At 34.2% G+C, this 72,089-nt stretch overlaps 6 protein-coding genes across 6 annotated transcripts; 2 read left to right on the top strand and 4 right to left on the bottom strand.

The window, feature by feature from the left end:
* Positions 1 to 14,153: 14,153 nt before the first annotated feature.
* LOC108328462 (chymotrypsin inhibitor 3) lies at positions 14,154 to 14,942 on the bottom strand. The gene has a single exon (XM_017562332.2). The coding sequence runs from the start codon at positions 14,868 to 14,870 to the stop codon at positions 14,268 to 14,270; it is 603 nt and encodes a 200-aa protein (XP_017417821.1). The 5' UTR covers positions 14,871 to 14,942; the 3' UTR covers positions 14,154 to 14,267.
* A 14,468-nt stretch (positions 14,943 to 29,410) lies between these two features.
* On the top strand, positions 29,411 to 32,197 carry LOC128195330 (uncharacterized). Its single transcript, XM_052872589.1, has 11 exons — positions 29,411 to 29,443; positions 29,529 to 29,884; positions 29,972 to 30,155; positions 30,243 to 30,368; positions 30,468 to 30,952; positions 31,046 to 31,127; positions 31,213 to 31,302; positions 31,387 to 31,509; positions 31,598 to 31,726; positions 31,792 to 31,860; positions 32,168 to 32,197. Exons 1-11 carry the CDS (start codon positions 29,411 to 29,413, stop codon positions 32,195 to 32,197), a joined length of 1,707 nt encoding a protein of 568 aa, XP_052728549.1.
* A 7,098-nt stretch (positions 32,198 to 39,295) lies between these two features.
* On the top strand, positions 39,296 to 43,311 carry LOC128195328 (protein FAR1-RELATED SEQUENCE 5-like). The gene is made up of 5 exons (XM_052872588.1): positions 39,296 to 41,449; positions 41,542 to 41,616; positions 42,597 to 42,735; positions 42,853 to 42,950; positions 43,036 to 43,311. The coding sequence occupies exons 1-5, from the start codon at positions 39,296 to 39,298 to the stop codon at positions 43,309 to 43,311; spliced, it is 2,742 nt and encodes a 913-aa protein (XP_052728548.1).
* A 986-nt stretch (positions 43,312 to 44,297) lies between these two features.
* LOC128195327 (uncharacterized) lies at positions 44,298 to 46,474 on the bottom strand. Its single transcript, XM_052872587.1, has 6 exons — positions 46,374 to 46,474; positions 45,754 to 45,811; positions 45,544 to 45,676; positions 45,050 to 45,432; positions 44,820 to 44,954; positions 44,298 to 44,735 (listed from the first exon to the last, which is right to left on the bottom strand). Exons 1-6 carry the CDS (start codon positions 46,472 to 46,474, stop codon positions 44,298 to 44,300), a joined length of 1,248 nt encoding a protein of 415 aa, XP_052728547.1.
* Positions 46,475 to 51,286: 4,812 nt separating this feature from the next.
* On the bottom strand, positions 51,287 to 51,925 carry LOC108328696 (trypsin inhibitor DE-3). Its single transcript, XM_017562590.2, has one exon. The coding sequence runs from the start codon at positions 51,923 to 51,925 to the stop codon at positions 51,287 to 51,289; it is 639 nt and encodes a 212-aa protein (XP_017418079.1).
* A 9,565-nt stretch (positions 51,926 to 61,490) lies between these two features.
* LOC108328740 (chymotrypsin inhibitor 3) lies at positions 61,491 to 62,085 on the bottom strand. The gene is made up of 2 exons (XM_052872586.1): positions 61,885 to 62,085; positions 61,491 to 61,802 (listed from the first exon to the last, which is right to left on the bottom strand). The coding sequence occupies exons 1-2, from the start codon at positions 62,083 to 62,085 to the stop codon at positions 61,491 to 61,493; spliced, it is 513 nt and encodes a 170-aa protein (XP_052728546.1).
* Between the last annotated feature and the right edge of the window lie 10,004 nt (positions 62,086 to 72,089).

Below are 72,089 nucleotides of genomic sequence, written 5' to 3'. Positions count from 1 at the left end.
ATTCACAATAAATTCAACCAAAGTACATTCTCAATCAAATTCTATTGTGTTTAATCATGTCTATTCTTAAATCTCCTAACCAAGTTAAAAGTTAATCAATCAAAGTAAATTCTCAATTGATTATAGTTCAAATTATTACTACCAACCAAAGTACATTCTCAATTGATAGTAAAAACCATTTAATCATATGAAAGTTCCTAAATTAAATCAAAGTAGATTCTCAATTAAACCTAGAAACCCTAGAACTCATATAATCAATATGCATGTAGATTCAAACACATTATGATGCAAAAATCTTTACTTTTAATTTGATAGAGAGATGAAAGACATAGAGAGAGAACAACTTAAATCAATAATCAAAATAAACAATTGCATTAACTCAATCTAACCTCAGAATCCATAATGGAATTATAGTAGAATAGCCCTAGATGCTTAGTTCTCCATGAATGGAGTTGAATACAAGATGAAATAAGAGAGAGAGAAGTGGTGAATGAATGAATGAAGTGAAGTCCCCCTTTCTGCTTCCCTTGGGTCTCTTTATATAGGCTTGATTGGGCTTGAACTCTGAATAGTTTGTTGATAAGATATTTTCTGTTGATATATTATATCTTTCAAATATTCATTAGATTAAATCAGTTTTAAAGAATATTTGATAGATATTAACTCAATTATCTTATATCCTATATCTTCCAAATAACTAAAAGATTTAGATAATGATAACATTATTTGGAAGATATTTTCGGTTGATATTCCCAAATTAAATTCAACAACTGAATTTTATCTTTTAGATTTTTTGACTTTCCAAAATTACACAAATATCCTGAAATTTCCTCTATTTGCACTTCAGCCCCTTCAAAATTCTCCAAAATTGCACCAAAACTCTTGTTTGACCAACTTTTACCAGCTTTGACTGAGGAAGGGTGCGACCAACGAGAGCTTGCCACGTGACAACCCTCTTTCTCACCCAATTAGGATTTCAAATAAAATCTTATTTTGGCCTTAATTTGCAATTTGGACCAATAAAGTTTCAATTTCAGCTGCACAAATAAATATTAGAACATCCAAGAATAATTTATGCAACTAAAAATCACTTTTTAAGTCTCTTTTTATTTCCAATCCCAAAAATTCCAATCATCACAAATCCTCTTTAAATCAATCATTCAAGCACATGAATTTCATAAAAAATTTAATTTTAAAGCATAAATGTGGGCATAAATATGCACTCATCACAAAGAGAAGAGAGAATAATATAAGAGATTTTATACTAGTTCGCTCTAACTGAGCTACGTCCAGTCTCCTTTGTAGAGGGTTCCACTATAATCTTCACACGATTACAAATGAGTATTAGCACTACTTCTGGTACTCAGCTACCTCGTCGAGATTTCCTTTAAGTATTCGTACCACTCTTAGTACTCAGCATCCCGCCGAGATTTTCTTGAGTATTCACACTACTCCTAGTACTCAGCAACGCGCCGAGATTTTCTTGAGTATTCGAACCACTCCTGGTACTAGACTACCGCGCCTAGATTTCTCAACTCAAAAAGTGTTCAATTGTAAGTATTTTAATTCTCTTCAGAATTGTAATCAAAGATTGCTTACAAGTAGTTTAGACTAAATCTCTCCATGCAAGGGTATGAATACAATACAATACAGTCTAAACACTCGCAGTTGTTTCTCTCTAAGATCTTACAAAAGTAAGAGATTTGACGCTTAAGCTCAAGAGTATTTTTTTTCTCTTTTCTCTTCTTTTCTTTTCTTCAGCTCAGAATAATATTTTCTTTGAGCTCTTTTTCTCCCTTCTTCTCTGTTGGATGGATATGGCGTTGTAAGCTTTGTGCACTTTGTTACCAATAAGGAGTATTGGTAAATCTTGAAGAAATTTGTTTTGATGATGCTACAAGAAGTTTTAGTTGAAGAAGATATTAGAATTAGTTAAAAGCAATTTGTAGAAATTAAATGTAGTAGGAAATTCTTGTAAACCTTGTAAACTTGCATTTTTAACTGCAATAATCGATTATGGAATGGCAATAATCGATTATCACAAAGTCATACAGGAATAATCGATTATCTCTTCATATAATCGATTATCACATTTTGAAAACCCTGTAACGGACTTGAATAATCGATTATCACTTACAATAATCGATTATTCATGGCAGTTGGGAGCTAACCTTTGGCATTCAGTGTACTTGGCTATATATTTTGATTTGGAGAAATAAAAAAAAAAATGTTGTTGAACAGAAGCTCTAGCAGAATACTGTTTGTCAGAGGAAGTTCTCAGAAGCTATAGTTCAAGTTCCCTTGCTTGGTCTCGTGAACAGGAGAGGCTCGCGTTTCGTGTGTCGATTGTCGGAGCAAGCTCTCTTCGAGTTAGCAAGGTGCTCTGCCTGGTCTCGTGAATAGGAGAAGCTCGCGTTTCGTTTGTCGATAGTCGGAGCGGTTCTCTTCGAGTTGGCAGAGTGTTCTTCTTCCGGTTCGTTCGTCGAAGGAAGGTTTATTTATCTGCTTTATTAACTATTTGTTGTAATCTGTTAAACCATTTTTAGTGAAAAAGGTTAATCACTATTTATAGTGATTAACGACTGGACGTAGAATCTTTTGATTCGAACCAGGATAAAAATTTTGTGTTGTTCTTCTTATTCCCTGCACTCATTTTATTTTACGTATATCAACTGTTTGATAAATTTTCTCAAAGAAAATTATTTTTACTAAAAGGACCAAATTAATTTTAATTGTGATCGAACACGCTTTCCACTCTCTTTCAAGTTTTTAATTCCGCTGTGCGACTCTATAACGGTACCGATTGTTCCAACAATTGGTATCAGAGCTTGCTTTGATAGTTTTTCAAAATTTGCGAAAATGGCCGGTCACAATCAAAACCATGTATATGCTGAGGGTGCTTCCATTAACAGACCTCCATTGTTTACTGGTGATAACTATGCTTTTTGGAAAGTGAGAATGGAGATTTTTATGGGGTCTGTTGATAGAGGTATCTGGGAAGCTGTACAAAATGGCCCTTATATTCCTATGAATACTGTTGATGGTGTAGAGACTGAAAAACCTTATTTTAATTGGACTGCTGAAGAAAATAGACGAGCTCAGTTTGATATTAAGGCTCGGAATATAATTTTATCTGCACTAACCATTGATGATTTTTTCAAAGTATCTGTTTATAAAAGTGCTCAGGAAATGTGGAAATTTTTAAGAGTCACTCATGATGAAGTATTGAATGTGGCTAAGTTGACTTGTTCGAACTCATGGTCTACATTAAACTCCTCAAGCTCAAGCGATTCTAATGAGCAAGAAAATCTATGCTTGATGGCCAACGATAAATCATCTGAAAGCAAAATCTTGAAGGAAAAGAAGGACTATCAAGGTTCCTCTTCAAGCTTCAAATGTTATGGATGTGGTGAAAGAGGCCATCTGAAAGCTGACTGTTCAAGCAACAAAAGAAGTAAAGAAAGAAAAGAAAAGAAAATTCACAAGAAGAAGAAGGTTCACATTGCCTCGAAGGATAATGCATCAACCACCTCTAGTTCAAGTGATTCTGTTGAAGAAATAAACTTGTGTTTGACAGCTAATTTTGATGATGCTGGAAGCCAAGTAAGTAATTCTAGCTATGAATCTAATGAATTTGATTTACAAAAGGCGTTTCTTGAATTACTTGATGAATCTGAAACATTGAATGCTGCTTATAAAAATATGAAAAAGGAATTTAAAGAATTGAAATGGAAATATGAAAATGCATTAGATGAGGAAGTCATATTAAGAAACAAAGTTAGTAATCTTGAAACAAAATTGTCTGAATCTAATTCAAATGAAAAACCTGTTGAGTGTTTATCTTGTAAAAGTCATATGTTTAACATTGACATACTTGAAAATTTACTTTCTAAAGCAACCAAGTCTGTCTCACATGTTTTTAGAAGGAGCAATGTTAGAAATAAAGAAGTGCATCATAAAAAGTCTAAAGTTAAGAGAACTCGTAGAGTTTGGGTTGAAAAAGGAACAACTGTAAAAACCAAACTGCATGGTGTTTGTTGCTTCTATTGTATGAAAAAAGGACATACTTCAAATAAATGTAGTATCAAACATTTTGATGTTCCTGATGGAAAATGTGCTTGGATTCCCATTATAAAGTAATTTGTCTCTAACCCTGAGGACCCAAATGAGATTATGGGCACCAAACCTCTCTTGGATGGTTTTGCAGGTTAAGTTCTCAAAAAGAGAGGAGAGATCCATGGTATTATGCTTTCGGAAATAATGATCTAAGAGCAGGAAGTGAATCCATCAAATGGCATTCAAAGCCTTGGTTCGAACTCCATGTGATTGAGCTAAGTGTTGTTTGAACTGTGTTATTGCACTTTGTTCTGGTTATCTTTCTAATTTTCCATTATTTGATTATTGTTATATTCATTTAAATGAGTTGGTTGATAGATTTTCATTGGCATTTTTAGATAATTAAGTTATTTGATGATTGAATTGGCATTTCCGTTTCAAAGATGTTTTCTGTGGAGATCTATTTATATGCATGCCATATGAGCTATGATTTGCTCCACATAAAGCTTGATTACAAACTGTGAAAATCACTGTAGAATAGTCTTTAAAAGCAGTTGTCAAAACTACATTTCCTTGTTTGAGTCAATTTTCCAGTTTTAAATTCTGGTTTGCCAATATTTCATGGATAAAATCCATTGAACCAAGATAAACAATGTTATTGAATTAAATCTGATTACTGCATATTGATGTTTTAATTTTTATATATGTTGTTTTATATGCAGAGTTGAATTCATTGGGTTGAACAGATTGGGATATGAGAGTGCATGAATCATAGCTGTTGTTTTGAAAGTTGTAAATTGTGTTGTCAAAGTTAGTTTTTTGAACTGATTGTGCTAGCTGAAATGCTTTCATATCAAACCTGTAGCAGCTGTGATAATTTCCATTTAAGCTACTGTTGCATTCATTTTAGTTTATAAATTGGTTGCTTAATCATTGATATCTTAATTGTTTGAAAAATGGTTGTTGATTTCGTGGGTTAATTGAGTATGCTGAAAGTTAAATTTGAATTGCATATTTAAGGGGGTATCTTTACTTTATGAACTTAGAAGAGAGGTTGGAGTGTTAGACATATCTTAGAATCAAAATCTATGCAAATTTTTGCATTTTTCGTAAACTTAACGCTTCATAATCGATTATCATCAAGTCATAATCGATTATTCATGCATTAAAATCAATTCTGGAAAATCTTGAGCAGATAATTGATTATCATTATGCATAATCGATTATCATGCAATTCTGGGCAGTAATTATTGAACTGATAATCGATTATCACAAGCCATAATCGATTATCACGCTGACATGTTCAAAAATAGAGTCGTTGGAGCATCCCATAACGGCTATAAACGACCATAAACGGCTAGTTTGTCCATTCTTCTTATAATGTAATATTTATTTTCATAAATAAAATGATCTCTTGATTATATGCATCCTTTGATTAATTGAGGGGGAGATCATATTTAGGGGGAGCCTTCAACATCCGATCTTTTTGCTTCTGATCAAAAAGGGGGAGAAGAATAATACAAGGGGAGAAGTATAAATTATTACAGGTATTGCTAACCTTGTTGTTGTTTGTTAGCTTGTATGTTTTGCAGGTAAGCCAAACTTGCTTTTAAAATTGAATTTTTGATCATCATCAAAAAGGGGGAGATTGTTACCAATAAGGAGTATTGGTAAATCTTGAAGAAATTTGTTTTGATGATGCTACAAGAAGTTTTAGTTAAAGAAGATATTAGAATTAGTTAAAAGCAATTTGTAGAAATTAAATGTAGTAGGAAATTCTTGTAAACCTTGTAAACTTGCATTTTTAACTGCAATAATCGATTATGGAATGGCAATAATCGATTATCACAAAGTCATACAGGAATAATCGATTATCTCTTCATATAATCGATTATCACATTTTGAAAACCCTGTAACGGACTTGAATAATCGATTATCACTTACAATAATCGATTATTCATGGCAGTTGGGAGCTAACCTTTGGCATTCAGTGTACTTGGCTATATATTTTGATTTGGAGAAATAAAAAAAAAAATGTTGTTGAACAGAAGCTCTAGCAGAATACTGTTTGTCAGAGGAAGTTCTCAGAAGCTATAGTTCAAGTTCCCTTGCTTGGTCTCGTGAACAGGAGAGGCTCGCGTTTCGTGTGTCGATTGTCGGAGCAAGCTCTCTTCGAGTTAGCAAGGTGCTCTGCCTGGTCTCGTGAATAGGAGAAGCTCGCGTTTCGTTTGTCGATAGTCGGAGCGGTTCTCTTCGAGTTGGCAGAGTGTTCTTCTTCCGGTTCGTTCGTCGAAGGAAGGTTTATTTATCTGCTTTATTAACTATTTGTTGTAATCTGTTAAACCATTTTTAGTGAAAAAGGTTAATCACTATTTATAGTGATTAACGACTGGACGTAGAATCTTTTGATTCGAACCAGGATAAAAATTCTGTGTTGTTCTTCTTATTCCCTGCACTCATTTTATTTTACGTATATCAACTGTTTGATAAATTTTCTCAAAGAAAATTATTTTTACTAAAAGGACCAAATTAATTTTAATTGTGATCGAACACGCTTTCCACTCTCTTTCAAGTTTTTAATTCCGCTGTGCGACTCTATAACGGTACCGATTGTTCCAACACACTTGATATCCTTTATTTTATCCTCTTGATTTTCTTTGTGAGAGATCTTCTATTTATAGGCATGATGATTTTTTGTCTGTTAGACAACGTTTGTAGTTCGTAACCTTGATACTTCTATTTTCTCTTTCTTCTTTTCATAGTAGTCATTGTGTAAGTCAACTTTGTTAGAGTAGGCGTGCTTTGTCAGTCATTTTCTTGAAGTAGGTTGTACGATATTTTTAGACTTTGCTTCAAGAGAGGAACATTCCAGGATTATCTCTTTTGTCTCTAACATCCACATTTGATTTTTGATCTGTAGCACTGTCGATGCGTGTAAAATAACTTATCTACAAAATTAGAGTAAATTATGCATGCAACAGATATGACTTTTCTTATCACTTTTGTTGTTTTTCAACGTTGACATTTAATGTCATTTAATGCTTTCTCAGAACAATAAAGTGCTTTTTTATTTCCTACTGTTAGGTAACTTTTCAATTAAGCTCTTTCAATTTGAAGATACCAAACATATAGATACTTCGTCATAAGATGACGTGTCTGTTCGCTCGTGGTATCCTCTGAATATAGGTATGATACGACTGTCGCGGTCATACAAATTTTATACAAAAATTATGCAGTATAGCTAGGATGTGACTCCTAGGTCGTCTCTCTCAAGGACCAAATATGGTTCAGTTTCGAATCAAACACGAAGGGGAGTTTTGTGATTGTGTTTGTTGTGGTAAAATTAAAGTTGACTAGAAATTAAATAACATAAAATTAAAAACACTGAAGTAAATTTTAAAGACTGTAAAAACTACACGGTAAAAGATGGTAAAAATGGAAAACAATAAATATTCAAAAACGGTAGAATTGAACGGTGTAGAAAACAATAAACGCTAAAATAAAATAGACGGTAAAATTAAAAGCACTGAAAATGAAATTCATCAAAAGATTGAACACTTGAAATTAAATTTCTGAACAGTGAAAATAAAAATTACAGTAGCACACACGCTTCAGAAAATAAATCACTGTTTGCACTGTTTGGAAAATGAAAATACAGAGATTTGATTGAAGGAGGAAGAGGCAATGGCCTCCTCCCAGACGTGGGTAGTTCCTACACTACTACCTAAAATCCACACTAAAAATCCCCGTCTCTTCTCTCTGCTTGCTTGCATTTTATAGCACTCTCTGGACCAACTCCCGTGTTCTCCTCTTTACCAGCTTTGTGTTTTGTCTCCACTTGGCAGCCCTTTCTCGTGACCGTGTGAAATGAAAATATGGTTGGCCCTCTTCTTTTCAGCCTTCACGTGAATATTCTTCGAGCTCCTTTCACCATTCCATCCTTCTTCTTCATTGCTCTGGGCACATGCTTCACCTTACCTCGAGCGTCATTCACGTTCCTCCAAGGTGTCAATGTGGGTTTTTCTTCTTTTTCTACAACTCTTGCATCCAAGCTTGTTGGGTGGAAGCTGCTCAAGACCGAGACACCTCCTTCTTCAGCTCTTTGTGCACACCAAAACTGTTCCGGAATTAATTCTCCATGGACCGTGTGCAGCTGGTTGTCCGTGAGCTTCTCCCTCAAGGACGTGGCTTCCTCTTTGCTTGCTGGACCAGCTGTTGGACGTTGTCTTTCCTTCATCACCGTGAAGCTCTCTTCATGCAGTTGGTGTACATGGGTTGTTGCTGCCTTCCTGGAAGCTCCCAAGCTGAATTTAAAGTGGACCAACCCACTTTTCCATATCTCTATCCCATCCAGCTTCACACCAAATCATGTGCCCATTAATTCCTCTTAATTCCATGTGATGTCATAGACATGGAGAAACCGTGAGTGTGGGCAATTGGTGCTCCCCTTCACTTAATTCATTCTTTGTTAGTTTTAAAATCCAAAATGAAAACAAAATGTATTTCCATCATTAAGGGTGTGTTCTTTTGGGTGTATTTGGGGGAGATGATTTGAATGGATTTGAGTGGATTTGAGGGTAATTTTTTAGTTGTTTTTTTGAGTGGATTTGTGGGTAATTGAGAGTGGATTTGGAAGTAAAGTTTGTGAGAATTAGTGTATGATTTGATTGATGTGATACATTTTAAAAATTAGTTTAATTGGTAGAAAATGAAGATTACCAAAATGTCCCTAGTTATAAAAGTAATATAAAATGTTATTTTATGATGTTATATTTAATTGTAAAAATGTTTATAAAGAGAAAAAAATTATAAATAATTTATAAAGACAACTAAAATTAACAATCAAATTCATTTAACCAAAAATATAACATTTAACAACCATATAAAGACAACTAAAATTAACAATCAAATTCATTTCATGTATTCATATATTTATATTTTATTAACAAAATCAAGCATTCATAGCAATAAAAAAAAATACATTCATATATACAGAGGCGATTGCGAGGAGAAATTCAAAAAGATTACATCCATGAAGAACATACAGAGGCGGGGAGAAAATAAGAGCAGCTGTGAGGGCAGCAAGACGACGTGCATCGGCGGTGAGGACATAGAGCGCCGGCGACAGCAAGGGCTGCGATCGCAGCAGACCGTGGTGAAGCTCGTGCGTGCCTCGTGATTGTCTTCTCCTCTGGTTGTTAGGTGCCAAAATCCATCGTAACAGAAAAAGGGTACGAGTGTTGGGCATTTGGTCTAACAGAATCTGCAGAATCAACTCTAGGAAGGATTTGATTTACACTGCAGAATTAACATTACTATTCTTTTGTTTTTCAAAAAAGATTGTCACTTTGGTGGTTAAGAAAGTTTTATATTGATATTCGGGTACCCCAATTTATAAATATATGAAAGTTTTATATAGACTCACCGTGGCGCCATGGCTTAAAAGAAATTGATGGAAAAAGGTGGCACTCTTCTGGTGGAGAGTTGTGATCTGGAGCTGCTAATCGAGAGAAGCGAAAATGAAAAGGAAATCTCACTGAAATGAACGAAGGGAAAAGAAGACGAAGAGGGAATCTTACTGTGGGAGTAACCGGTTACGTTCATGTGTAACCGATTACACCAAGGCGTGGAAATCTTTGAAAACGTGTAACCGGTTACGATCTTTGTAACCGGTTACGTCAACCATAACGTTTTCATGGATATGTATTTTTTATTGTAACCCTGGCTGAATACGCGTTTGGAAATTTCCAATTCGTTCAGGGCAAACCAGTCTTTTTCTTCAAAATCATCGCAAATCTTCTCAAATTAGCGGGATGGTGATAACGTATCAATCTCGCAAATCCTCGCTTTTCCCTCCGCGCAAATTGTCCCAACCGAACATCAGTTTCTTCACAAATCAGTCCTCGCAATTCATCGTGAATAGTACTATCCACGCATACGAACACAGCCTAAGCAAATCCGTGGGTTTTAAAGTGTGGTGGCCCCACTTTCTTTTATTCATTATGATCATTGAATGAGTGGTTGCAAAGTGGTACGTGAGTGAATGGTTGCCAAGATGCCTTCCAAATTCTATTTGGCCGTGTGATGATTTTTATTTTCCAGCGATCTATTTTTTTATGTGGGCCATGGTGTTCCTTGTGTCACTTCTTCAATTGCTAATTCTTTAGACCAGAAGATTGAAACCGTGGATGAAGCCGTGGAATGATCTCTCTCATCTCTCCAAAATTACAAAGTAAACTAAAATTAATTCCTTGTAGACCACTAATTTTTCTCCATGCTCCCACTTCCACGTGAAATGAATCACCAAGGACCAAAATAAATCAAAACATGAATGTGCTTCTCCCAAAACCGTAAAATAAATTTTCTTCGAAATGTCTTAGAATATGTTTCCAAAATTCTTCCTGAAATTATTAATGCAAATAATTAGCTCAAAAATTTCAAATTAATTAAAATAAGAATTTCCGATCAAATTACGCACATTTAACAAAAACGGAAAAATACCAGACATTTAAGCACAATTCCCTGATTAAATTTGGTACAATAAGCTAAGTGAAATTGAGAAAATATTGACTCATCAAGGTACATGCTTCTTTGTATGTGTACCTTGTAGGCATATATCGTTTAGCTTTCTCAGGCTTTCTTATATCTTTTAGTTAAGTCTTTTAGTTGTTTTAGTCGAAGACATTGTCTTGACTTGTTTTTATTTTTCAAGATAAGTTAAATACCTAGTTCAGGTATCTTAAGCAATGAGCGTTTAACATAGTTCTTTCTTAGACACTTTTAGACAAGACATCATCTAGTGAAGTGTGTGGTTGCTCTAGCCTAATTTTTTTTCTATTTCCTAGGACCTAAGTGTTTTCCTATAAAATTTGTTGAATATAGTGAAAAATTATGTATGAGATTAATCTCCCTTGTGTTGAATATACAAATAGAATTCTCTATTTATAATAGAAGAAATATGGACTAAGCCTAGAATACAAATAAGAAACAATAACAAACTAACTAAAGATAAAAGATAAATATAAAATAAAGATAATATATCTAAAAAAAATCATCCAGGGTTATTGTAGAGGATTTTGGCCCTTGATGTGCTCTCTAGTTTTCATCAAGAGTCCATTGTGAAAACTCCTTGGGCATAGTTTTGCCATTTTCAGTCTTATAGGTTGAAAGGGTCCATTAACAATAACATCCAATATACCTTTATCCACTAATTCTAAGAAAATATTCATTCTTATTTTCCAAAATGTGTAATTTTCTTCAACAAACACAGGTAGTCTCTTTAAGGATGCCCATTCAATAAATGTTTAAGATATATTGTGCATAATTTGATCTTTCTAATCGTTTAATATTTGATTAACCAGCTATGGGCCAATTGTTAAATTGTGAAAGCAATATATCTCAACCAAGAGGGGGATGAATTGATTTAAAACTATTTTTACCCTTCTTTGAAAATTTTCTGGTGTATAAAACTATTTCCAATTAATCTCTTAACTCTTCAAAGATTTAACAAATTAATAAGCAAGAACAATGAAAGAAATCAACAAAAAAATTTATATTGATTCAACTTCAAGAGTTTACATCTAGTCTTCTTCCAACAACCTGAGTTGGAAGAAAATTCACTAATATCAAGTGTCAAGATTACATAATATAAGATTCTATGTACTTTAAATCTCTCAATTAAAACAAAAAAAAAAAATCCTAAGAATGAGGCTACACACACTCACTCTAGGAACTTTTCCTACACAGTAAAGATAATCACAATTTACAAAGAATTATAGAAAAACAAAACCAGATACACCTCTAGTGCAGATATTACAAATAACTCAGAATTTAGACCCTTAATATTTTCTCTCACTCTTGAAGGCTTGAACCTATGAATTTCCTTATTTGATGTTTACTTCTCCAAGAATGCTCCAAGACCTCTCAAAGAATGATTTCGTTTCAAATGATAGCTCTAAGAATGTTTTTGTGCCTTCAAAAGGAATTAACCATATATAGAGCAAAAGACACAATACTATCAGTTTTAATTTATTAGATTATTTCCTTAATCGATTAAAATAGAGAGCTAAGTTTCGTGGTGCATCAGGAAATTTTAATCGATTACATTATTTTCTTGATCGATTAAAACTTCTACATAGTTTTAATCTATTAGATAATTTCCTTAATCGATTAAAATAGATAGTACACCACTTTTTGACCTCGTAAGTGTATATCATCAAATAACCAACATAGATTTGTAACACATACAATTCAACGTAGACTTACAACCTACTTATCCAGTCACAAACATTATTCAACATCATCAAAACCAATCATTCAATTATCATCAAACCAAGTTAAGAATTTTTGAGTTACTTGGATTGAATGACCCTCCTTATGAACATTTTTTTGCCCAAACTATGTTCAACTAGCCATTAAATTCACATTTAATGGCGTATAATTGTTTGGTATAACTGGTTGGTAAGTTTATAAATTTTAAGACGTGGTACAACTTGTAAAACTTAGAAAAATGGTAGTATGGGTGTGGATAACATTAATTGAAATAATAAATGATGTTATACAAAAGCAAGACATAACACAATTGGTTAGAGTTCTTTGTTACTAGTAGAAGTTATGTGTTTGATTCTTTGTGTGATGTTGTTTGTATTATTAGTTTTGTATGTGAATGACAAGATAAATGTCATAGTATGATTGGTTTGGAACTTGGAGGTGGTGAATTTCAACCTTGGTAAGAGTAAAAGTATATTATGTGTTTAGGGTTTTAAGATTTTGTGGAATGTAAAGAGATGAGAACATATTGTATCTGGTCACAGAAAATAAAAAGTAATTATGGTAAATTATGAGACAATTTTAAGAGTGAATATATAATAAGTTTTTTTAGGGTTTTACTATTTTGTGGAAGATGAACAGATGAGGACATATTTATTGTATTTGGTCACGTACACAAGAAATAAAAAGTAATTAGGGTAAATTATGAGTATAGTAGGTTTTTTCTATGGTTGATGATATTTTTTTCAACTTCCAAAATAAGATAAAGGGAAAAGTGAGTTTTAGTAGTATATTTTTGACATTTAAATTATATTGTTTAGTGAGAGAAAAATAGTTAAAAGAGAAATTGTGTAAAGAGATAAAGGAAACCAAAATCAAAACAAGAAAGAAATTGGCCGTAAAGAATAAGATAAAAAGAACTATATTTATTTGACTGTAAATAATAAGGTAAAAATAACTATCCTTATTATTCGATTTTCTTTGTTTGTATTGTGAATACTTGAAACAACTTTATGTTGTTTCTAATTTAGTTATGTTTGTGAGAGGTTAAAATCAATTATGTTTTTCAATTTTAATGTAAATAAATACAAATGACACGTGTCCTCGTCTTTAAGATAACATCAGGATAAACGAGATTTTTTAACGCAGGTAGTAACTTTTTAAAAAGATATAAACAACAAGTGTCTAAACAAAATTAACTGAAAAAGATGCTAACAAAACAAATAAATATTTAGAAAAACCTATTAAAACATATTAGTATATGCCAAACCAGTGCTATATTAAATTAATATTAATTCCCTTTCACCTAAACCTCACCTAACTGACGCGAAATATAACTAATAATTTAATTACCCTATTGAATAGATACATTAATTTTAAAGTACGTAACGCCAGCTGAGCGGACACTACAAATAATTAATATATATAATTTTTTTTGTTTAGTAACACACTTACCGTACGCTTAGAGAGTACTACCGACGTGTACTAGGACCACTAACATTATTCTGTATACTTTTAGATTTGTCATTGCCTCGGAGGCAAAGTCACATACGTAGAGATGAATATCCGTAGGAAGGTGCTCGGTATCCATAATTCAAAATAAAATAATTTATTTTTTTGTTTTTAGTGAATAATTTAATCTAATTGTTGATTTTTTTTATTACACTACCTCTAATAAATATATTGATATACAAATTGAAATGAAACAAATGATTTTGAAATCTTTTTAAAAATTTAAATGAATAGAAAAGTTAATTCAACGGCTTTAGAGGAAGGGATAAAAGTAAAACAAATTATATGGCCTACAAATATGAACATGGCAAATGAACTGAAAACATAAGCTTTGGATATATTATTTATTTAGTGATGGGTAATTAATTACATCCGAAAGCATATCGTAGATACGTCTCCCACAAAGTGTACGACTTTTCATGGATAGTGCTTCATTTAGATACAGCAGATGGAAGTTCCACAAGAACAAACTCGAATGAAGAGTCCTGTTTGATGGCCAAAAGCCTATTCCCTGCTTCATCCAGAACAATCCCAACATTACCGCAGAAGCTGCTGTCAGCTGCACAGAACACAAACTTATATGTATTGGCTGAGGAAGCTCTGTGAATAGAGAAGGAACCGTTGATTGGATTTTGGTAGCCAACTTTAACGAGGGTTCCCTCAGGCAGACCCGCCACAGCGGTCCACTCATTACTCTCAACAGAGTCACCGAGTTCAACATATTCGTAGCTAATGGACACTCTAGAGTCTTCAGGGATAAAACCGGATTTGAATATGGATAAAATAATCCATGGTTGCCCATCATCGGTCTCCAAGGGAGATTGCACAACAGAGAGACGGGATGTTTCGTTTCCAGTTATGGCAGTTCGAATTCCACCACCGCCGGCTCCAAAAAAGCGTGGCAATATAAAGAATCGGCCACCATTTGTAACGATGTTACCATTGGCGTCCGTGACAGGTTGAGCAGTGGTTGAAGGAGGGTAGAAAGTTAGGGCAGAAAGAAGGAAGATAGCAAAGAGCGTTGCACTCGCCATTTCTTTGGCTGGCTATGAAATAGATTAAGCTTTTTCTCTTCTTTCTTCAGTTCAGTTGCGTGAATATGCGAAGATGGGAGAATCCATTTATAGAGCTACGTCCTGGGGATAAGGTTGACTCTTTTATTGATAGAAAAATAAAATACCCTTAAACTATTTAACATGTGAAAAAGATGCAAGAAAGGAAAATAGCAAGTTGAATTTAAATATATGTTTCGATTTTCTGTAAAATAAGTTTCTTAAAATTTTTGTTCGTTAAAAACATATTTTTTCCTTTTATATATCTATAAAATTTAGTCATATTCTTCAGGTTTTATAAAATGACCAAATTTGACTTTATTATTTAATTTTTTTTATTTCATCTTAAAGTGTAAATTATATAAAATGAATTTATTGGGTTTGAGAATTATTAAAAAGATTTAAAAAGTGACTTTTAATTGAATAAATTACTTTTGAATAGTTTAATGTTTATTGATATAACAAAAGTGAAGTTTGAGTAATTCAAAGTGTGAAATTAAATGCTTCGAATTATAAAATAAAGTTCAAAATCAGAATTCTAGAAATAAATATACAAATAACTGAACATATCTCTAGTTTTTTCACTAATACATTCCATTTTACTCTTGTACCCCTACTTTCCCTATTTTCACCCTTACCACTCTAAAAAATTAGATTTAATCAGATTATGACACATATCCTAATCTTTAGCCTGCAGATCTCACCATTGTGAAGCTGTCGTGTATCTCTGATCCTCTACACACCTAATAAACCAATCAAATGTGCAGTCACATGTGCATGATCCTTACACTTACCAGTGGATCAACCACTGTGCCACCGTCAACCTCCATGGCCAACGTTCACAACACCACCACAACAGTTCATCTTCTTCACAATAGGCCATGGCATCTCGCACATTGCAATATGCATAAGGCCACCACGAGAGCGTCACACCTGAACACTCTCCAATCTTCTTCATTGGAAGTACTTCTTCGGTTAAATTTGGCCAAATCTAGTCAAACCAGGGGCCAAAATAATAATATTAGCATACTTTGAATCTTTCAGTGAAAAATTGCAAAATGAAAAGGACTGAAATGTATTTTTGGACAAGATTAAGTATGAAAAATCTATTATATATTTTAAAAGATAGTTAAATATAAAAGTATCAACAGAAAATATTTCTTAAATATTTTTATAATTATTTAAATATGTTAATTATTTGAAAGATATTACAGTACTAGATAAAATATTTTATCAACAAAATATTCAAAATCCAAACTTAATCAATTATTATATAAAGAGACTAGGGAAAGTAGGAGGGAGTAGACTCTACATTAAAAAACTCCACCACTTCTTTCACTTTTACTTTGATCATGTATTCCATTCTATTCATGGAGGACTAACTTCTAGAACTATTCCATTATACTTTCATTATGGATTCTAAGGTTAAGTTGAATTAATGTTTTTGTTTCTGTTAATTATTGTTTGGGTTATCTTTCTTCTATGGTTTTCATTTCTCAATCACGTCAAAAGTAACGATTTTTACATCATAAGGTGTTTGAATCTACATGCATATTGATTATGAGTTTAAGGGTTTCTATGTTTGATTAAGAATGTACTTTGATTGAATTTAGGAACTTTCATATGATTGAATGAGTTTTTACTACTAATTGAGAATATACTTTGATTAATGGTAAGAATTTTAACCATAATTAATTGAAAATTTATTTTGATTAATTAACTTTTAATTGGTTAGGAGATTAAATAATAGACATGAATAAACATAATATTTGAGAATGTATTTGGTTGAATTTATTATGAATAATCTAGGAATGTCTTTTTTTTATTGAGAACCTACTTTGTTTAATGGTAAGATCACCCTCAAATTAATTAAGAATATACTTTAATTAATTTAAAACTTGAACAATAATCAATTGAATAATTACATTTGCTTGTTCTGCACTTATTTGCATAATGGTTGTATTTGCCACACTTGAAACATTCCACTTTCTGATTTAGACCTACCTTCTCAACCACTTTCTTTGCTACTACCATATCCACCTCGTCCTCATCCTTTGCCTCTATGACCTCGACCTTGAGTATTCCGAGTTCCATTTAAATCAAGTTATGCGTGTAGTGCTTGGTTGAGAGGTTCATCATGTTTACCTAATTCTTTCTCCTTTGTTCGTGGGTTTCTAATGACACAACAAGTTCATCCACTGTGAGAACTGACAAATCTTTCGGTTCTTCGATAGTGCACACAATACTCTCGAAATCTTTTGTGAGTGATCTCAAGATTTTTTCCTACAACTCAGCTAAGTGGCATTTATTCTCCATTGTCTGATGTAATTGTCACCTTATATGAAACCTTCAAAATCTCTCAGACTTCCTTTGTTGACGTTGCACTCACTATTTTTTAAACTCCAATTGGTTCACTGCATTATACAGAAAGTACAATGTCGACCCATCTCTCACTCGTGTTTTCTTCAATGTAGTGACATGTGCTCCTGTCAAGTGTTCACCCTCCTCAAGTTCATCATAATCGTCTTCCACCGTATTTCAAACGTTCTAGGATCTCAGGAACACCTTCATCTGTAGGTACCAATTGGTCTTCTTCTTAACATGATCATTCCATTAACAACTTTTATAATCTCTCTCCCTCTCTTTTTCCCAAACACTAAAACACTCATGATTTCACTCTCTCTTTTTCTTTTATCACACGACACTTAGAGCATAATGCTTTGATATCACTTTGTTAAAAAACTACGACACACAAAGAGATAATTGCGTTGTAATTCACTGTGATGCTTTTCCTTCAACTATGATGGCTTTAAATAATCGTACAATTGGGCCTTGGGCCAAGCACAAAAAACCAAAAATAACAATTAGGGTGTTCCTCCCTCCACCACCCCAAGTGCTCCTGCACCTCTTCATTATTTTCTTTTATTCCAAAAATATTCTATACTTCCCTAATATTTTCTTTTATTCCAAAAATACCCTACACATCCCCATTATATTCAACAATCTTTCTCTTTCTCTCTCCACATTAATGGAGCATTTACATGGCTCAGATTTAACTTGTGATATATTGCAAAATTTTATTTACACTTTCCCTTAAATAAGTTTGATTCAATCTTATTTTCACTGTTCAATTTTTTTTTTCTTCAAATTACTTAATAAATGGTAAAATTTTGTTCTAAATTTCTAGAAAAATGTTTATATATATATATATATATATATATATATATATATATATGTGTGTGTGTGTGTGTTTTTTACATTTAATATCTATAATTTTTAACATTATATTATGTTTTAGCTTACTGACATGTTTGACTCAAATAACTTGAATAAAATATTTAATTTATTAGATAAATAATAAAACTATTATTAAATACTTAAAATATAAAAGAAAAGTTATTTGATAAATATTTGAAATTTATTTAGTTCTTTCGTCATTATAAAGTTAGTATATAATAATAATAATAATAATAATAATAATAATATATTATTTACTATTAATATTATTATGTTTATTATTTTGTATTTGCATCTAACTTTTAAGTTTATAAAATGAAAGTGGTAGAAGCACTAATATTGAAGTTTTCTCTGAATTTTATATTTTGTAATATATCACAAGTTTAAATCTAAGCCATATGAATACTCCATTAATACAGAGAGAGAAAGAGAAAGATTGTTGAAGATAGTGGGAAGGTGTAGGGTATTTTTGGAATAAAAAAAAATAGTAGAGAGATGTAGAATATTTTTGAAATAAAAAAAAAGTAGTAAGAATGTGCAAAAGCACTAAGGATGGTGGAGAAACAACACCGTAACCATTACCATGAAATAACAACTGATCGGGTCATCTAAACAGAAATATGAGACATAAAATAAAAGCTAGACCAACTACTTTCTAGCTGCTATAAAACCAGAACTGACTTACAACTAAATAAAAATAGAAGCGACACTGTAAATAAAAATTAATGAAACGACACAACAATAGATAATAAAACTTAAACAAAATTACTAATAAATCTCTTAAAATTTAAGTTTAGGGCAACATCTCTTGAAATTTAAGTCTAGATCAACATATTCTAACATCAGATTTTCTTAACTGTAATGACAAATCAAGTAGTCAGTAAAATAATTTCAATAGCAACAATATGCATATGATCAAGGTTTTATGCTTCCAAATATTTTAAATAGCATACACATAGAATTACCAAAAATACTTAATTGAAAAATAAAACAATAAGAGAAAAAAATAGATCAAATAATACACATCTTCTCGTATTGAAATAACAAATCCAGTCAACAAAATAAGTGTAGTTCAGTGCTAGAAAGTAAAATAAAAGGACACTTCCATTGTAATGGTTGCTACAAAATAAAAGGAGAAAATGGATCGGTGTAAGAAAAATAATAGAGTCGTAAGAATGGATTAAAATTTTCACCGTATAAATTACATGCAAAACATCTTGAGGGTTTGAAACCTCCAGAAAACTTGGTTTACAAATTTCCTGTTAACTTTTCCACAAGAAAATTGTTTAACGATCTTTTATTCTTTCAATTTCTAATTAACAATGAGGATCTCGTTGCTCATCCTGACTCAAGTTTTCAATTCTATAATGAGTTATCCGCGAGTTATTCAATTTCATTAACTTCATCAAGGTCAAAGTTCACGAGGGTCAAACATACAATAATGATATTTTAAAATTACATTTCGGAGATGCTTTTGTCAAATTCATAGAAAAACACTTTCATTTATTGAGTTTTTTAAACCCACATGTTCAAAAATAAGGTGGAATTTGGGTTTACGTCTGTGGAATTGCTTCCGTACGTTTTTCTATTTCCTATAATATCTTTTACACTTAATTCTACAGAAAAGGTCAGAAAACGACTGATAAATAGTAGTAAGATAGTAACTAAAGGTCATTTGACGTAACCATCTTTGCCACTCCCATGTTGAGGCAGCATTAAAAAGTACAAATATCTTTCAACATGTAAATAAATTATCAGCATGATGCGATATGTGTTGAAAAAGATTTCAATAATATTAACAAATCTATAATTATTAATTTCAATTTTGTAATCATTCATTGAATCTTTTGTCGTTGCTATTCTAAATATTATGCTTTGTCACTGGTTGAGATTTGCTTTACCCAATCCTTCCCTCCAATTGTTGCATTTGTTTACTCTTATGTATATCTTCAATAATAAAATAAACATTTCGTCTGTTTACAGTTGAGTTTTTAAATATTTAATAATAGAGTTTTTAACTTGTTGGTATTTTTCAAACCTCCATATTAGAGTCACCAGAATCAATTTGTATCAATTTGTCCGATATCAGAGATTTATATTGCAGAGATTTCTTTGTAAAAGTTTTAACTTTTATTTATGACTATTATTTTGTAGATATTTGAAACATTCTTATCACAAAAATAATATATGTTATGAGGATTTTTTCTCTAACGATTTTGTAAGCCTTAGATAATTTCTAACAATTTTATAAGGAAACTGGAAATATATTTATTATTATTATTATTTTAATTTTTCAGTGATTCTAAGCCAAACAACAGTTAATATATAATTATTTTATATTTTTTTAATACATTTATGCAGTTTCTTTATTAAATCGTCAATAAGTGTTAATATTTCCTAGTCCGCCCTAATTCATTTCGTCACTCATTCGTTCTTCTTATTTATTATTTCTCTCATACTACTTTATACTCTTTCTTCTATTTTCTTTTTCGTTTTGTAAAACCTGAGGGCAGGGTGAGCATAACAGCCTGAGGAAGCATTTAATGCTCTAGAGAGAAACAAATAAGAGTATTAAAGAGGGGAAGATGGAATCAGAGGATGGTGAGCATGATTTTAGGGTTTCGAGGACCTGAATTAAGGCTTTAGGTGAAACCTGGTGAGAGAAGGAAGGGTAGAGACACCAATCAAGCATCTTGAGACACCCAATCAAGTATCTTGAGAAACCTAAGAATGAAAGAGAGGACTAAGAGAGTCACAGGGTTCGGTGGGAGTGTGCATTACTTGTGAAGAGGAATCAAAATCCAGGTATGGGGAGCTAAACCAATATTGGCTTGTTTAACATCTGAATTGTCGCGTTAACCGTTGACTTGTTTAATATAGTCACTAGTACAGCGAGGAGATTTTACTGCGGTTATTTTTCACTATACGTCGCGGTTTACGAACCGCAGCATATTCAGCCGCGGTAGTAAGTCAGAGATTTTAGGCCGCGGTTCTGCCCGCGGTATATAGGTTGCGGAATATGCCGCGGTTGTCCAAGGAACCGCTGCCTAAATCCATTTTTTTTAAAAAAAAGATTTGTCCACTATATGCCGCGGTTTAACCGCGGCAAAAGACTCTAGTATATGCCGCGGTTTTAGCATTAACCGCAGTCATATGTCTCATTTTAAAAAAAAACGAAACACTATATGTCGCGGTTGTGGTTACAACCGCGGCATATTCCCTTGCAGTTTTTTAAAATTGCAGGTCTGTTTTTGTGATATCCACTACCACAAAAACAGACCTGCATATAAAAACATGTACACAAATTCAATTTGAACATAACAAACACATGTTCAAATGTATTTCAACATCAAATAAAGTACAAAGTCTAAGAAAATTCAATCTAATAAAATGCAATGTTTAAATCTAAGAGCTATTGTATAATCTAATTATATACTTCGCAGCAGCGTTCCTAATGAATAATAGTGACTTCTCAGGAACTGGTGTAGTAGTCTTGAATCTCTGCAAAAGACAATTCATATTAATTAGTGTATATGAATTCAACATTTGGGAAAAAATCCAAGCAATCTTTCTACTATTAACAATTGATCTCCCACCCATCATCCTACTTGCTAGAATAGAACTGTATATAAAAAAAGGTTTTAGCATTCATTTATATAACAAAGAAAGTCCAAACATTGAGGTTCTTACCAATCAATTGCTTGTTTGAGTTGTGTGGGAGGAGGCCTGTGCAATGAGCAGAACCACAAAGCATAATTGTCTTGCATAGACATAACAAGAAGTTGCCAATGGCGCCTGAAATTCATAATAACGTAACTATTAAATATTAAAATCACATATGGAACATTATTATGTTAACAAAGTTCACTTACCCGGATATATAAGGCAAAAAGTATATTTTCTTGCCCCTTCCAAAACTTCTTATCAGACTCATGTTGATCTGCTCAAAATCATTTGACTCATGAATTGATTGGGGATCAATGAATCCATAATCATCAGAACACCCCAACTTATTACTGACCCCAGACATATACCTGAAATCAAAAATTAACTTTGATATAAGGATACTTGATATATAAATCAATTTTATATATAAATAATTGGTCATAGACTTACATCGTCCATAGTTGAATAATTGAAATATTCAACTCTTGTGTTCCCGACGCAAGCTCACGGACATCTTGGCTATTAAGGTATATTGGGACCTCAGAGCCTGTCCCAAATACATTAGCATCATACTCAACCTCCAAAGGCTTATCATCAAGGATGTCAGCAAGTAGATGCAATGAAGAAAGAGGGTCATCCTTAGATAAAGGAATCTTCTCGTGTGCCTGCGTCTGTTGTTACATGAAAAGATAAGATAAGTTTTGACATAAAAAACCTTTAAAATTGAGAAGTGTAAAGAAGAATTTCATACCGAGGGGTCAGAAACTGGTTTAACCAAAAATTTAGGCCAAGTGATAAACGACTTATATGCTTGTTCCACAGTGAAAATCTCTTCCGTGGACAGAGGAACCAAGGCATCTGGTATGATCATTTCATCCACTGAGACAGAGGAACCAATATGGAAGATCAAAGAATATTGATTTCTTCTTCCAAGGGGTCGTTATAGATGACTTCTTGGATGTTTTCTCAAATACATGATGTATTTTATTAACTTTTTCAAGAACTTGAAGGCCAGTAAGTGGATTTGGTGCTTCGTCTCTCTCTTGATCTCCATTGAATGCTTTTTTTAACCTTCGATATGGATGATTACGTTTTAGGAATCTCCGATGACGCAGATACACCGTCTTTCTTCCATGTTTCAATTGATGAGCTGTAGTGTTTTCTCCACATATAGGACACGCTTTATGACCCTTGACACTGTATCCTGACAAATTACCATAAGCAGGAAAATCATTAATGGTGCAAAATAACATTGCACGCATCATAAAAGTCTCTGAAGCGAATGCATCAAATATTTCAACCCCATCAACCCACAAAACCTTCAAGTCTTCAACTAGTGGGCTTAGATAAACATCTATGTCATTTCCAGGCTGCTTTGGACCAGATATCATCATAGACAACATCATGTACTTCCTCTTCATGCACAATGCAGGAGATAAGTTGTAAATTATCAATATAACTGGCCAACAATTGTGATTGGTACTCAGATTACCAAATGGGTTCATTCCATTAGTGGCTAAACCAAGCCTAAGATTTCTACACTCTTTACCAAATTCGGGGAATTGTCGATCAATATTTTTCCATTGCTTTGAATCAGTTGGATGACAAAGCAGCCCGTCAATTTTTTCTCATCTGCATGCCATCTAAGGTTTTTAGCATCTTTGGGATTCGCAAACAAACGGTTAAGTCTGGGCACTATTGGAAGGTACCAAACTACTTTCAAAGCAGATCCATTTTTTTCTATCTGACCATTATCTTCACTATTGTTTTTTGACTTGTATCGTGATAAGCCACATTTTGGACACTTTGTCAAAAATTCAAACTCTTTCCTATACAAAATGCAGTCATTGGGACAAGCATGTATCCTTTTATACTCCATACCCATTGAACAAAGAATTTTCTTCGCATCATAATTACGAGTGGGCAGTGCATTTCCATCTGGCAACATTTCATTCAACAACGTCAACAGTTCTGTAAAACTCTTATCAGTCCATCCATTGCTCGCCTTCAAATTCATGAGCCTTAACACCGCTGACAAACGTGTGAACTTAGTTGAACCGACATATAAAGGTGTTTCCGCATCAGTCGACATCGTCTCATACACATGAGCTTTGGCAAAATTTTCTGCTCCAACATCGCGGATCATGTCCTCCAATTTGTCTTCATCCGGTCGATCTTCTTCCATGGTGGAATCAGTAACATTTACAGTTTGAGAGTCAGTGGGAAAATGCATTTCTTCGCCGTGCCATATCCATGTTGTATAGCATCTTAGAAAACCATCACATATAAGATGTTCTATAATTTGAGTTGCGTTCAACTTTCTCCCATTCAAACAGTTCACACAAGGACATCTAAACTTCACTTCATCATCACTTCTCCCCTCATTACGTTGCGCAAATTGTATAAATTCCTCTACACCTCTCTCGTACTCAGCACTAATACGTGGTAAATTAATCCAATTTCGATCCATATTCCTAAATATTACATAAAAAGATAAGCTACTAAAAATCAAACTTACAATTTCATACATATCATTGAAACTTAGTGAATAATATTTTAAGGTTTATAAATAATGCAAGAACTACAACACACATTACCAAAACTATAGCAAAAACTATACCATACATTACCAAAACTATAGTAATTTCATACATTACCAAAACTATAGCAATTGTTATTATCCAAAAACTAATGAAGAAATCATGTTAAGAATGCACAAGGGCATAAATACCTGGAACAGGGGCGGCGAAAAAGCTTGGTGCAACAAAGGGAAATGGCAGCGTAGAGGAATGACAGGCATTTCAAACGATTTTGATCGGCTAAAACTGTTTCTTATCATTAAAAACGAGAAATGACCGAACAATTTTGAGTTTAAACGGTGCAAAAACGACGGACTGAGATGGGTGGTCGCGGGAGAAGAAAACGGTGCAAAAACGCGAAACTGTGCGAAGAAGAAGACGACACTGTTCCAAAGTTTTATTTTTTAACTCTGACTAGGGAATCTACCACGGTTCACTACTTAACCGTGGTATAAGATGGTTATATGCCGCGGTTTCACAACGAACCGCGGCCTATACTGATTAAAAAAATTAACCTAAATGGCATTTTTGAAATTATTTTTAAACTATATGCAGCGGTTCAGCGGGCAACGACGGTATATTCCTCTAAATATTTCAAATTCATTTTAAATTTATTTCAGGTTGGAGAATAGGTCGCGGTTACTCCGAGAACCGCGACATATACCCCTGTAACGTGCTGAATACAACTGTCTCCCCAACTGCCTTTTGGGGAATATCAGTAGATGACAGGGGGTATATGCCGCGGTTGCTCTAAGAAACCGCGGCATATACCCGTGTAACTTTTGAAATTCTCTGACTGACGGAGAAGTTCAGAAGTTACTGCGGTATATGCCGCGGTTTCTCAGAGCAACCGCGGCATATACCCTTGTAACTTCTGAAATTCTCTGACTCAGTTAGCCCCTGCAATAAATTGGCAGGGGTATATGCCGCGGTTCTCTGGACAACCGCGGCATATACTCTGTTATTTAATTTTTTATTCAGACGTGGCGTCAAAGGGGATGGTTGATTGGAGTATATGTCGCGGTTCCGCTCTGAACCGTTGCATAATGTGCGCTATAATGTGCTCTGAGGTCCCATTATGCTGCGGTTTCCTGTGAACCGTGGCATAATGTGCGCTATAAAACCCAATTTTTTACTAGTGAGTAATATTTGAAATATTGTGCACTTTGGTGATGTTATTGGGTTGTAGTTGATATGATCATAGATGGGACAACAATTAAGAGTTTTAAGAGTGATAACAAGCATAAAAAGAAATAACATAGGTTTTCTTAGGCTTGTATTTTGCCTATTCTAGTTTCTAGTTTATAGTTTCTTTCTCTTTGTTTAGTTGTAAAGAAACTTATATATTTTTCTAATCTTTAAGGTGGAAGTAACGTGGGACTTCACATAGCTTGGACTTAAAAGAAAGAAGAATAAATAAGTCTTTCTCTCATTAGAGTTGCTTGTAATGCAAGTTAGAACATGTATAGTTTTAGTTTCAATTTCTAAACTAGTTAAGAAGCTTATACATCCTTAAGAAGTGGAAGAATTAAGAGATGTGGGACTAAGATCACCATGAGTTGCTGCTGGTCCAGACTTGAAGGTTTTTCAAGTCCCATATCCTTTAATTCTCTTCACTTACTTCATGCTTAAGGCTATATAAGCAACCTAATGGTCTCGTTTTGTACCACTATTGATTGAATGAATATAAGAGAGATTTACATTCATTTGCTTATCTTCTTTGAGATAGAAATCTGTCTCATAGTTATCTTTTGGGTCTTATCTTGTGTGGAGAAAGTGGCGATCCAACCTTAACACTTATCTTGGATCATTTCAAGTGGCTTGTCTTCAAACTCCTAAGTTTTCCTATCTTTTCTTTCTTCCATTTTAATCTATTAATTCCATTGCTTAAATGTCATGATTAGTCTTAGGCTTATCTCTTTCTAATATGTTTACCGACGGATTACTGATGATCATTTTTGTTCGGTTTTTCGCTATTTTTTCCATTCCTCTGTGTAAATAATCCAATATCGATTCACAATCAATAACATCCTCACCATCTAGAGTAACAATAAGTCTAAGAACACCGTGCATTGATGGGTGGTGAGGCCCCATATTTACTATCATGAAGTCCTTTATTTTAGTTAAGATATTCATAGGTTTTTGCTCGATTTATTCTTTTATGAATCGCTTGAAATTTGTAACCATCTAGAGTAACAATAAGTCTAAGAACACCATGCATTGATGGGTGGTGAGGCCCCATATTTACTATCATGAAGTCCTTTATTTTAGTTAAGATATTCATAGGTTTTTGCTCGATTTATTCTTTTATGAATCGCTTAAAAAAAAGTTCATCAAAATTCAAGATCTAATAAATCGAATAATTGAAAATTGTAACCATTACTGATGGATATTGATCGTCGATAATTATCGAAGGACGATCCGTCGGTAATTACCGAAGGATAAATCTGCCAGTAATTACCGAAGGATAAATCTGTCAGTAATTACCGAATGATATATCTTTCACTAAATCAGTACATTCGCAACAAATTGTGTAAATTTGTTTTGTGAATGACAAAGAAGTAAATGTTCATAACAATAAAAACTAATAATCTAAGTAATGTTCATAGCCATAAAAACTAATAATCTATATAATCATCGTTTTCATTGTCCTCTTCTCTTATTTATCGTTTTGGGGCTCTAAAGTTGGATAGACTGGTGTGGATTGTGGCTAAGAGGGTCATAGTTGGGCCAGAGGTGTGTGGGCTAAGGTTGTGCAGACTTGGGGATAAACCTCTTCTCTCAATTCATTGTATTCCCGATCACGTGTTTAAGCTTCTGCATCAGGACAACAACGACTTCATCAAGACTTTGGGATGAAGATGGTTGGTGCTTTAGACAACCTTGTTCTGCATTGTAATTTGTAGTTAGTTACCCCGCCCTATAGATTCAGTCTTCTTTCTTCTCACCAACAACATCAATCAAACAACTATGACCTGCCATGGTCGGATCTGACCTGTGAAAGTGTATGAGAGAATTCTTCCTGTTAAACATGATCATAAAGTATCAGTTAATTATAAAGTATAACAAGGCCCAAAGTTAAGAAGCAAACAACATTAAAAGTGTTTTCTTACATGAGTCCTTCAAGACCTTTCATCAACAAACAAGCCAGATCCCTTTCAAATATGAGTTTGGTGAAAAATCTCATCAACTTGCACAGCTTGTCCCAGCTTAGCCTGCAATAGAATATAAAGTTTTATAGGTGTAGGAAATTTAAATTACATAAGTTATATGTCACAATGGATACTAGCTTTTGTATAACTTTGTTTTGTGTATCTTCTAATGGAAGCCTAACATCACATATTCAGGCTTTGCTTATGAATATCTCCAAAAATTTTGCCATTTAGCCATAACTGACACTAATAATCAATTATCTAAAATGATAATCAATTATTTAGTAAAGACAAGTTTAACATATAGTGTAGTGGCTCAAAACGGCTAGTAACACTAGTGATAATTGATTATCCTATCTAATAATCAATTATTTGTGAGGTGTTTTAAAATACGAGGAGTTAATCCTATATACCTTAATATGAGTATCAAAATATATAAGTGTTTTAGTTAAAAATGTTCTCGATAGCAGAATTATCCCTATTTCAAGCAGTAATTTTGAAAAAAGAACAATAATTCTAATTACAATGATCAAATACTTTATGTGCTAACTAAATATAATTTAACCTTTAATAATCACCAATTTATAAAAATAAAAAATTGTCAATGTGATTCTTTTAACCCGTGCGAGGTACTTTCCTGTGTGAAATGAGACCTTTGAATGCTCTAAAAGTTATTTCACACTTCTGTGTAAATCAATTAATTGGATTCAACAAATACTTTCTACATATCCCTTCGATAACATCCGATAAAACCGAAATGATTGCAAAATGGCTAAATTGTGTCTATGTAATTATTCGCAAAACGATAGTATTGGGATCATGACATTAACAGGGAATATTGTATCGATCTTCTCGAACTCACATTACATTAAACGTGGCACTTATTTAATGTTTGGGAACCACCACGTGCCAAAAGCGTCAATGTTATCCTGCGTAAAGTATATTATTCACCACAACAATTATTTCTACTATATTTGATTGATTTAATAATAGTTTGTTTTGTTAAAAAATAAGATAAAAGTATTTATCAATTTGCAATTTGATCATTTAAAAGCTGAAAAGTTATTTTATGTTAACTAATTTAGAGAAAATATTTAATTATCATAGTAATTAAGTTAAGGAAAATGATACTCGAACAACCAAATTTGACAACATTTGGACACAGGACACGTGTCAGCGTCTGAGCGGTTGACGTTTTGGCTGGAAAAAGCTGCTGCGTTCTGAGGAAGTCTGATGAAACCTGCTTCCACGCCGACGTGGCGAGGACGGGCACAGGCAGTTTGGGTTGTGTGTTTCAAATTTGAATTTTATTTCCTCAATGCGCAGACAGAGAAGCGGGCGTGAACAACCAAAACGCGACTTGTGTGACCTAGACAGAGACACGAGAGAGTTGGAGAAAGGAGGGATCACGAGCGACAAAGAGACAGACCAAGTCCGCGCTGGAGTGCCGCCGTCCACTGTTGAAGGCCGTCTCGGAGAGATCGAACGCCTACAGCCCGTTCCATTTGACGGCGCCGCAGCTCCTTCGTCGAGCTCTCGACGCGAACACGGCAGCCTGTGTCGTCCGTTCCGGCCCTGCGACCAAGGGAGGCGTTGAAGGTATCACATCATCCCAGGTGGTGCCGTCTCTGTCCCGGAGTGCCGCCGGACGTTCGCCGGAGTCTCGCCGGAGTGTGGGCTGTCACACTTTTGTCCAAAAAGAGGGGTTTTCCGCCACGCGTCGTCTTCACTGAAGGTTGGTTTGCTTTTTGATTTTTCAGTGGAATTAATGTTGAATACATGGATCATGTTGTTATTGGATTGGATTTGGTGTTCTTCTGTTCGATTTTTTATACAAGTGTTCTGGTTAATCTTACACTGTTGCTGTAATTGTGTTCGATTCGTAGTCATGGATTTCAATAACGAAGAAGGTTACAAGAATGTAAGTAAATTTAACAATACGAAAAGTTTAACCTTTCTTTCAAAACAGGGTATAATGGTTTTAATTGTTTGAAAATGAATTGTAGTTGCGGTTGCGGGCATGGAGTGACACAAAACCGATAGTGGACCTTAATTCCATACTACGCGACAGTCATAGGACACGGATCGAAATGACTCCGTTCAAGTGGTGTGTTTATATGAACGGTCCAATTGACTTTTGCAGTCCTTTGTTGAAGGAAATGGTTAGACGTTGGGTTAGCCGCAACTCATCTTTTGTTTTGAAGCAAACAATGGTACCATTTACAGTAGGCGATGTTTGCATGGGTTTAGGGTTGGGTGTTGGGGGTTTAGATGTAAATTTTGATGATGACTTTGATGCTGTTGTTTGTCATGAATTTTCGTCAAAGTCATTCACTGTAAAAGATGTCATAAATAGGATAAAGTTGTTAATAGAAAATAATGAGACGGATGTTGATTGTGTATGTCGTTTGTATATTTTAGTTTGTTTTATTGTTTTCTACTTTCCTAGACATTCAAAGGCAGTTAGTAACATGCCTTTTAGAGTATTAGATAACATTGATAATTTGTACCAATATAATTGGGCAAAAGCTGTGCACACATTTGTCCTAAATAGTTTAGGAAATGCTTCAAGGAAGATAAGGCAAGGTCACATAAGGGACCTCGGTCTTAGTGGGAATGTTGCCGTGTTGCAGGTAAGAAATTCAATATTTTATTACGTTTGATGTGGGCATAATTTGTTTATTATATGATTAATGTTTTGGTGAATATTTTTTTTTTAGCTATGGGCGGTCGAACGTTTGGGTTTAGCGGACGGTGCACATGACATTGTCTTCCCGCGAATAATGAATTGGCGTTCGCTTAAGTTAAGGTGTAACAAAATAGAGGAAATGTTTAAACGGAAAGAGGTAAGTTAGGTGTTATTTTAATTGACAATTTTTTGATATGTAGTACATGAATTGTGTATTTTTGTTATTAAATGATTACTTACATAAGGATGTTTATAGATATGTTGGGAGTGGTTTTTGCGGGACGAGGACCGTCAAAACTCAATGATTTGTGCGGCCCTTCATTTGGAGGAAGGGTCAATAGCGGAAGATGATGGAGATCACTTAGGGTTAAGTTGGGAACAAGTGCTCATGAAGAAAATTGAAGACAACCAAAGAAAAATGGTTGCAATGGATAAAGATTTAAGAAGTTTGGCTACATTGGTCGGTGTTGGGAAGGAAGATTATGAGAAAGGGAATTTAGGTAAAGAAGAGGATGGTGATGTTCATGGTCATGGTGGGGCAGGGCAATGTTTTCAAACATTCACGTATAGTGATGTGGGTGGTTGTTGCTCAGGACTGAAGGATGACATTGAGGACGTTATGGATATTGGACCTGTTGTAAGCACTGTGCCACTACATGATGACACTGATGATGATAATTTATTGAATGTAGATCGAACACAGTTGTACAACATGGTGATTCCGTTTAAACTTCCTTGGAGGTAATGAATTTCTCACTTTGACAATTCTTAAATTCCATTTATTAATAGTGTGATGATGAAACATGTTGACTTATGTCATATTTTTGTTTCAAGGGTTGTTTCTGAAATTTCCGGTCAAACATTTGGAACCAAAGACTGTTATTCTTTTGGACCTAGGATGCAAGTTGGCAACACGGTAATACTGAAATTTGATGTGTGAATTTATGATTTATTTTATGTGATTTGAATTGTATAGTATTAAGAAGTTGTTGGTTCTGTAGGGGATTTTGTTTGCCACATCAGTGTTCATGTTCTTTGAAAGAAGGACCACTGGAGTAGTGAAAAGGATATGTTTTAGTCCATTATATGCGGTAGGTTAAAATATTAGTTGTTTTATGCTCCTAATAATCTATTAACATGAGAAATGAAAAGCTAACCGTGTGACTTCCTTGCAGACCCATGTTTTAATTGAGTCAAGAAAGAGAAAGAGTAATCGGAAAGTTTGGACATTGAATGACTACTCTCACTACTTCCAGTCTAATATCATCGGATTTGATGACATTGTTAATGCCGAATTTGTTAGTGCAATTACATTTCATTTAAGTTATTTGGAGAGTATGTTTTTGGTTAGTAGTAGTTGATGGTGTGATATTATTTTTGTTGTAGTTGTTTGTCCCAATTATCCATGACGGCCATTGGTGGTGCTACGCTGTGAAGATTCCATCATTGGAAATGTTTGCACTGGACTCTTTTGGGCACAAAAGAAAGGAACGACAAAAGATTGACAATGTCATTGTATGTATAGTAATTGATGTTTACTTTGTGATTCCAAATTTATAAGGGAAGTTTGTTGTTTCCAGGCACATAATCTTGCATTGCTTTTTGGACATTTGTTCAATTGTGCGGAAGAGAACAAACCATCATTGGAGGTACAACAATTGCATACTCTAATCCAACCAAACAAGTATGTTTGTAATTTTCATTTTTTGAAGTATAATATTTTATTGTATAATTCATATGTTAAATATGATAGTGACGTTGTTGGACTTGTTTTGATGTAGTTTTGATTGAGGAGTAATTGTTTTGAAAATTATGGAGTTGTGGGATGGCATTGACAAATATGAAAGAAAGACAATGCCCAATTACACAACTGTAAGCTGTCTATATTTCTATGTTGTGCGTGGTTGATAAAAATGTTGCATTGGATTAATGTTTTGTGCATTATTGTGTTGGCAGGAAGAACTACAACAAGTTAGGGAGCATTAGGTATGTGAATGGATTTTGGATGTGGACAACGTCCGGAGGAATGAAGTCTTGAAAGATTTAGGCATGTTGTAGAATGTAGGGGATTAATGATGTTTGAACAGTTGTTGATACATTTTCATTTATGTATTGGTTGCACATCCAATCTGAAATTTGAAAATTTTGAGAAGGAAATATATTTGGTAGTTCAAATTAAGTGATTTGAACTTATTTGACTTTGACGTGCAAAACGTTTTATCCAGGTACGTATTGGTCCTGTGTGTCCAAAGAATTATGCCAAAGTAAGGACTTATTTTGACTTTCGTAACAGTTGTGGTCCTACAGCTGGACCGTTACCAATTGAGGTTGGTGTGGGACGCTTTTGTTAATAAAATGACTAATCATTGTATCCAAGTGAATGACAAACACAAGCAATGAGGGAGAATGTTAGGGCCTGCCCAATTGAAAGGGAGGAGCACGATGAACGAACGAGAAGGGGAGGACAAACACAGTTGAGCGAGCGGAGCGAGGACGAGCGTCCTCAGCGAGTGGAGGTAACAAGGAGTGCGGACGAGCGTCCTGAGCGACGACCGAGGACGAGCGTCCTGAGCGAGTGGAGGTAACAAGGAGTGCGGACGACCGTCCTCAGCGACGACCGAGGACGACCGTCTTGAGCGAGTGGAGGTAGCAGAAGGGCTGAACGAGTGTCCTCAGCGACGACCGAGGAGGAGCGTCCTGAGGGAGTGGAAGCAAGAAGGGCTGAACGAGCGGAGCAACACCACATTAGGCACCCGTAAATGAATGTGTTGTACGCAGTTGACCTTTCTGTGCAAAAAGTTATATCTAAGTCCCCACTTCTGTACCTTGTGGTACCCGTTCTAGTGGTTCAGTATAAGCGCTAGCAATTGAGCTTCCAATGGCACAAATTTCTTAATCAATTAAGAAATAATTGTTTCGAAATTCATGACAAACAGAAGGAATGATATGTGAGGACATCAGGCACCCGTAAATGACTGTGGTCTACGAAGTTGACCTTTCTGTGCAAAAACATATACGTAAGTCCCCACTTATTTACCGTGTGGTACCCGTTCTGGTGGTGCAGTATAAGCGTTAGCAATTGAGCTTCCAGTGGCACAAATTTCATATGGAAATTAAGAAATAATTGTTTCCAAATTCATGACAAACAGAAGGAATGATATGTGAGGACATCAGGCACCCGTTCATGACTGTGGTCTACGAAGTTGACCTTTCTGTGCAAAAACATATACGTAAGTCCCCACTTATTTACCCTGTGGTACCCGTTCTGGTGGTGCAGTATAAGCGTTAGCAATTGAGCTTCCAGTGGCACAAATTTCATATGGAAATTAAGAAATAATTGTTTCCAAATTCATGACAAACAGAAGGAATGATATGTGAGGACATCAGGCACCCGTTCATGACTGTGGTCTACGAAGTTGACCTTTCTGTGCAAAAACATATACGTAAGTCCCTACTTATTTACCCTGTGGTACCCGTTCTGGTGGTGCAATATAAGCGTTAGCAATTGAGCTTCCAGTGGCATGAATTTGTTATTAAATTAAGAAATAATGGTTTCCAAATTCATGACAAACACAACGAATGATATGTGAGGACATTAGGCACCCACTTATTTACCCATTCATGACTGTGGTCTACGAAGTTGGCATGTCTGTGCAAAAAGTGAAACTTAAGTACCCACTAATTTACCCATTGATACCAGTGGAGATGATTAAAAAATTGTTTCGAAATTACGTAGAAGTCGAACACATTAGCCAAACTTTAATGAAAACAGCATGACGGAAAACAGAATGTGCGTAAATGTTTAACAAGAAAACGTTCGCATCAGGGACTAACAAGTTTCCTTAGTATGTCGTCTATTTCGTTTGATGAAGTGGGGTTTTGTGGGATGATTAGGACGGACGACTTGGTTGTTGGGTATGTTGTCCTTGCATACAGGCCTTCTAGATATGAATTCAGCTCAATTTGTTTGACATGAACGATGTCGGATGGATCCAATAGCAAATGCTGAAAGCAAAGCAAGGGTAGGTAAGGTGGGTGCCAATGATGTCGAACGTAAATTATGGTTATTCATTTTTTTCAATTGTGAATAGGTAACCTTCATTGATATTGAAATAAGTGCATACAGTACGTTACAAAACATAACTAATATTTATGTTAATTAATGCTTGAAATACAAACATAAAGTCAATTTGTAAACGCTCATCAATCTTCCATGGTGGTTGTTGTTTTATTATTAGAGCGAGAAGGACCAGCCTTTTCAGATGGACCAACATCTTTGTCTTTGTTGTTGTGTTCGGCACATGGGTTGGGTCGAATCACAGGTCTTGATGAAGCGTTAAGTAGTTCCTCAGTTGGAGGACCTATGTCAGCTTTGAAGACCTACACATTGGTTAAAATCAATTTAACAATACGACGCCCGTACGTAAACAACAAAATAATTAAGATTTACTTATGAGTTTACCATATTACCTTAACAACGTTCCGGACTGTTATATTCAAATAGTAAATCCTGCCAAAAGGACTCAATGCACCAACCTGTGCGTAAAGACATGTATAACATTTTAAAACAACGAATAAGTTCACGTGGTCCATGATTCTTAAAGGTTATAATTAGAAGTTGTAGTAGGTTTACACTTTGCAATAATAACACAGCACCAACTCCTATATCGGGCCCAAACTCTGGATGCAGAAGGACTTTGTTGTGAACCGAAGCAGACAATGAGATACTTTGATCCTGTTAGGAAGAAAAACCAAAGAAGTTAACATACCACGCTTTTAACAAAGTTAACAATGTAGAGAGTGTGGTAGTTCAATCCTGTTAGTCGTAGACCTTGACAACAATTTTCATGTCACCCAATCCATTTGGGTTGCACTCTTTAACAATGCATGCTACAAACAGAAGGACATTGATGAATCAATATTTTCTACATTTCACTTAGCTTATTGTACCAAATTTAATCAGGGAATTGTGCTAAAATGTCCGATATTTTTCCGTATTTGCTGAATGAGCTTGATTTTATCAGAAATTCTAATTTCAGTTAATTTGAGTTATCTGAGTTAATTGTTTGCATTAGCAATTGAAGGAAAATTTTGGAAATACAAATTTGGACATTTAGATAAACACTTCTACACTGTGTTTAAAAGAAACTACACTGCATTTAATTATTCTGTGTGTTGATCCGTATAACTGATGAAATATTTTCTCTTGAGATTGTAGAAGCAAAAATTTAATTTGGAATTCTTATATCTCACAGGTCCACATTCCACACGGCCTACATCAACCAAAAGAAAAGGGAATCTCATTTCATTAAGAAATAGAAGACATGGCCCCATTAGCTTTGAAAGAGAAGCCTATTTAGGAGGGAAGCAATACGTTTTGGTGTGCTGATTGGAGAGGTCCATCATGGCTTTGCTACTTAACATTAGCTTGCTACTACATCTACACAATTAAAAGCACACGGCCTAGAGCCAATTTGGAAAAGCAATCAGTAAGTTAGAATTAAAGTGGGAACCACCACTTATTGTGTGCTCACGGTTTGAGAGGAATGGTAATTGGTAGCAAACTATTCTCCAAGGAAAGCATAAAAAGAGCTCACGGCCATACTTCTGAATTCTGAAAAGAAGACTCACATTGACACACACCAAAACATCACAAAATGGAATCTATTTCTCTTTTAGCTAGAAGACAAGAGGTCTTGGAGAAGTCACGGTCATTCACCTGACAACACATCACAACCCATAACAAGTGTAAGTTCACTTTGTCAAGCACATCACTTGGGAGCCACCACTTAGCAAAGAGCAAACAACAGCCAAGGGAGATCACGGCTGGAAGCAACACTTCACCATCTCTCGTTTGAAACTGCAAAATGGAAAATGGAAGTAGCATCAAGTGGAGTGTTCACGGTTTTCTCAAACATGGATTGGAAATTAAAATACATGACCCCATGAAGCATTCACGTTGGCACACACCAAAACATTACATGCGTTTGGAATCAAAGGGGGCCACCACTTGGTTTTATTCTGAACATTCTCCACTCAAGGTTTCACTTTTGGCACTTAGGGGATGCCTTGGAAAAATTCACGACCAGCATGGATGGCTTAGGTGTATTCTTACTGCATCTGCAAGGTACACTTCCAACATGTAAAGATGTTGCATTCTTGGCTTGGCTTGTATTCACGGTCCAGTACTCACACATGAGTAAGTCCAAAGGCTGAAAAAGGGAAAGAATTATTCACCAATGTCAGGAAATAACCAAAAAAATCCAACGGCCATGAGCTGGAAAAAAGCTGAACTGGTGGGAAACACAGGGCCATGAGAGGTTCTGAAAAGAAAAGGGAGGAGGAGATTAAAAAGGAGGAGCATAGAGTTTTTCAGGGGCTCTCTCTCTCTCTCGGTCTGTAATTTTAGGGGGAGGCTACTTGGAGTCTGATATACTACTTTTAGTTACAGAACTCACGGCTACACACACTCTGGGTTTTTGAATTGTTGACTGTGAACGTTTTTCTTGGAGGGGCTGGAGGTTCTGGATTTGCTGTTCTGGACGCCACGGTGCTGGCTGGAGTTCTCTGCAGAAAAAGAAAATGGGTGAAGGGCAATGAGAGGAGGATGCGTTTAGCTGGCACAGAGAGGAGCTTTTGGTTGAGCTTTCATTGAGCACAGTGTCCAGTAAGCAAGGAATGGAGCTTAGCTTGAATAGGTTTTTCTTGTATCTTAATGCTTGAACCAAGAATCATTTTGTTATTCTCTACATATTGAAAAGCATTGATGGAAGAAGCTTTGTTCCTTCATTGTTAACGTTTTTATTCAATATCATCTCCACTGAGAATTGTATTTAAATGCTTGCTTGTTGCTTCTTTATTTATTTCATGAGCCTTATCGCTGCATGCACGGTCTCAATCAATATTTGCTGGGTATATATTTGTTTAATTGCCTTTAGGGAGGAATAAGTCTTTGCTTTTTCTAATATGTTGAAGAGTAGAACGGTGACAGTGAGTGGTCATGAATGAAGAAGCTCATTTCATTTTATTAAAATAAAAAAGAGAGTTGTCTGGAAGGAATGGCTTATGCGGTGATGGATTAAAAAAAGAAGAAGATAGGGATTAATTGGGAGTTTGGAAGTGTCACGGTTGCTGGAAGAATGGGAGAAAAGAGAATGGTTCTTGATTTAAGTAAGGAGCTTGTTGATTTGATGGGAGTAGGTAGTGGAAGTGGTGATTCACGGTTAGAAGAAAAGAGAATTGTTTTTCTTGTTTGAGAATGAAGAAGTGATTAGGTGTGGTAGGTGTACGGTGATAATTTGGAGAGAAGAAGTTTTATTCATATGCTTTCGAAAATGAAGCACATGCATAGGTGCTGGTTGGTGTGCTCGGGAATTGCTTAAGAGTAGAAGGGAGAATTCTTTTGGATGAGAATGTGGAGTGGTTACGTGTATGAATTGAAAACCATTTTGAATATTTTATTAGCTTTTCATTTCATATGAAGTATGGGAAGTATGAAGAAGTGTCACGGCTAACATGGGTGAAAGGGAACATTTCCTATTCCATTTTTGTTTGAATTTTTACTATTCCAAATTCATTTTCATTGTGTTAATTTCATTTTACTGTTTTGAATTTTATTTTGATTTTTTTTAATTTATCTCCAACCAAAAAAAAAAAAACATTTTCAAACCCCCCTAATACTTGTTTGATTCAAGACTTGAACCGCAATTTGGTCCTTGAGAGACGACCTAGGAGTCACATCCTAGCTATGCTGCATTCTTAATTGTGCAATCAAATTTGTATGTGGTGCGACCCGTATCAGACATGCATTGACTTAACGCGTTCTAGCTGGGTGACATTGTTAATGTTTCCATCTTGTACAAGTCCTGCAAACAATATCATACCATTCTTATTCAAAACATTAAACATTTAAACTATATAACCGTGTCCACTGATTATGAAAAAGTTCACCATGGTGTTTAATGAACTTCTCAGCCCATATCCAAGGATTAGATTTGAAATCTCGATCAAATGTTGTCGTTGCAATGTCATTAACAAATTCCTGTGTTGACTTAGGTTCATCTGTTTGCCTGTTTAGCATGGCCGCTTGTACATTTCCAGCAGGTCCTGGTATCAACGTTGCAGTTGAGTTGCACTTTTTTAAGAATGCTTTGAGATCACTGTCGTCTATATCAAGTCCCTCCCATGGCTCCATTCTTTCAAACTGCATCGTTGAAAACGAATTAGGTTATGCATGGCCCAACGGGAAAACAATAAACTTGTAGTTAAAGGATCAGCAACTGTACCTGACGTCGAAACTACTTTGAAGAGGTATGCCAATAGGAAATCGAAAGCTGTATTATATAGAAGAATATAATATTATAATATTGACTTAAATCGTCATAATTACACTTCAAACCTTTTTCACACAACTGACGTAGGGATAAATTAACAATTGAATAATGATATAATAATATTATATTCCTATTTTGAAATGACGTTTGTCCAGCTAAAACCCTTAATTGGCTTGTCATGCAATTAATGTGTAGGCGTTCCAGCCGATGGAGTTTCCCGCCCATCCACCAACTTCCATTTAATGCAGTATAAAGCGAAATAAACCCGGCCTTTTGTCATTCAAGAATTACAGTGTATGGCCGAAAGCAACAGCTTCCGTGTATGAAGTTGGTAAGACATTGAAGAGCATTTAATCCCAGGAAGTTGTTCAGACATTGAAGAGCATTTAATCCCCAGGAGCTTGGCCGTTGGACCTTGGTGGGATATTGAAGGCCATTTATTGAAGCGGTTGTGAAAGGACGTTCCTTCTCTTAGTAAGTTAATGTTTTACTGTTTTCAAATGTTATGCCTTGTATTGAACAATTATTTTCTGGTTGATTGAACAAAGAAAAATATTGGCTTTTGTTACAATATTGTTTGAAAGTTACAAATACAACAAATTTTTCGTTATCAGAAAGTGTGGGCATGAACATTAGTGGTGCCGGAATATGAAATATGTTGTTCTGAAGTTTTAATGATTGATTTCATTGACCTTTGACGTCCATGTGATGTTGGACTAGGCGTTGCTTTTGAATGTGTTTGTCACGTATTATGGCGTGTGAAGAAGTACCTTGTGCGGTGAACAACGATTCGAATCAGAATGTGAACGATATTGTCCCTAAAATTCATATGTGGTTTGATACAATTGAAGAGGTTAAAAGTTTTTACACTGACTATGCTGTGAGGAGTGGTTTTGGTGTTCGGATAAGGACTTCTAGGAGAAATAAGAACAACGACTTAATCTTCCTTAAATTAGTTTGCTCTAGGGAAGGGAAGTACCTAACTTCCATTGCTCCAGAATGGAAAACCCAGCCAACTCAGAAAAACCAATGTCCAGCTGGAATAACTGTTGTTATGAAAGAAGGAAGATGGCAGGTCAGAATAGTTGTTATTGAACACAGCCATGACATGTGTCCAAATAACTCCAACCTTATACGTGGTAATCGAAGAATTAATATGCATGCGAAGCACACCCTTAATATGAATGATAATTCTGGTGTTCGCATTAACAAAAGTTTCATATCTTTGGTGAATGAGGCCGGTGGGTTTGAAAATATGCAATTCGTGGAACGTGATGCCCGTAATTACATTGGACAGCAGAGAAGAGATCTTTGTAAGGAAGGTGATGGCCAAACACTTTTAAGATATTTTTCAAGAATGAGAGAATTAAACAATGATTTTTTCTATGATATGGAAATGGACGACGACAATCGAATAAGCAGTGTCTTTTGGGCCGATGCACGAAGTCGCGCACCATGTGTAGATTTTGGTGATGTTGTGTCGTTTGACACAACCTACCTAACAAACAAATATGATATGCCATTTGAACCATTTGTTGGTGTTAATCATCATGGTCATTCAGTATTACTGGGTTGTGCTTTGATTTCTGCAGAGGACACTAGGACATTCACATGGTTATTTTCAACTTGGCTTAGATGTATGTCAAACAAGGCTCCTGAAGGTATCGTGACTGATCAATGCAAGGCAATGTCCAATGCCATAAATCTTGTGTTTCCAAACACAAAACACCGTTGGTGCTTGTGGCACATAATGAAAAAAATACCTGAGAAGTTGCAAGGCTACAAATGCTATAAACCAATCAAAAGTGAACTTAAGAGGCTTGTGTATGACACAGTCAGTTATGAAGACTTTGAGTTAGGCTGGGCAAATTTGATGTCATGTCAAGGGTTAGAGAATAATGATTGGCTAAATTCATTGTATGCAGATAGACAACGATGGGTTCCTTGTTATATGAAACATCAATTTTGGGCGGGAATGTCAACTACCCAACGAAGTGAGGGCATGAATGCATTCTTTGATGGATTCATAAATTCAAGTACAACACTTCAACAATTTGTGCACCAGTACAATAACGCCCTACGACAAAAAGCGCAAAAAGAACTTGAGGCCGATTTTTCTTCAATGAATACGACTCTACCATGCGGATCTCAATCTCTTATTGAAAGACAATACCAAACCGAGTACACACAGGCCAAATTTGTGGAAGTTCAAAACGAATTTCGGTCACGCATGAACTGCTTCATTAAAAACATGACAAAAGAAGGTACAATAACTAGGTACACTGTTAAAGAAGACGTCATATGGGAGGGTGAGTGTCGTTCAAAATTTCATGTAGTAGTCTTTGATCCTGTGACAACCTACACTCACTGTAGTTGCCAACTATTTGAGTTTAGGGGAATCTTATGTAGACATTCGTTATTGGTCCTAGGGCAGGAAGATGTGCGTAATGTACCAACAAAATATGTTTTGCGTAGGTGGAGCAAAAACGTCCGTAGAAGACATACTCTCATTAAAGCATCTTACACCAACAACATTGAAGACAGTAACATGCAAAGGTACCAAGCTTTGTGTAAGCGTTTCTATGACATCGCAGAGGTTGCTTGTGATTCTGAGACTGCATCTGATAACTTGCTGTCGGATTTAAACTGTATAGCCAAAACTTTGGGTGTATGTACATCAACGACATTGTCGATGGTCAATGATGCCTCTCACATGGATGGACGTCTGCATTGTAATGAAGACGTTCGACCTAGTTTTGAAATTGACGGCTTACTTGTGCGCAGTCTTGTAGCTGTCAAACGCAAAGGCCGACCCAGGACAAAAAGGTTGCAATCAACAGTTGAAAAAATTACAAAAAAGAAAAAGTCCCATGCTACTAAAACCAAACATGCAAGGAATTCCAATGTGAGTAACAGACACACATTTCGTTTGTTTGGATGTACTTTCTTAGTAATCAACTTCATTGATTTAAACCTTAACTACTACTCTTATATCAGGATACAAGTAACCAAGACATAACGGACGTCCACAATGTTCAGGAACTTCCAAATGAGGATATGTTTGAATCTCAAGTCACCCAATCAGAATTCATGTCTTTATTGACATCCGGAGAATACATCGTTCACAATGATGACTTTTCACCAAATACTTATACACACCTTTAACCCATGCACTGTGGGTTTAAACTTATTTTTTGGGGTATATATGGTGTTCAATATTATGTGTGTCCTTACATTGAAATAAATAACATTAATGTATTACTTGGTTACATTTATTTTTCATGAATATGGTTACTGAGGAATGTTTAATACCGAAACGTTTGTTGAATACCGAACGCTGTCCACATGAATTCGCATAACGCTAACCATGGACACCGAACGTCCTCCAAAACGAACATCAACGAACGAGCGTCAACAAACAACCGTCAACGACCGACCGCTAAATCACTACCCACTCTTCAGTTCAACCTTCCACTTACGCGGACCACTACAAAACGTGCGTTAACGAAATATTCTTATTCCGACAACGTTCGTTGTCAATGTTAATAGCGTTCGTTCTTAATGTGGTTTTTATTCCTCTGTTATCCATTTAATGTACCCCAACCACGTTATTTAATGTACCCCAACCACCACGTCATAAACTATAACGACTCATTTATTATGAAATAAATGGTTGTTGAAACGGTTCAACACATTTACTGCTTCGTGGAACGGACTGAAATTGCACATCTCCCAATGCCATTCAACGTTCTTGTAACCAACCAATTAATTTAATCTACCAATTCATTGGACACGTCTGACGGTGCACTGTTCTGACTTTTCGTGAAACCTCTTCATTGTGTATATATATTTGTGGTTTAGGGTTGGGTAAATGGAAACAGCCAAACATATTGGTTTTGCTATTTGAAGTTATGGCTGCCTCAACCTCCGCTCTAACATTACGAGTGTTGTGGAAATTTGGATCCATCCACTTTTCTCATTCGGTAAGCATGTTCTTCTTAATTAATTTCTTCTCATGAAAGTGACCTTATACTTGGAAAAAACTTGTGCAGGACATTGGGTACGTTGATAGGCACTTTGCTGCGGCCTTTCAAAATGAATTAGGACCGACATGGTCCTTGCTCGACAACAATGGTCACACGCATGTGGTGACTTATAACATGGATACCGTCAATCCAAGAATAACTAATGGTTAGGGTGAAATGAGAAACATATACCCTGAAAGATTGAACGATTCCCACATAAGCTTCGACTATGTGGGTAATAATAATTTCCATATCACCATATATTTCGGTGCTTGCTCCCAAGAGCGTAGGGAATCCTTCATTTATGATGGTACCAATTATCCTGATACGTCATTGTTTTCGGTGAAGTTGACAAAATCACAAGCACGGGGAAGTCATTTGGTACGTCCTCACTAATTTTTTTTTGTAATATATAGTTGTCATAAATTGGACAATGTGATTTACTTCATTTTTGTTACTGCCACAGGACTTGCAAATTGCATTTGGGAATCTTATCCGGAGCAAAGGCTTGACACAGATTATGCTCCTTGGACAGAAGGACGGCGTCATGTGTAGTGTTTTGGTGTCTGTCACTCGCAATTCCACAAAGTTTGGCAAAGGATGGAAGGAATTTTGCACGGAATATGGGTTGAAGGAGGGAGACGTGCTAGTCTTTGAGGTTAACAATCTTGGAAATGACATTTTAGTTGAAGTTTATATTAATGGATGTCCCTGTACTGTGATACATCCAATCTCAGTGTAAACCATAATGTACATTACGAATTCATGTTACTGTCTTTGAATTTTTATGATCTAATGAAAATGCAATTATTACTTATTTCTGTCAACCACGATGGTCTTCATACAATTGATGTACTTCAACTTCAATAATTTTGACTTAACTTCATTTGTTAAGGTAAAAAAGAATAAATTAATTAATTCATTAAAACCATTGCAATAAAACATTTGTTGTCAAAATGATCACTAACATTTCCCATTTACTGAATAACATAGTGATAAATATTGAGAAGTAAATAATATTTTGGAACATGAACTAAAACATTCTAACAAACAAAAGGTTTATTACTATAATTTTCTTAACCATTTACACATCAAAACTGTTAGGGCCTGGCGAGTTTACGAGAGAAGAAGATATAGGAGGGGGAGAGAAGGGGACCGGACGGTAGAGGACAGTGGCCGAACGTTTGAAAGCGAGTACGACCGTCCTGAGCGAGTGGAGCTGCCTGAGCGAGGACCGACGACGAACGTCCTGAGCGAGCGGAGCAATGACGAGCGTCCTGAGCGAGCGGAGCAATGACGAGCGTCCTGAGCGAGCGGAGCAATGACGAGCGTCCTGAGCGAGCGGAGCAAGGACGACCGTCCTGAGCGAGCCGAGCAAGGACGAGCGTCCTGACCAACTGGAGGTAACAGGAAGGGTATGACGAGCGTCCTGACCGAGAACCGACGACGAGCGTCCTCAGCGAGTCGAAGCAGCAACGGTGGAACGAGCGGAAGGAGGACGAGCGTCCTGGACAAGTGACAGTACGATTAGCGGGAAACTCGGGGGACGCTCCTCAGGATATTATAGTAGTAAATATAGTACCAATGTTAATAAAGAAGGAACCTAGGGTTTACGACACGTTTTTGATAGGCATAATTACCAATGTTTTCAAAATTAAAACAACTATTTCAACATGATTCCAAACATGATAACATTATCTAAAACTGAAATTCGTAATGTAATACAACTTATTCAGGTACTCCTTTTTTTCTTCTAACACCTGCAGTATAAGGACTTCTTTTTACGACACTCTTAACCCGTATTCGGGGTTGCGCTTTCATACGATCATACATTGTGCTTTGTTGCATTTGAAATCCACGTTCAACCACAGGGGTTTGCTGGTCATGCTGAACCGGTGTACTTTGACAACCATGTTCACGTCCCCACAGCGGTTCTTCCACAAATTCTTCATTCTTATCTTCATTTTTTCCTTGAACCAACTTTCTTAAATCGTTAAGACTACTTTGCATGTCCGCGATTACCCGTGTTTGTTCTTCTACAACAAAAAGTAATTTTTCCTTATCTCCTCTATTTTGCTTCTTAAATGGAATACCAAATTTCTCACAAGCGTCTTTCACCATACCATAACAAAGCTCCTCTTTGGACACACCAACATCAATAACAACCTGCAATGTCATTAACAATTTTTGTTTCATAATAACACAAATCATAAATAACTTTGCACCTTCCTGTAATCAACAACTACTCACCGATCCCTTTGCCAAAGCACTTTTCATAAACTTATCCCCAATATTGATATCAATCCAGTTCAACAACCTTGGGAATTTTGTTACCCGTGTACTGTAAATGGACTTCGATGTCACAAAATGGTGACAAAACCATACCTGCAAATGTTTAATCCATCAACTAAGACAATAAAAATTATTCAAACAATAAACAATGATTGTCTTTCACTAACAATTACATAACAAACACGTACCTGCAACAGGTAAGCACATCCTTGAACATGAATATGGCTTTTGGTTGTTTCATTCTTCATTGTTGTTGAAGCACCACACACACTTTCAACAAAGTACTGAAAAAATAAACTGCCCCAATTGTACTTAGCCACACTCCCAAACTCCGAAACAAGGTCAAATATGATTGGGAATACTACTCCACTTCGATTCGGAACCAAGAACTCTGATATGCCTACCAATATATACAAGCTGCAAAAATGTTCTATTGGAAAATTTTGATGTTCCTCTAACAAAAACTCATATACCATCCGGACATCCACTTTCCCCTTAGGGAAGTACTCCCTACAAACACTACGATGCCCAACTTTATTTAAATCTATCGCTTCACCAACAACAGGCAACCCTAACGACAGACACACATCAAATTCGGTAAACTTAATAATTTTGCCCCCAAAATAAAACCCACTCATGCTATCTACCCATTCACCACATAACTTAGATAACAAATTCCTACCTATCTTAATAGAACTTGGGAAGTATAACAACCAACCAAAAACACTCTTCTCAATGTATCCCTTTTGCTCAATAGTCAACCGTTCGTTCAAAACACCTATCATCTTGCTTCTGCAGTAGTGTCTGAACACTAACTGCATAGGAAGTCATGCTTACTAATTATATACAGTCAAACCACATATGTATGCAAATCAAATACAATCGTACGTACCTTCCTCGTTCTATCACTTCCTTTGTCACTTTGTTCACCACGTTCTTCCTCCATCACACTACAACAACACAAAAACTTAAATTACATTACACCAACACAATGAACTAAAACAATAAATTGGAAATCATAACAAACATTGTCAACATATGTTAAAACACAACAAAATATAATTCTCATTTATGAATGCATATAATTCGTGCCACATAAAACAACATTTTCAAACAATCATGCTACAGGAACAGAACTGGGTACCTGGGTGACAGTTTTTGCTCACAACGGCCAACAACTTCCACATTCAATGATTTGTGGGGTGGCTTGTTTGTTTTCCCACATTTCACCTACTTCTAAGCAATCTGGGAACACTCAGGATAACATTTTTTTAACATATTTGTGCCACACAAAACAACATTTTCAACCACTCATGGTACAGGAACAGGACTGGTACCTCAGGCAAAATAAATGGGTACCTGGGTTCCAGTTTTTGCACACCAAGGCCAACTACGTCCATCACTCTAATTTGTGGGGTGGCTTGTTTGTTTTCCCACATTTCACCTACTTCTAAGTAATTTCGGAACAATTTCTTAACATTTTATTAAGAAATTCGTCTCCCATAAAAATACATTCTGTAGGACCCTTGCTTCACCAACATTACTGCTACCAAACCCGAATGAAGTGGGTCATTGGGTTCAGGTTTTTTGACAGCAAGGCCAACTAGGACCATGACTACGAATCGAACACAATTGCAGCAACAGTGTAAGATTAACCAGAACACTTGTATAAAAAATCGAACAGAAGAACACCAAATCCAATCCAATAACAACATGATCCATGTATTCAACATTAATTCCACTGAAAAATCAAAAAGCAAACCAACCTTCAGTGAAGACGACGCGTGGCGGAAAACCCCTCTTTTTGGACAAAAGTGTGACAGCCCACACTCCGGCGAGACTCCGGCGAACGTCCGGCAGCACTCCGGGACAGGGACGGCACCACCTGGGACGATGCGATACCTTCAACGCCTCCCTTGGTCACAGGGCCGGAACGGACGACACAGGCTGCCGTGTTCGCGTCGAGCGCTCGACGAAGGAGCTGCGGCGCCGTCAAATGGAACGGGCTGTAGGCGTTCGATCTCTCCGAGACGGCCTTCAACAGTGGACGGCAGAACTCCGGCGCGGACTCGGTCTGTCTCTCTGTCGCTCGTGATCCCTCCTTTCTCCAACTCTCTCGTGTCTCTGTCTAGGTCACACAAGTCGCGTTTTGGTTGTTCGCGCCCGCTTCTCTGTCTGCGCATTGAGGAAATAAAATTCAAATTTGAAACGCACAACCCAAACTGCCCGTGCCCGTCCTCGCCACGTCGGCGTGGAAGCAGGTTTCATCAGACTTCCTCAGAACGCAGCAGCTTTTTCCAGCCAAAACGTCAACCACTCAGACGCTGACACGTGTCCTGTGTCCAAATGTTGTCAAATTTGGTTGTTCGAGTATCATTTTCCTTAAGTTAAAGACTGTTTTTCAAATTAAAAATTATTTAACTTTTAGTTAAGATGAAATGACAACTAAACAAATTTGATTTGAAAACTGCCCAACAAAATATCAAATTACATATATTTTTACAAACCAAAACTAATATTTGAATTACTATATGCTATGTTTGAAGTTATCAAATTTACATAGTAGTATTAAAGTGAATGCAAATTTTAGAGGAATATATAAAAGTCTAGGATATGAAAAAAAAATTAGGAACATTCTAAATAGCTTAAAAATTGAGAGCATTCCACATAAGTGGATAACAATTTCTAAAATAATCTATGAATTTATAAATATTCATGTATTTTATCATTTGATGTAAGACAATACTAACACAACTATAAAATCCATTTCTTTCAAGTACTATTTTCATATTTTATTATCTCCACATTTTTTTTATCCTATCAACTTTCCTTTCACAACCTCAAAATACTAACATAGTACATAGACAATTTCAAAATACATTTGTGTTTTAAATACAAACAAATAACCTAGAGGTTTATATCATCATGTTAGACCCTATTATAGTGATTTCAGAATAATAAGGTTAAAACCCATGAAAGCTCCTCATATTTGTACTGAAATCTCAATTCGGTCCTTAGATTTAAGTAGTCTCAATTTGGTCCTTTTTTTTAAATGTGTAACAAATAAGTCTTTTATGTTAATTTGATAGAAACAACGTCAAGATGTGGTGAGTTGTAATATTTAGTGAAGGAAATGCCATTTGGTTGAATAATTTCAGTAGTTGACGTGTTCACTCATCCCCTTTTAAGTGATTGGTTTTTCCTTAACTTTTAGAGGTATGGTTGTGAAAGAAGGGGTGAGGGTTATGAAAGAAGAGGTTATGGAAGGCTCATGCATTGTTCGGGTGAAGTATGTCTTCGTCTCACTCTTGTCCCACAAAATCAAACTCACCTCAACTACCGTCAATCTTTGATCACAATGAAAGTTGAATGTCTGTTGAAAATCTCATTCCCTGGTCCTTTTACACTACTTTCAAATCCCTAGCTCTATTGGTCTTGTGTTGGTTTTCAAATCCTTAATTAACCATCGACACTATGCACCAAATCCTCAATTCTTGTGCTAATGAAGTTGCACAATTAACCAATATTGAATTGCAGAAAATAAAATAATCCACATAACCATGTCCATTGTGCACCATCGTTAACCAGTTATATAGCCTTAACGATTTGAGCATATTTGTTACACATTTTTTCGAAAGAAAAAAAGGACCCAATTAAGGCTACTTAAAATCCAAGGATCGAATTGAGATTTCAGTACAAATATGAGGATCATCCGAGATTTTTAATCAAATAATAAGGCCAAAGGATCGATATGAAATCCTAAATATGATTGTTGTGTGCACAAAACTTTAATTACATAATATATCATTAATATATACCTATACACAAGTCATATGTCATTTTGTCCAAAAATCGACTTTCATATGTCACTTTGTCTAACAATCGACTTTTCTGGAAATAATGAAAAGAAGTCTTGCAATTCTAAAACAATAAAAGAGAATAAGGTAGTTTAGCTTAAAAAAGCATATAAAATAAAATTTATGCGACAGTAAAGTAATATTCAATAAGTCTTAGAAGAAACAAATAATACTTTGGGCAAGTAGTCCACAATAATCAAAGGCCTCCTTAAAATAAAATCTGTTTAGTAAGGAAGATAACTGAATCATAAAACAAGAATGGGGAAATTTCCTCTAGCCCTATTTACCATGACCAAGTCTTCCTTGAAATTTTTTTAGAAGATAGTTCTCACATAAACATCTAATTCCTTTGGAAGATGAATTTGAAATGAGTGTGATGTGTGAATTAAAATTCTTTCTTAGACTACAAATTAAGAAAGAGACAGACGCCATATACATACACCAAACGAAATACATCAAAGAGCTACTTAAGAAATTCAAGTTGGAAGAAACAAAGGAGATGAAGACTCCAAAGCATCCAACAACTAGCCTAGGGCTAGACGAAGGATCTACGTAGACAACATAATTTATCGACAAATGATAGGTTCACTCTAATATCTTACTCTTCTAAACTCGATATAATGTTTAGTGTCTACCTATATGCTAGATTTATATCAAAATCTAAGAGAAACCCACCTTAGTGTTCTTAAACGAATCTTTCGTTATCTATTGGAACAACTAATCTTGGTTTATGCTATAAAGGAAGTGAGAGTTTCAGGTTTTAAGGTAACTGTGACACTGATTATGCTAGAGACAAATTTGAAAGAAAAAGTACAAGTGGAGATTGACACTTCATTAGAGGAAACCTTGCCTCATGGTTGAGCAAAAAGCAAAGCACAATTGCATTATCAACTACTATAGATGAATACATATTTGTTGCTCATTGTTGCTCACAACTACTCTAGATTAAGAATCAATTGAAAGATTACAGTTTCTACAAGAGTAAGATTCCTATATATTCTATAATATTGCTCCTATTAGCTTATCTAAAATCCTACATTGCATTCACGTCCATACATATTGTAGTCAAGTATCACTTCATATGTGATCATGTGAATAAGGTTACTATAGATTTATAATATGAAAACACAGAAAATGATCTTGCTGACATCTTCACCAAGCCATTGGTTGAAGATAGACTTCATCGTCTAATTATCCTCCTTGACATTAAAAGCGTTGAATGAGTAGATTTGACTCAACGCGTCAAGCACAAATAATATAATGTATAGAGACAAAATTCGAAGACTTATCGTCAAATGATGTCATGCCTAACATCATCTAAGATAGATCGTCTATAGACAATTGCATATGTGCATAAGTCACGTTTAATGCTGAGCCCAAACGATACCTATGATAAATCGTATAGGTTACAAAAGGACTTTAAATGTCAAGTTAACACAATCTCAAATCAAAGTCTTTATAATGCTTGTCTTATCACTATTTATGTGTCGACCAAGATATCAACTCTTCTTCTTTAGCAAGAAGATAAATCTTTTAACTCTTCCACCTTTTCTAAGACTTATCCATTGCACCAACGCCTTTTTCCCAGAATATCTCTTCTCTTAAGAAAAATAAAAATCTAATCTCGTACCTAAGTCCTACAATATGCATGAAATAGATTTAACATATGTCATAACTCCTCGATCATTGGGCAGAGACTATGACCAATGTTCTCCTCTTCAAATCAAGTGTATCTTCTTCCTTCCTTACATCCTCAATCTTCTAAGAAATCTTAACCACATCTTCTCATGAATGGTCTCTTTTGAAAGCAGGTAGAGGAAGGTTTGGCCGTAAGATTTTGGGCTTAAGCATTGTGTTACTCGTAAGACTTATGGAAGTAGGATGAATTAGACTTGGTGGCTTTGTTAAGTTTGGCTGCTTTGGTAAGAAGGTGGTGTGACAGTAAGTTAAGGGTGGATGACATATTGTTTGGTATATCTTGGAGATGATTTGGTTTCATGTGATGTTGTTCGATATCAGTTGGTTGAGATGTGGTTTCGTGTGATGTTGTTTAGTATGTATTGGTGGTGATACATTGTGAATGTGATGTGATTTTATGGATTGGAGTGAATGATTTGAGTGTGAGTGTTATTTTGTATTGTTTTCTGATTAGTTCACCCTTACTTATTTGTGTTTGTATGATAATCGTATAACTCGTGTAGTTATATAGGAAGTAGATGATGCTGCTACTGTTTAGAATGAAAAGAAACATAGGAAAATCTTATAGAAATTTTTTGAAATATATTTCAAATAATAATGTAGTTTAATTTAAAAATCTTTTAACATTATTATAAGAGTATTTGAATTATTTATTATTTTCGCATAATTTTAATTATTTTTATAATAATACAATAAAAATTTTAATTTTTCACCTAATAATATAAGAAATCGTTTTTTTTTTTAAGTTAACTAATTATTCGTGACAACAACAGATATATCCTGTTACATCTACAAATATGAGCTTTGGATATATTATTTATTTAATGTTGGTAGTTTATTACATCCAAAAGCATATCGTAGGCACCTCTCTCACACGGAAAAAGTGTAGGACTTTTCATGATTAGTGCTTCGTTTAGTTGCAGCAGACGGAAGTTGCATAAGAACAAACTCGAATGGGGTTTCCTGATTGATGGCCAAAAGCCTGTTCCCTGCTTCATCCTTAACAATCCCAACATTACCGCAGGACTTGCCATCACTTGAACAGAACTGAAATTTATAGCTATTGGCTGAGGAAGCTCTGTGAATAGTGAAGAAACCTGAGAGGGAATTTGGGTAGCCAACTTTAACGAAGGTTCCTTCAGACTGACCCTCAACAGCTATCCACTCATTACTCTCAAAAGCCTCACCGAGTTGAACATATTCGTAACTAATGCTGACTCTGCCTTCAGGAATAAAAAGGGATTTGAACATGGATCGAATACGCCATGGTTGCCCTGGATCGGTCTCAAAGGGAGATTGCACAACAGAGAGAGGGGAAGTTTCGTCTCCAGTTCTGGCTCGTTTGATTCCACCGCCGCCGGCTCCGAAAAAGAGTGGCAATATATAGTATACGCCACCATTTTTAACGATGTTACCATTCATGTCCGTGACAGGTTGAGCAGTGGTTGAAGGAGGGTAGAAAGTTAGGGCAGAAAGAAGGAAGATAGCGAAGAGCGTTGCACTCGCCATTTCTTTGGTTGGCTATTAAATAGATTAAGCTTTTTCTCTTCTTTCTTCAGTTCAGTTGTGTGAATTAGCCAAGTTGGGAGAATTCATTTATAGAGCTACGTCCCGATGATAACGTTAACTCTTTTGTGGATAGAAATGAATAAAATATCTTAAAACTTTTAAACATGTGAAAAAGATGAAAGAAGTACAATATTAGTTTGATTTAAATACACGTTAGTGATGAAATAATTGAATTTCTATAATGATATTTAAATAATTTTGTGTACAATTTGAAGATTATGAAACCATATAAATGTTTTCTCTAAAAACTTTCTTAAGAATTCTTGTTTATGAATTTATAATAAAGATATTAGTCTAATTCTATTGTAATTTTTGTGAAACAGTATGAAAAAATTGATTTACCTAATTATTATTATTAAAGTGTAATGTGAATTTTAAAAGAATATAGAAACTCATAAGATAGAAGAATTAAAATATAATACAAACTTTAGAATATAGTAAAAAAGTTTAAGATTAGAAGAAGAAAATCAAAAACATTCTACATGAATAAAAATTTAGAACATTTTACATAAGTTGTAATTAGTATTTTCTAAAATAATATATGGATCTATAAATATCTATATACTTTACCATGTAAAACAATATTTATCACAAAAGATGAATATTTGTTTTTTGGATAGAAATGAATAAAACATCTTAAAGCTTTTAAACATGTGAAAAAGATGAAAGAAGAACAAAAGTAGTTAGATTTAAGTATACGTTAGTGATGAAATAATAGAATTCGAAAAATAATATTTAAATAATTTGAAGATTATGAAACCATATAAATGTTGTCTTTACAAAATTTCTTAAAAATTCATTTTTATGAATTTATAATAAATAAAGATATTAGTCTATTCTATTGTAATTTTGTAATTTTTGTGGTGAGAAAAACTATAGGAACAAAATATTGACTTTGTTGGCAATTTGGGTCACTTATATATATATATATATATATATATATATATATATATATATATATATATATATATATATATATATATATATATATATAAATAAGTAATTATTAAATGTGTTAGGGCCATTATATTTTATCTGTCAACTTTATAAAGTGATCTAATTCAGATAAATATGGTTAAAGGTATATTTGTCATGAAAGAATATTGTGTAGACACCAACAATAATTTAAATTTGTTGAATGAGCTAAATTATCATTATTGAAACTAAAGAATATTAACCGTTAGAGGTTATTTAAAGGGTCATGTTCTCCATCTATGAGCACATTGTATCATTCATGTTTCCTTATCTTTATCCCCCATCAGAAGAGAAAATCTAGAGGGAACCAAAGGTGTTTTACAAAGGAAAGATAAGAGACTAATTCAGCTTGTTCATTAATTATTTTGAGTGTCCAATTCTTCAGGTATTTTCCGCTCTATTGTTACAGGGATATTGGGAACTATCCTGATTAAAGAGTTTAATGCATATCAATTATAATGGTTTATTGCTCTTAATGGTTAATCTGAAAATTAGTTATCTACATATTTATCCGTAGGAGATGTTGGTGTGTGAGAGCAATTTTTGGAAGATTGTGGCCTAAAATTCATAATAATAACTTATTACACTCGCCCTAACCTTTATTCATAAATATCCATTTGTAGATCTTTGCCCTAAACTCTTTAATGCTCAATCATCGTTATTTTCATGCAGACTTATCAATGAAATTATTTTCATGATAACTTATCCACAAATTATTATGCGTATAACTCTAATGGAATTGTCCATGGTTATGTTACCTGCAAATGATATGAGTAAGTTAGTGACAATTCATCCATGGAGAATGTGCACAAAGTGACTTAATATACTTACATGGGTATCTATGTTTGTTTTTTAATTATTATTGCAGATTAGTTGCCAAGAAAAAGTGTCGGCCACACTTAAGGTGTGTTTACTTTGAAGGAAGGATTTGGGAGAGACTAAGTAGATGAGAAGATTTGAGAGTGAATTAATTGATGTTTGTTTTAGTGAATTTGGAGGTAAATAAGGGTAGATTTGAAAGTAAAGTTTGAGAGAATTAGTGTAGGATTTGATTGATATGACAGATAAAAAAAATTGTTTAATTGATAGAAATTGAAGATTACCAAAATGTCCCTAGTTATTAAAGTTATATAAAATGATAATTGTTAATATTTAATTGTAAAAATGTTTATAAAAAGTGAAAAATGAACATTAATTATTAAAATTAATTTTTTAAATGTAAAAGAATAATAATTTAGTAAAATGAATTTATTTTTAAATGTACAGTGTAATTGAAGGTGTGAATTTGTATTTTGGTTTTCATGAATTAAGTTCTTTTTGTAGTCAAAAATCATGACATGGTAAAGGGGTAGAATTATCAGTTTGTTTTATAAAGAGATAAAATTTTATATTTTTAAAAGCAACTTGAATTGATTTTGATTAAACAAAATAGATAAAAAACCATTTTTAATTAAAACTATACATTTATCTAACAATAAACAACTATATATTACTTTTGTTGATATACAAATAACTTAAAAAAAACTTTTGAACTAATTGTTTAGCAAGAACATTTTTTATGAACTGGAACTGTTTCCATCAGATATTTTTCGAACAACACAATACAAGTACTTTCCATGTGTCCACACATGACATATCCCAATCAAATTGTCTACTTTCAAGGCTTAAAATCAACCACAAAACACCAATCCTTAACACATAAAATTCTCTAAGGTTTCACCCACTAAACAATAACTCCAAGATCCTCTTCAAAATCCTAAATTTCTAAGCACCATTTTGTTGTTTTTGTTTTTCTCTTGAGACCATTTTTGTCTGAACTTCAATTTCAGACCCTAATAATGACTTATGCATTTCATCCAACTTTAGCAGCAAACAATTGTTCCTTTTCTTCCAAGAGATTCCCCTTGAAGCACCCAAAGCCAGTAAGAGAAGGTTTGATTTGTTCATTGTTAGAGCTGACTTTGATGACTCTAATTGCTTTGCATGCAACACCTTGAACACTTCGACGATGTCACCAGCTATGATGAAATCCCATGGTTTAAGCAAATGCATAAGATTTTTCTGACATGAAATAATCCCAGGATTTCCTACTATAGGCATTGTCAAAATGACTTTGCATAGTTTCCCATCTGATCTCTATGGTAAGATTAAGCATTACTTTTCTATATCTTTTATGTAAGAAACTCCCATAAATGAATGAATTAAGAGCTTAAAGAGATGTAAACTACCTATTAAAGATTGTTCTGCTTGCGTTCTTGTGCCTAGTGAAGAGGTTCAAACAGTGGGACAAGCACTAAGAAATTTTATCATTTGGCCATCCAGATTGGCAAAGCCAATTTTAGTAAGTATTGTTATTCATACTTGCCTTAATTACTTATGTATTTCTTGTATTTGGATGCATATATTATTAGACTTATTTTAGGATCAAATGTAGGACGTTTCTAAGAAGACAAATATTGGTACACCTCCACAACCACAATTGTCTCCTCTACAACAACTTGGTGCAACAGTAGTAACAATGGGGAATAAAACTATTAAGATAGATGACTCCTGATATGACATGCAAGACTACTACCACTACTTTATTTGTATGCATAGGGATATTTGTGAAATTGTCATTGGTAATGATCTTCTCTTTACAACAGTTCTACAAGTTTGGAATTTGTAAGTTCAACTTTCACAAACCATGAAAATACTCTTATATTGCATTCATGTATTGATTCTAACATTATTTGTTCATATTGAAGGTGTCACATTTTGTTTATATCTTCATCTTGAGGATTTTTATCATTTTCTCTTCATTTGTAGTCTTCTGCAAGTCTTCATTTTCACTTGCATCTGACATCTGACTCAAGAGGTTTTTCCTCGAGGTCCATAATTTCATCAAAGACAACATGCACAGATTCTTCTATTTCAAATGTTTTTCGATTAAAAACTCTGTAAGTTTTACTTGTTAGAGAATATCCAAAAAAAAAATTGCTTCATCGACTTTGGAATCAAATTTTCCTAAATTTTGTTTTCCATTATTTAAGACAAAACATTTGCATCCAAAAATTCTTAAATGTGAAACATTTGGTTTTTTACCTTTATAAAGTTCATAAGGAGTACATTTCAAAATTAGCCTAATAAGCATTCTATTCAATACATAACATGCAATACTCACAACATTAGCCCAAAATTGGTTAGGAACACTATATTCATTTAACATAGTTCTAGAAAGTTCCTCTAAGGATTTATTCTTTCTTTCTACAACTCCATTTTGTTGAGGAGTTCTAGGTGCAGAAAAATTGTATCTTTGTGATTGTAGTTTGTAATTGTTTTGTGATTAGTAAATTGTTTATCTTGTTTTGAGATAAGCGACTGGGCGTAGGATTGGTAAGATCTGAACTAGGATAAAATCATCTGTGCAAATTTCTCTCAACCTTACTCTATACTTGTTATTATTAATTTCTAAGTAAGTTTAATTGAGTAGAAATTTTAAAGGCACACGATTTTGTTAAGAACCAATTCACCCCCCTTGTCTTGGTTTGTTGTTCCACACTAACCACTCTGCTGCAGCCGCTCTGACATAAGGTATTTGCATCACCTCTGCACTGAGAGAAAGAATGCTACTATCTATGGATTTCTTGACCCTGTTATCATTCAAAGTGTAGGAAATAAATCAGAGGAGGTGCAAAAATACTTAACAGAGATGTTTCAAAAAGTTGGTAAAGAGGTCTATTTATCACCTTACTTGCATAAGTAAGTACACAAATTTTGAATTCTTGGTAACTAATTTAAAAGTTATTTTTAATTAATATTATTGTCACTTGTAGGGCTCATTGGAAATTGCTAATAATTGTTCCGGATCATTCTCTTGTAGTTCTCTTATGTTCCTTGCATAAAAAAGCTAACACATTGTCCATCAAAAATATTTTAGAGGCGTAAGTTTTCCTTTCTATTTTGTATCCTTCCTATATGATTATAATGATATAATGAATGTCTACCTTTTCTAGGTCTTTGGAAGCTCATTCAAGGTTGCGAGGTATTCCATATGTAACTAGGAAGAAGATGCAAATAGTGACACCTAATGTAAGAGAAGTTGACCTTTGTTCTGTATTTTGTGATTTTGCTATTTTTATGAGGAATTGGCTTGTTGGTTTTTGTGGAATTTGGGTTTTTGTTGGTTTACCAAAATTGATCAAAGTTGCATGGTACAAAGGCTATAGCTAGAGTATAATATGATCTTGTGTGTCCTTAGTTTGAATGAGTCTTGATTATTTGTATTTAATTTGCAATGTCGACGTCAATTGAGCAACTATGAGTGTGGGTATTACGTAATGAAATATATGCACACCATTATTTGTACAAACATTAGAGATTCATGGAATAAGATATTAAAAAACTAACTAAATACTTATGTAACTGTTCATTACAAAATTGTTCTAACTTAATTATTTTATTTGTAGATCTTTAATGATTCATCCCAATGGAAGCTCCATACATTGAAGACATTAGAACCAAGTGGGCTTCTTTTATTTTAAGTGTTAGTAAATTGTAGAAACTTGACTACAATGTAATGTAGATTAATGTTATATTTGGATTTAATATATGGTTTCATGTACAAATTATATATTAAATATTATTAGAAAATTTAATGTTTCAAATGAATTTATTTATGTTAGTTTAATTGAATATGTTCATTTCATGTTATATTGATTATAAATTGATTGATGAGATGAACAATGTATGTAATAAAAAGTTATTTCTGAAAAGCATATATTATGATAGTGAATAATTACTTGTCGTAATATATTCGACATATTATAATAGGTGAAAAAATCTACATCATAAAATATTACATATTCTTATAGGTAAATCCAGCTACATCATACTATATTCGTTATATTATGATTAATAAGTGAAAATCTGTTATAATATACCAGACTTATTATGATAGGTGACAGAAAGTACATCATAATAAGCTGAACCTATTATGACATAATTTTTTGCTACGTCGTAAAATACATATACCTATTATAATGCCTAGAACTATGATGTCAGACTATCCATCATAATAGATTATTTTTATCAGTTATAAAATGTGATTTTTTAACTATTGTGATTAAAAAATAAATATGTTTCTACGTGTCCCTTCGAGAACATCCGATAAAACTGAAATGATTGGAAAATTAGCACTCACGTGCCAAAATTGTGTCTTTGTAACTATTCGCAGAACGATTGTGATGGGACCAAAACATTAGGTAAGATTGTATCCGTCTTCTCGCCACACATTACATTAAACTTGGCACCTATCCAATGTTTGGGACCATCACAGCGTGTGCGAAAAGCGTCTTTGTTATCCTTCGTAAAGTATATTATTCACCACAAAATATATTTCTACTATATATTTGATTGTTTTAATTGTCAGAAAAAATATTTATTAATTTGCAAGTGGATAATTTAAAGCTGAAAAATTATTTATGTGAACTAATTTAGAGAAAAATGTTTAATCATTATATTACTTAAGTAATTATAGACTATTTTACAAATTTAAAACTATTTAATCCTTGTTTAGTCTATTATTAATAAAAACTTATAGTATAAACACAAGCTATATTTTTGTTGATTAATGGTCAAAAGAAAATATTTATTTATTCATAAAAATTATAGTCTCAATTTAATATTGTTAAGACCTAAATAGCTTATTTCCTAAGTAGTCATGGAATAATAGATGATTCTTGTTTTGTATAGATTTATTAATAACAAAAGAAAAAACTGAGGATTGAAATTGTAGATACTAGCGCATGACACTCTTTATAGGATATGTCATTTGACTATGGTAGACGTTGTTCATTAAAAGTCATCAAATAATTGTAGATGTTGTATAGTATTGAGGTCAAAAAATCTTGAATGGTGAGATGCCCTATTGAGTCCTTCCTCATATTTTTCTATCCTCACTAATTTAGTTTCTTATCCTTGACCTTCTACCAAGGAATTCGCAAGGCATCTTTCCTGTGAGGAAGTTAGAGTTTGAGCTGTTTGTTCCAACACCAACATCTGAACAGGTGGTGGTAGAAGGATGCAAATTTAAAATCAACTTTATTTATTTACCTTTCTAAGGGTTAGACGAAATATTGGGAATAGATATGTTGTGATCTTAATAAGGTGGTGTTTCCAAATATAAAGTGATATAATACTAGATGATACTCTTAGATATTAAAAAATACCATTTGAATCTTAAAAAGGTATAACAAAAATAAATTAAAGATATTAACCCGTGATCAGAATCAGAGTTCAATAATCAAGAAAATCATCTTTCAAAAAATACAAATGCATATAATATGATTCAAAAATGTTTACAAATGTATTTGATATTCCTATATATAGACACAAATGTTTAAACAATCTAAGAAACCGTAAAAAAAGACCGAAAATATTGGACCCGAAATAACTTGAAAATTAAAAATAAAGACGAATAGTTCATTTAAAATAAATTAAAGAAGCTTTAAATGAATTAAAATTTTAATCTATAAGGGTGATCGAGCCTTCCTTTGATTTTTCAATTGCTTGTAACATCATGAGTATTGAATAGATTTGTTCTTTCAATCTCTTGCTTCTTTGGCATAAGTGATTTGAATTATAAAGGTTGGTTTTCAAGTTCTTGTTGTATAGAATCCAGACATAATTCTTTACCATAGAGATGTAGAGTTTATGATTGAACATCAAGTTTGGGGTGAGCTGAAGAAAGGAGCAAAGTGATACGTAATGTTAACACACATGAAAGTGAATGGTGAAGGGAACACAATAGGAATCCATAATGGATGAGTTTAAGGATAAAGAGGTGTCTGAATACCACCTAAGAGGGAGGTGGAATTCTATATTAACATGGGGCCTGAAGTAGATAACATCATGTGGGATGACTGCAAGGTAGAGTTGGAAAAGAAAACAAAGGTAGGTATGAATAATTTATAAGACCAAGTGTATCAATATGGGAACACTAGTGTTTTTAATGAAAAAGAAATATGAAAGTTCAAGGTACGTATGAATTATAGACAATAAAATTAGTTAACAACCAAGAACATGTATCCTTTGTCAAAGATAAGGACTATATTGGGTCCTTTTTAAAATGATAGGAACCACATAAAGTAAAACATAAATAAATAAAAACATGTAATTATTACTACAAATATAAAAGAAAAAAAAATGTTATGAAGCATTTTATGTAAAATAAATATGCGTGCGAGTAAATAACATAATCTATAAACTTTGTAAAAACATATACACTATGTATGTTTTTTTTATTGTAAACAATTAATTTCGTTTTAGAAAATGATTAAATTTAAATCAATATTAGGATCAAACGATAACATAATTATTTTAGTTTAAAAGTCGTTAAATTTAAATAAAAAATTACTTAAAAAAATGTTGTAATTTTTATATTAGAAAACAAAGTAAAAAATTAAAAAAAAAAATTGTTTCCCTAAATTGACAATCTTCTGTATTAAATTGCATATGTTAATATTACAAAAAATAATAAGTTATATGTAAGAAAAAAAATTGTTTAGATCGAAAAGGACTCATAAACCATATCAATGCCTTTAGAGGAAAGGAAAAAATTAAAATAAACCATATCAATGGCTTTAGGGAAAAGGATAAAATTAAAATTTTGTATAACAAGTGACTATAATTATTGTAGTTATTTGAATGATTTAGATTCGAGAAATTATTTCAAAATCTAATTATGTTTTTTTATGTTATATTTTAAATTAAGGAGTTATGATATGACTGAAAAAGAATCTAAAAAGTATATGTATAATATTATCTTTGATTTTTTTGGTGTTGAAAATTTCCAGTATTTCTATTAAAGAAGATATGATGGTTTTATTTATAGATATAATACGACAAGTTTCATATGTTATATTAATAATGTAGATAGGGCTGTTATAGTTTGATTTTATGTAAGAGTATTTTTAGAAAAATTTATGGTCAATACATGAGTAATTTTTCAGTAGTACATACTTCTGTTTATTTTGAGTTTTCATTTATGCTTGAGCATGCTTCCTCGAAGGATTTTCACAGGCTCTAGTGAGAAGTGATTATTCTTTTGTCTCTTATGATTAGCTTTGGACTAAAGAGTGATTTCTTAAAGTCATAGAGAAAAATGATATTAATGTTTAAATTTTTGTAAATATATACAATTCAAAAATTTTATATTTTTCATTAAGAGATTATTGTAATGATAATTTACTATTTTACTTTTCATAAAAAATAATATAAATGATTTAATATTTTAGCTGAATGTATTTATTTAGATTTTTTTTAAGTTACAGTTTCCTACGTTTTATAAAATATAATTTTATTTCTTTTTAATAAATTATCATATAATAACTTTGGAGACGTAAAAGTTTTTAAATATTAAAAAGAAAGGAAGAAATAGAAATAAGCTTTGGATATGTTATTTATTTGTTGGGTAGTTAATTACATCCAAAGCATATCGTAGAGACGTCTCTCTCATGGAGAAAGTGTAAGACTTTTCATGATTAGTGCTTCATTTAGATACTGCAGAGGGAAGTTCCGTAAGAACAAACTCGAATGGGGTTTCCTGATTGATGGCCAAAAGCCTGTTCCCTGCTTCATCCTTCACAATCCCAACATTACCGCAGGGTTTGCCATCAGTTGAACAGAACTGAAATTTATAGCTATTGGCTGAGGAAACTCTGTGAATGGTGAAGAAACCTGAGAGGGAATTTGGGTAGCCAACTTTAACGAAGGTTCCTTCAGACTGACCCTCAACAGCTATCCACTCATTACTCTCAAACCTCACCGAGTTGAACATATTCGTAACTAATGCTGACTCTGCCTTCGGGAAGAAAACCGGATCTGAACATGGATCGAATAATCCATGGTTGCCCTAGATCAGTCTCGAAGGGAGATTGCACAACAGAGAGAGGGGATTTTTCGTCTCCGGTTCTGGCTCGTTCAATTCCACCGCCGGTTCCAAAATAGCGTGGCAATATAAAGAATCGGCCACCATTTGTAACGATGTTACCATTGGCGTCCGTGACAGGTTGAGCAGTGGTTGAAGGAGGGTAGAAAGTTAGGGCAGAAAGAAGGAAGATAGCAAAGAGCGTTGCACTCGCCATTTCTTTGGCTGGCTATGAAACAGATTAAGCTTTTTCTCTTCTTTCTTCAGTTCAGTTGTGTGAATAAGCCAAGTTGGGAGATTTCATTTATAGAGCTACGTCCTGGTGATAAGGTTAACTCTTTTGTGGATAGAAATGAATAAAATATCTTCAAACTTTTAAACATGTGAAAAAGCTGAAAGAAGTACAATAGTAGTTCTATTTAAATATATGTTTCGATTTTCTGTAAAATAAGTTTCTTAAAATTTTGGGCCGTTAAAAATATATTTTTTTGCTTTTTATAAAATATGACAAATTTTTTATTTTATTATGTAAAAAATATTCTTTTTATTTCATCTTAAAAAAGGTAAATTATATATTTTAAATGTCTAAAGTTCATGCCCATTTGCATCCCTTTTTTCGTATTTGGGTTCGACTAACTTTTTTTTCATTTTTTCGAGCTCGGAACATTTTGATTTGAAATTTTCAAGTTTGTTACACTCGTAACAGACAGTTTTGTCTTCAGGTCGTGTGTCCTTGGTATTATTTTTATAGCCAAATCCACAGCGTCTGCTATTGAGCATTGTGCATTTCCTTCTCCTCCATGTTTGAAGCTTTCTTGTGATGAATAGCTCTTCTTCATCGTTTTCGTCCATGGAGTGATGACCAAGGTGTCCCACATTTCTTTAGCTCCTTGGTAAGTGTGAACTTTCCTGTATTCTTCTTCAGAAAGAGAGCATGTCAAAGAGTTGCGAGCTTTAGAGTTTAATAGGTAGCACTGCTTCTGCTCATTAGTCCACTTGCTTTTTGAGAATGACTCTCCTTCTTCATCTACATGAATGTAGTTGTCATTCTCCACTACATCCCACATGTCGATATGACATTATTCAAAGAATGCGATCACTTTTTGCTTTCAGTAGTCGAATTTTTCTCCCTTGAACAGGGGAGGACAATTGATGGTGTATCCTTCGTTTTCCATTCCTCAAGATCGTTTCCTCGAGTTCTGATAAGAACTAACCCTACGAGGTTAGCTCTGAAAAATAAAGTGTGATTGCAGGTTTTCACAAGAGGGTCGTTTAGGCAAGAGAAGAGATAATTAAAGAAGAGATTTTATACTAGTTCACTCCAATTGAGTTACATTCAGTCTCCTCCATAGAGGGTTCCACTATAATCTTCACACAATTACAAATGAGTATTAGCACCACTTCTGGTACTCAACAACCTTGTCGAGACTTCCTTTGAGTATTAGCACCACTCCTAATACCCAGCAAGCCTGTCGAGATTTTCTTTGAGTACTAGAACCACTCTTAGTACTCAACAACCTTGCCAAGATTCCTCAACTCAAACAAAGTTCAGTTGTATGTATTTTAATTCTCTTCAGAATTGCAATCAATGATTGCTTATAGGTTATTCAGACTATATCTCTCGTAGAAAGGATTTGATTACAATACAACACAGTTTAAACACTCGTAGGTGTTTCTCTCTTCTCTCTTACAACAGTAAGCAAAATGACAATGAAGTGCGAGAATATCTCTTTCTCTTTTTCTCTTCTCTTCTCTTCAACTCAGATATCTTCTTTTTCTTGAGCTCTTTCTGTTTTGCTTCTCAGGATATATTTCGTTGTAAGGTTTTCTTTACTATATTATCCTCTTATGTTATCCTCTTATACTATCCTCTTATATTATCCTCTTATGTTATCCTCTTGATTTTCTTTTCAAGAGATTTTCTATTTATAGTCTTCATGGATATTTGTCCATTACACTGAGCTTGTAATCTTGATACTCGTGCTTTCTCTTTCTTCTTCGTACAACAACCATTAGGTAAGTCAACTTGTCAAAACAAACATGCTTTTTCAGAACTTTGTTTGAAGTAGGTTGTACGATCTTTTTAGATATGACTTCAAGTGAAGAACATTTTGTCAATATCTCCTTTGTATTTAATGTCTACTTTTTTTATATTTGATCTATAACACTATGGATGCGTGTAGAATATGTTATATGCAAGATTAGAGTAAATTGTGCATGCACCAAATATGTCTTTTCTTATCACTTTTGTTATTTTTAAACGTTGAACATCTTATGTCATTTAATGCTTGCTCAGAACAACAAAGTGTTTTTTGAATTTCCACTGTTAGGTAACATTTTGCAATTAAGTTCTTTTCAGAAGATACCAAGCATATATACTTACTTCATCGTTAGACGAGGTAATGACTAAGCTCATGGTATCATTTAGTCAAGTAAATGTTTCTTTTGGTTTTGTCTCTTTTTAGACAAATAGTGTTTAACTCGTTTAAGTTTTTTTTAATGTTTTGATTTTTATATCTTTTACGATGTTTTGTCAGAGACATTGTCTCAACCTGTTTTTGTTTTCGAGAGATACAATGAGTATCTTTTCTGGGTATCATCAAGCATTTGACTTCAACTCTCTTAGACATTTAGGCATTCCAACGTTTAGCCATGCGTCTAGGTGTTTTGACCTAAATGATTTTTTGTGTCCTAAGAACCTAGGTGTTTTCCTAAGATTTTCTATGTTGAGGATTCTAATTCTAGGTTTTGTATGATTGGAATTTAAGCTCTAATAAGTCTTGTGTTTTCACCCTAAGTAACTTAAAAGCGACATTTGTAGTTCCAGTGCAACAATCCCAAGAAGAAACTTACGAAGAGGTAAGAGATTCAGGTATGCTTTCTCCATCTCCACAACAATAACAACAAGATTCTTCACCTAAATCCACTCTAAGAAAAGTAAGATCTTTGTCAGACAAATACAAAAATCACAATATGGAAATAATTAAGCCTAATTATTATGAAGAAGCCTAAAAAAATGTATTGGTCAAGGCTATAAAAGAAGAGATTAAAATGATTGAGAAGAATTACATTTGGGAGCTCATAAATTCCCTTACGGAAAAGACTTCATTGGAGTCAAATGAGTATATAAAACAAAGCTTAATCTTGATGGAACTATAACATAAGACAAGATTGGTCGTTAAAGGCTACTCACAATAGTCAAGAATCGACTACAATGAGACATTTGTTATAGTTGCTCACATAGATACAATTAGAGTGTTAATAACTCTTGTAGCACAAAAAGGATGAAACATCTATCAACAGGATGTCAAATCAATGTTTCTAAATGGAGTGCTCGAAGAAGAGATTTATGTTGAACAACCACAAGGCTTCATCAACAAAGGTAATGAAGGAAAAGTACTAAGACAAAAAAAATGCCTTATATGGCCTTAGGCAAGCTCCTCGAGCATGGTATAGCAAGATTGATCAATACTTCATCAATCAAGGATTTAGGAGGAGTAAGAGTGAGCCAACACTATATATTAAGGCACAAGTTCAGTATCATGTCATTATCTCCTTATATATTGATGATCTTATATATACTAGAAAAAATATGGAGATGATGAAAGAATTTATAGAAGACATGATGAAGACATTTAAGATGACCGACCTTGGCTTGATGAACTATTTCCTTGATATAGAGGTCAAATAAGAAAAAGAAGGCATATTTATCTCTCAAAAGAAATATATTGAAACTCTCTTAAAAAATTTCAAGATGTATGATTGTAAACATGTCGTTATTCTATTGGTGGTAAACGATAAGCTACAAAAAGATAATGAAGCACAAGAGGCAAATGCATCACACTGTAGGAGTTTGAGTGGAAGTATCTTGTATCTCACAACCACACATCCAAATATTATGTATGCTATAAGTCTTCTACCAAGATTCATGCAAAAGCCTAGTTAGATTCTTTATAGAGTATCAAAGAAGCAAGCAATTATGGCACAATCAACAATAGAAGCAATGTATGTAGCAACTACTGAAACCACGAGTTAAGTAATTTGGCTATAAAGACTCCTTGAAGAAATGGGTGAACTACAAGATTGACCAACTATTATCTATTACGACAACAAATCGACAACAAAATAGCAAAAACTTCAATCCATCATCATAGAAAAAAACATATAGCCATTAAATATCACTTCACTCGAGATGAAGAGACAACTAAACAAATTCAACTCAAGTATTGTCCAACAGAAGACCAAATTGCAAATATTTTTACAAAAGTGTTACCAAGACCAAGATTTGAACTATTGTGCTCTATGCTTGGAGCCGAATTTGCATCAAGAACGAGTATTAAAGTGTATTGTAAATTCTAGAAGAATATAGAAAATATTAAGATATAAGTTCTAAAATGTAATATAAATTCTAGAATATTGTAGAAAAATTTAAGATAGGAAGAAAAAAATCAAGAGCATTCTACATAGGTAAAAATCTAGAATATTTCACATAAGTTGTGGCTAGAATTTTCTAGAATAATCTATGGGTCTATAAATACTCATGTATTCCACCGTTTAATGTAAAACAACATATACACAACTAAGACAACTAAAAAATTATACTTCTTCAAACTATTATTTCACATTCTACTATCTCCACATTTTTTCTATCCTATAAACTATGCTTTTCACAAGCTCAAAATAATAATAACCTCGTTAAACGCCATTGAGAAAAAAATGATTGGTAAAGTTTCCATAAGGGTGTTTTATTGAATCGTGCAAATAATATTCACTACTGGAAAAGTGTGATTTACAGACGGCATATTACCGAAGGCTTTGAAGCCCTCGGTATTAAGGTGATTACCGAAGGCTTTTAAGCCGTCGGTAACATTCTCGCTAATTTAAGTTCGAAATTGGGGTTTTCGTTCAGTTTCATCACTTTCCTCAACTTCACGCATCCCCCTTCCCTTCTCTGAAAGCTTCCCCCTTCCCTTCTCTATTTTGCTGGTTCTCTGAAAGCTTCCCCCTTCCCTTCTCTATTCTGCTGGTGCCCTCCAATATTGAGCGATTTTGGGACAAGTGAGGGTTGGTTGGTTGACACTGGTTTGGGGATTCTTTGGCTGGGATTGAAGATGGCAGTTTGGGGGTTCTACGCCTAGGTTTTCTGAGGTCGGTTTGGTGGTTCTACGGTTGGGTTGGTTGACGCCGATTTGGGGGTTTTGCGGCTAGGTTCGTTGACGCAGGTTTTGGGGTTCGTGGGAGATGTCCAGAACGTGGCGGCAAGGAGAGTCTCACTGTCTAGTGAAGGCTGGTAGATCTGGAGTGAAAACGAAAACTCTGCAATCGCAACAGATGCATTTTCTTGCAAGATGTGATGCAGTTCATGCGAAGAGATGAGGCTTTGAAGTCAATGGATCTGTTGGGAGCAGCGGATGCAGAACATGGAATTAGCATCTTCTCTTAGAGAGTGGATGGTATTGTGCTTGAATCTGTTAGATAAGTCCTCTAAAAGTCATTCTAATGGATGATTTGTATCTTGTTGAGACAAAAATGTTTTAGTGTCGGAGTCTCTGCTTATATCTGTGTGCAGGTGAATGCTTTTAGGGAGAGAAGGGCACTGACACTATCACTGAAAGACACGAAAACTGCTGTGGATGATCTCAATAACATGTTGAACATGATTTTCGGCATTGTCATTTTGATTGTCTGGCTTGCCATACTAGGAACTCCAATCCTACACTTCCTTGTCTTTGTAACACCCTACTATTTTAAAGGGTATTACTGATAGTAGAAACTAAATTAATTTGATATCTCTTATAAACAATCAAACTTTATTTTATTTAATCCAAAGTACAATGCCAAACTTACAAACTTTAAACAATATAGTCTTCACCATTGAAATTTCAACTTATAAGTTTTACACAACATAATCTTCCCAATACAAATTTATTCTTTTTACAAAAATCCCTGAAAGTTTTTCCCCGCATCTCTCTCATCTCTAAGCTTGTTCAACCGCATCTGCAACATTATCTAATCACATATAACATGAGTTATATGATCATAGAACAAACAAATAAGGGTAAGCCAACCTTATCATAAAATCATTAAACTTGTAATAAAAATATTTTAATCACGTATTTCTGCAATTGATAAAATATCATTATTCCGATGTCATTAATTCGTCATTATCAAAGTCATCTTTCCCATTTCCATAAATCTTACAAGTGTACCATGCTTACTCATGAAGCCTTATGGTCAAACCGCTCTTTGCCTGCTTCCTTAAGCCTCACTTATATACTATGTCTTACTTTCTGAAGCCTTATGGTCAGACCCCTCTCTGCCTGCTTCTATATAACTTACGAATCATATGTTTATGTCAAAGCCTCATGGTCAGACTACTTTTTGCCTGCTTTCATAAACCTCGGGTGTTACTTTGCTCATACCAAACTCTCATAGTATAACTCGAACATACTACTCCCGGTAGTAAACATCATTTCATAAGTAATGATTTCTCATATCCACTCCAACATTTCATAAAACCAACAATTCATACCCTCTTATCCACCTAACTCAATCATGTTCATTCTTTAATCAAGAATTCATAATAACCCGTTTTGGTATCAATAAATTAAACATATTACCATATATTATGCTTCATATTATAAACTCATTTTGCCCATAACGAGTATGACTCAACATATTTTCACCAAACAAAGATCATGGATCAACCAAAATATATCAACATATCATAGGAACTACATATTAAAGTCTGGGCTCAATGTAATAATAAATAAAATATATATGAAATTTTTACCATGATAATATTATGCATCTACAATCAACTTGTTTTATTTTATTTTCATCCTAGTAGAAATTTTTCTTTACTCCAATTGGTCACCGGAGAGGACCCAGATGTCTGAACGCATCAAACTCACCTTCGACGCCAGCACATATGATTAGTCACAACTAACTGGACCAGGCCAGGGCTGCTCTATGATCAGGGATGTGCCAACTCAGGTTTTTAAGGTTCCTCTATCCTACCAACAAACACTACAAAAAAGAAGGGCATTATCGAAGGCCAGAAGCCCTCGGAAACAGCCCAAAACCGTCGGTAAAAGGTAATTACCGAAGGCTTATCGACGGCCAAAGAGCCCTCGGTAAATCTCTTGTCGCTAACATTTACCGAGAGCTTTCGCCCTTCGGTAATTACCGAGGGTCAAAAGCCTTCGGTAATTACCGAGGGCCAAAAGCCTTCGGTAATTTCCGAAGGGCGAAAAAAAAAAGAGGACGCTGGGCTGCTGAATGTGAGACTCTCTATAAAGTCACCTAAGAAAATCTCTTTCGTAACTATAAAATATCAAACGTATATATCTAATATAATACGTTTATAACCTACATAATATAATATCTTTAACAATAAATAATAAAATATCATTCTTAAATCTCTTTAATATAATACGTTTATAAAACCTACCTAATATAATATAACGTACTTGATATAATATCATTCATAAATAATAAAATATCATATAAAAAAACTAATCATTCACTTATATTTATCAGTAGCATCCAAATAGCCCAACTGATAACCAATTACTATTACACTATAAACCTGTTATATGCATTAGCTTTCAAAGATTTATATAAAAACAAGATCACGTTAAAGCCTCTAAAAACAACTTTTACTGCAAGAGTATATAGCATCCTTAGAAAAGACCTAGGATGAATCATGTAAAACATGTCAAACAATGCAGAGAAAATGTGTGCACTGGTATATAAAAAAAAACACAGGTAACAATACAACCCAGAAGAAATGACTAAAATTTCTAATGTTCTTCCATTTTATTAACTAGGGGACTAATAGATTGAGACACATACTCATTATTTTCCTGGTTGAGTGGATGTCCCGGTGCATCATCCTCCTTATCAAGGTCAAAAACTATAGTTTCTTTCTGTATCTGTGAATTAAGGAATATAAAATACAAACTCAATGATAATATAAAAATATATAAGAGCAAGCAACTTATCAATTCCAGGTGGCCAGGTGATCAAAAGGAAAACTAAAGTTGAACACAACCATCCAACCAACCAACTATTAAAGCATCTGGGCTAGTTTGGTATACCCTTAGAAATGATATGCAAAATACAGGGACGAGGTTTATATAATTGCTTGAAAAAACACATAAGATTTTTCACCCACAATTTTAAGGGTATACCTTACTCAATAAGGATATTTGAGCTATTATGATCATTTACAACAGTATCAACTTCTTCCACTTTCTCTTCGTGATCAGAAATGTCAGGGCTGTTTTCACCAGAATCATCATTGGACGAAATCTCAGCAAATCTGGTCCAACAAAAGAACTAAATGAATAGGATATTCAGTCAAGATTTGCTACAAGTTTTACTCATGTCAGATATTAGAATGGTCAAACAAAAACAAATAAGCATAATGTTTATCATAATGTAATTTGAATAGGATATTCTTGTTGATGATCAAAATCCCAAAACCATAGGCCTTTCCTGATGTAATTTGAATAAGAACAGATAAGCATAATGTTTATCAAAAATTTTATCATAGATAACATAAAAATAATAAATGGATGTAAGGAATACTACTGATGGGAGATGTCGGTTGTCGGCTCTTAAATAAATCTTAGTACCTCAAAGAATTAGTTGTTGACTCTTCGCTAAATGATACCCTACATTCAACCAAAAATAATAATAATAATAACAAAACAACAATAATAATAATAAAAGATTGTTTGCATCCGCCCAATGCTTCTCTTTGCACTGCAGAATCCTCTTTTCTCTGTCATGTAAACACAAACCAATCTTCTCAACATACTTCCTAACTTGCAATTCATAATCAAGGAAAGACCAACATCAACTTGCCAATAGCAAATTGAACTTGTATTAGCACATGGAAAACCACACAAAACTAATTTCTTGTGAGCTCAAAAACAGTAAAATCAGCATAAAGTTTATATAAAAGTTGAATAGTCTTGTGTCTGAGTAACAGTTACACTAAAATATAAGTTAGAACTTGACATGTTTGAAAATTATGAATACACATTCTCAAAGTATAAAAGGCATGACAACACTTTGTTGGAAAATGAAAACTTTGAAGGCAAATCCAAATGCAGTACATATTAAACCAGAAAGTAGCAAAAGGATAGTTAATTTTGAGAATGAATGAGAGAAAAGTTTATGAAACTTTGAGGGAGAAAAGTTTATGAAACTTTGAGGGAGAAAAGTTTATGAAACTTCTACATGCACATCATGCATATGATCAAGCACATTGAAATCAATTTCAAGCTCACACACATCAGCATCAAAATCCATTTCACAGTACTGAAGCACCAAAACATGGTCAACATCTTCCCTAATTTTTTTCAAATACTCTTTGGACTTTCTGAAATCAGTTTGTACTTCGAGCACAGTAGGTTCAGCTTTAAAATTAGAATTTAAATCAACAGTACAACTAATTTCAGAATGAGGTTTAGTACTATCACCATCATAATACACATTTTCACTCAATTGAACATTAGCAGTGGTAAATTCAGATATAGGGACAACAACAAAGCTATTACAATCATGAATCATAACCAACTCCCTAAAACCATCAACTAGCTTTTCAAAATGAGTATCAGTGTAATTATGGTCATAAGGTTCACATACACATTCAAAAATATCAACAGATGCACTCATATAATCATCACTCATCAGAGAATTGGAATTATCAGAATTTAAAGCATAATATGAATAAGTGAGAGAAGGATTAGAGTATACAGAGGTGGTAGGACACTCAATCTCTTGAAATTATGGGGCAACAGCTACCATCAGTGGTGCTTCATTGTTTATTGCCCCTTTCTCCTCTTCATTTTTCCTTGTCAACTGATTGATAACAGTCACCATTTGAGCCACTTGGGTGGTCATTTCTTAAACCCATAGTTGATACTGTCACGCTTCAGACATTGCCGATGCATCTCGGATCACCATCGTGCTCCCCTCCACCCTGAATCTCCCTCGCTGCCGTCGCTCCAAAGACGTCATGTTCCCCGCGCCACCAATTTCGCAAGAGCAGAAACACGAAAATAGTCGTAGCGCGTCTCACTACCTCCATCACCATCGAAATGCTATTCGCTCCAGATCTACCAGCCTTCACTAGACAGTGAGACTCTCGTTGTCGTCGCGTTCCGGACATCTCCCACGAACCCCGAAACCTGCGTCAACGAACCC

Source organism: Vigna angularis, chromosome 2, assembly GCF_016808095.1.
Source record: "Vigna angularis cultivar LongXiaoDou No.4 chromosome 2, ASM1680809v1, whole genome shotgun sequence".
Taxonomy (NCBI): Eukaryota; Viridiplantae; Streptophyta; class Magnoliopsida; order Fabales; family Fabaceae; genus Vigna; species Vigna angularis.
The sequence above is the reverse complement of the archived record's forward strand: the minus strand, read 5'-3'. Positions and strand labels throughout refer to the sequence as shown.

Bases quoted from the DNA above. Each gene is read 5' to 3' on its own strand.
- LOC128195328 (XM_052872588.1), top strand. From the start codon at position 39,296: ATGGCGTGTGAAGAAGTACCTTGTGCGGTGAACAACGATTCGAATCAG. The intron at 42,736-42,852 runs GTTAGGGTGAAA...CTTGCTCCCAAG, and splicing joins CAATCCAAGAATAACTAATG to AGCGTAGGGAATCCTTCATT. The intron at 42,951-43,035 runs GTACGTCCTCAC...TTACTGCCACAG, and splicing joins AAGCACGGGGAAGTCATTTG to GACTTGCAAATTGCATTTGG.
- LOC108328462 (XM_017562332.2), bottom strand. From the start codon at position 14,870: ATGGCGAGTGCAACGCTCTTTGCTATCTTCCTTCTTTCTGCCCTAACT.
- LOC108328740 (XM_052872586.1), bottom strand. From the start codon at position 62,085: ATGGCGAGTGCAACGCTCTTTGCTATCTTCCTTCTTTCTGCCCTAACT. The intron at 61,803-61,884 runs GTTGTGCAATCT...TTCTTCCCGAAG, and splicing joins ACGAAAAATCCCCTCTCTCT to GCAGAGTCAGCATTAGTTAC.
- LOC128195330 (XM_052872589.1), top strand. From the start codon at position 29,411: ATGGATTTCAATAACGAAGAAGGTTACAAGAAT. The intron at 31,510-31,597 runs GTTAGTGCAATT...TTTTTGTTGTAG, and splicing joins ACATTGTTAATGCCGAATTT to TTGTTTGTCCCAATTATCCA. The intron at 31,727-31,791 runs GTATGTATAGTA...TGTTGTTTCCAG, and splicing joins AAAAGATTGACAATGTCATT to GCACATAATCTTGCATTGCT.
- LOC128195327 (XM_052872587.1), bottom strand. From the start codon at position 46,474: ATGGTCCTAGTTGGCCTTGCTGTCAAAAAACCTGAACCCAATGACCCA. The intron at 45,677-45,753 runs GTACGTACGATT...CTTCCTATGCAG, and splicing joins GAAGTGATAGAACGAGGAAG to TTAGTGTTCAGACACTACTG. The intron at 44,736-44,819 runs GTGAGTAGTTGT...ATGACATTGCAG, and splicing joins GTGCTTTGGCAAAGGGATCG to GTTGTTATTGATGTTGGTGT.
- LOC108328696 (XM_017562590.2), bottom strand. From the start codon at position 51,925: ATGGCGAGTGCAACGCTCTTCGCTATCTTCCTTCTTTCTGCCCTAACT.